Source organism: Melitaea cinxia, chromosome 14, assembly GCF_905220565.1.
Source record: "Melitaea cinxia chromosome 14, ilMelCinx1.1, whole genome shotgun sequence".
NCBI classification, from domain to species: Eukaryota; Metazoa; Arthropoda; class Insecta; order Lepidoptera; family Nymphalidae; genus Melitaea; species Melitaea cinxia.
In genome coordinates, this window is record NC_059407.1 from 3,735,472 (window position 1) to 3,807,560 (window position 72,089).

Sequence of the window (72,089 nt, forward strand, 5' to 3'; positions counted from 1 at the left end):
GAAGTAATACATAACTGTAGTGGAAACTAAATTACATTTTACATTTATTTACATGTTGCTTTGTATTTTAGAATCAACTTTCGTCAATAAAACTACACAATTAAAAAAACCTTTTTAAAGCATGTAAATTTACATGTACGTAAAAATAAAATAAAGCGTTTCAAAGGTAAATATTTGTCAAATAGAAATCCTATAAAATAACACTGGTTATAAAGTACATTATAGAAACTAGATGCCGCGGGCAACCACTCGATAGAGCATCGAACGCACTCTAACCTATAAAATTTTGATGGCGCTGTAAAAACATAAGTGCATATTCGTATGTGATATGTATACGAGCTTGCATTCACTCTTCTACCTACATTAGCGCTGTCACTTAGTTGATTAAATATCGTAATTTATATTCTGTACTTCGACATTTCGACAATGTATTGTCAGTGTTTCATTTTTAAATATTCGAACATAATTTTTTTTTTTATTTCTCGAAATAATGTGTTAAAAGCTTGAGCTTCACTTCCAACTTCTTATTTTACTTTCGACAATTCTATGTTGCAAAGAAAAGGAGTCTTCTCTTTAACTCTACGATACGATGATTCCACCTGTAACGTCCCAATGCTGGGCATAGGCCTTGTTCTCCATGTAGGAAAAAGATCAGAGCTTAATCTACCACGCTGATCGACTGCGTGTTGGCGGATATATTCCCTATTATGAGTAACGATCGTTATCAGTTGTCTTTTTGATAGCATCCGGGGCCGACTGCTTAACGTGCTCTTCTAGGCACTATGGGGAGACCCACAACGACCATATTTGTACAAATACAAGTAAAACAAATCACAACATTACAAAGTAAAATTTAATAAACTAGATTCAGATGATGAAATAAAAAGTTCATCTACGAGTATATCTTGATTATGGAATCGTTAATATTTTTTTCGTTCATTTTTAATTACAATTTAAACATTGACTTTAGACAGGGCGAAATGGACAGTGCCTGCAGTGTTAATTCATGACAAATATTTGTGTAGGCCATACGGATGTTTGTCGTGGTCAAGGTGTTTGTCTTGTGTTTCCGGTCCCGACACAGTGTGTCCTAGGAGCTGTTGAATATTAGGCGTTTATTAATGATCAGAGCGTTTGGATTCTAGGTAAAATACGTGTGTTTGTACAGACGGGGTAAATCCATTAGGTCCTTCTTTGTTAACCCGGCGTGAATGAACCTATTTTCAATCAAATCTTATTTTCAATCTTATCTTTTTCCTACATGGAGAACAAGGCCTATGCCCAGCATTGGGACGTTACAGGTGGAATCATCGTATCGTAGAGTTAAAGAGAAGACTCCTTTTCTTTGCAACATAGAATTGTCGAAAGTAAAATAAGAAGTTGGAAGTGAAGCTCAAGCTTTTAACACATTATTTCGAGAAATAAAAAAAAAAATTATGTTCGAATATTTAAAAATGAAACACTGACAATACATTGTCGAAATGTCGAAGTACAGAATATAAATTACGATATTTAATCAACTAAGTGACAGCGCTAATGTAGGTAGAAGAGTGAATGCAAGCTCGTATACATATCACATACGAATATGCACTTATGTTTTTACAGCGCCATCAAAATTTTATAGGTTAGAGTGCGTTCGATGCTCTATCGAGTGGTTGCCCGCGGCATCTAGTTTCTATAATGTACTTTATAACCAGTGTTATTTTATAGGATTTCTATTTGACAAATATTTACCTTTGAAACGCTTTATTTTATTTTTACGTACATGTAAATTTACATGCTTTAAAAAGGTTTTTTTAATTGTGTAGTTTTATTGACGAAAGTTGATTCTAAAATACAAAGCAACATGTAAATAAATGTAAAATGTAATTTAGTTTCCACTACAGTTATGTATTACTTCTGAATTACTTTACGGAAAATGTGTATTCAATTAAACACATTAATTTGAAATAATTATTTATTATCTTGCGTTCTATAATTCTACGCGGTGTTTTGTATTTGTGCAACTGCGCACATTTTTTTTATTTTTTTTTATTTTTTAATTTAACAGGTTTACCTACAGCTATTTACATTAATATAACTTAAAATTAATTACAAATATTACAAAATTAAATGCAATAACTAATTAAAGGTAAACACCACATGCATAACAATAAAGACATTACACAAAAATTACACAAAAAATTACAATCAGCAAACATGCTCTTTCACGCTTGATAACGGTTTATTGGGATAATTTTTATAAGTAAACTTGTAAAAATCTAATATATAAAATTCTCGTGCCACAGTTTTCGTTGCCATACTCCTCTGAAACGGCTTGACCGATTTTGATGAAATTTTTTGTGCTTATCCGGTATCTATGAGAATCGGCCAACATCTATTTTTCATCCCCCTAAGTTATAACGTGGGGGGGGGCTTAAGTTGGTTAATAAAATATGAAATTTTGGGTGCATATCGGGTAGGTCTGAGAATCGATCAACATCTATTTTCATTCCCCTAAGTTATAAGAGGGGGGGGGGATTGAGAAGGTTTATAAAATATATGGCAAAACAACGTTTGCGGGGTCAGCTAGTTTTAGATAATTATCAAGTTTAATTTACGTTTTTTGTTTAAATAATTGATTTAGGCTCAAACGCTTCTAAAAATGTAATGTTTAAGGATTTTAACCGATTATTAGACTAGATAGTCTTCCTCGCACATGTAAATGATGTGAAAGTTCTTAAGACTTATTTAAAAGACATCGAACTTTCTAGACGATTGGCTTCTTTGTCCCCTCGAATGCTTAATAAACAACAAACGCTTAGTTGCTTCAGTTAATCCATTTACTAGTATTCATCCAGAACAAGTCGAGACATCAAATATTCATGTGTGTGATCCAGTTATATTGCAGCAATTGGCTGATATGTCGCTTTGACACGATTATGACGATATTAAGTCAAACCTAATACAGCTGAGTGCCCAATTAAAGTAAATTAGGTAGAATATTACAATAATTACAACAAAGAACTAGGTATTAAAGACTTAGAGAATATTATATAAATATGTGAATAACCTTGGAATCGACACATGCACACAAAACATAAACACTCATTATAATTGAAGGGGAATGTACCAGGAACATAATGCCAACGTACACACACAGTTACAAGTTTTTCAAGAATTATATTATCACGTGTACACAAAAAGAATCTTTCAAATTATAAACCTCCGAAATAAGCGCGTTTAAACACACAAATTCTTCATCATTATGATATAAATAGACACCCGTTTTAATAAATCTTCTCATTAATTTTCAGAAATACCCTCTAAATTCTAAAAACCTAAGTTACCAGTTTTACCTTTTAAGTCTTTCATAAAATATTTGTCAACTCTCAAAGGGCAGACGACAGTTTTAACTCAAATATAATTAAGAATGACATCATTTTAAATAAAGGGTATAAATTATACTCAGTCAATAAAAAGGTTAAAATTTTACTAGCCGTTTTGAAGAGTTTTGCTGGCTTAGAAGAAGACCGTGTACAACTTTTTAACGACCTAAGCTAATAACGAATGATACTTCAGTTTTAGCTAGAGTACTTATTTGATTACATATATTAAACACAACAATTTTAGGAGGATGAAAGTTTTATCAGACAGTGACAGTCGGTAACTTTTTAACATTTACTTCAAATAAAGAAAGAATATTTTAATTCGATTATATATTTTTTTATTTTATGTGTGTTACCTTATAACTTTTTATTGAGTGGCCCAATTTCGATGATTCTTTATTTTAATCGAAAGGTGGTACTTTTAATGTGGTCCCATTTATATTTGATTGTGATCTGACGAGTTCTTTTTGTGTTATCTCTAATGCGTATTACTGGTCTATATAATTGAAGTCGGGGTTTTTTTCGTATGCATGCAAACAATTATTTTACACTATATTCAAATTAAAAACTTAAAACCTATAAACGATTTAATGAACTATTAAAGCATCCTTAAATTTTGGATTTTTTATCATCTCTGACATAACATTTAATGTAACGGGCAGAATTTCAAATTGGCAAACTAGATATTTTATTTCTTAAGTGCGTTCAACATTTAAAACTTGAACGCGAAGTCAAACATGAATGGTCCAAATTAGTTCCTTAATTTTATTTACACTCTTGAAAATTTGTTCAAAATCGTTATAAAAGTTGCTATAAATATATGTAAATACCAGATTGTAAAAATTATATTCAAAGAATTACGTAATGCTTATTAATCCCTATGTGGACATCTCTTTGGTTGAGAATTAATTTATTATATTATTTTGCTCTATTACTTGTATGACATGGTTTGGTTATCTTTTATTCCTGAATCATTTAATTAAATTAATGATACACGTACATTTTAACTAGTAAAAAGTATATTAAAAGTAAAAAAAATAAAAATTGTTTGTTGATAATAAAAATGAAAAGGTTTAAAGTAAATATGAAAGTGTATTGTGTGTAAAAATGACGCGATACTAAAAATCGTTTGATGGATTATTCAATACCATAAAAAAAAAAAAAACATTATAAAAATCGAAGGTAATTTCACCAGCTCCCAAGTATACGAGTATAATTAAACTGCCAAAACGCGCCTCACAAATCACACATGGCAAGTGTCAAAATAATCCCACATCGTATGTGGGAAGTGTTATTTACCTTCATATTTATGTCACCGGGTCGCAGGGTCCCCGGCGAGTTCCATACATTCTCGAGACTTGTACCAACAAATACAAATTGTATCATACCCAACTAAAGTCAAACATAGTTAGAGTTTAGAGTCAATAAACTTAATAATTATATCAAAATAAATTATGTAAAAGTTTTTTATAGTATCCGAGTAAAAATGTAATGACTAATTTTGTACCACAACAGCAAAGAATACTTGCTCAAACAGAATACGTAATACAGGTACGTCAAAGCATCGTATTAGGTATGTTCTGTTGTAACGTACAACTGTTAAAGAGAACATATGCTCTGGAAGAGCGTAGTGTTTTGACGTTCTAGCGCCATACTATAAGTACGTATGTAATTTGGTTGAAGCATTACGAGATAACGCATACATTCAATGGATAATCATGATTCAAAACAGGTATAACACAAATAAATTACATTTTAATACAATTTGAAATTCAATACACGACCGTTACGGCCAATTTATTTTTACAATACATCATAAATTGGTGTATTGTATATATATTATTTCAAAATACAAGTATTTTAAATGTCAATTAAATTAAATACCTATTAAAATACTTTTAGTGGCGGTTTCAAATCAAATCAAAATAACTTTATTCAAATAGACTTCAAAAGCACTTTCGAATCGTCTTTTACAAATTAAAATTCTAAAGTGATTAATTGTTTTTAAAAGTGAAACCACCACCGATTCGGAATTCAGATTCTGCATAGAACTACTCTTTTCTCGACGACGCGTTGGCGCAGCCGGCAGCGGTCACAGCACTGGCTGTTGCGCTGGCGGTTACGGGTTCGATCCCCGCTCACAACAGATATTTGTATTGGTCATATAGATGTTTGTCGTTATCTGAGCGTTTGTGCTCGTGTACTGTGTGTGTTTTCGGACCCCCGACACAGGAGAAAATCCTAAGCGGGGCCGTTGAGTTTGAAGCATTTATTTTATTTATTTACGTTCAAACATAATATATAATAACTTTGTTTTAGTACAAAATTACTAATATCTTGCATAAAATTGCATGAATATTTATTATAAATGACCCAACCACACCACGATACATATTTACAGGAACGATGGTGCATAAGTAAATATTAACTAAAGTGATAGCTATCGAAATTAAACAAAGGTAAAACTATGTGGAATACATAACTATGTATAACTCTACACCTACAACTGACTCAAATAAAATTACTAACAAATCCCAAGTCTACTTCTGAAATAAAATGTACTATAAAAATATTTTAACATTTCTTTAGCGTAAAAGGATTATCTTTTTTTTTACTGATATAAAAATTGCAATTTAAAGATTGCTTCGAAAATGTTTACACAGCATCTCCGGTAAGAGCTACCGCAGGTTCGCCTAAATTTTTAACGGAGCCCATCAAACGGAGTGCAATTTATGGAATAACTTGCATACAAAGTGCAGGAATACTAGTTTTAAAATAAAACAGATACATTTAGATATATTATCTGTATATTATTTAACTTATCTTGTGTGTTATGTAACATGGTTGTAAAATATTAATGTTACATAACAAACGATAGCAAAAGTAAATAAATTTTATTCGAGTGTTTTTTGTAGTTAATACTGATAAGAATATCGTTCAAAACTATTGTACGAACTTTTTTATGTTCTCACAAACGACACTTATTAAACATTTAAAATTAAAAATCAAAAGAAACATTTTGCTAAGTTAATTTTCGCAAAGTCAAGATATATCAAAGATATTTGTTATAACATTTTTTTTTAAATTGCAAAAACTTATATATAATCCATTTATTTTATCAAATGTTAATCGTAATAGTAATGCCCTTATAAAAATATTAAATACAGCTTTTAATTTTTTTTTTATTATCTTAAAATAATTCTTATCCAAAAGTTAGCACATTTTTACACAATACGTTGATTAAGACTGAGTTTTCGTGATTCAAGGTCCGAAAAAATCTATCTCATTTTACGCGAAGCGATAACATTGAGAAATATAATTTGAGCTCTATTGATAGTTGAGACAAACTTTTATACCCACGAATAAAGTTTTTTATTCGATTAAATGAAAATATTATATAAGATATTTATTCTACTTCATTTTATTTTGGGCATATGATTTTTTATCCCAATCCATTGAATTTTCAAAGTATAATCAGACTGAAATCACCAAATCTTAAAGGGCATTATTCAAGGAGTAAAATATTTGAAACAACTTTTGTAATATTCATTTAAATTATTTATTTAATCAAGTTTAGAAAATTATCAAAAAAAACCACATAAAAAAAACATGTTCTTTATTTAACGCAAAAAAAAAATGAAAAAACTTTATTTCTGAAATGACATGACTCGTATGTTAAAAATGAGGATATTTATAAACAAAAAAAGAAAAATCACGGTAGGCTTCCTAGTAAAAAAAATTAGTTTGTGTCTTGTCATACAAATGAACTTATTGCACTTGCAGCAAGTATGTTTGGTCTTCCTATCTTTTTCATAGGCACAATCTTGACATCTTCGAGCAATACCTGCTATTTTAGGTGGCGGAGCAGGGGATGGTTCACCCAAAGAATCATTTATTCGCTTACGTAGACTTGTATGCAGACCAATGATTTTCGACCAATTTCAAGCCCAAAACCCGAAGAAATTCTCGTCGTTTTAGATTCGGTAGTGAGCAATTTTCTTTTCTTATTATGTAACTATTTATACCTGCCATATTCAGTAAAGAATAGAAAAAGGTGAGAGGCCAGCGTTTGCTGTTTCGCGATACATCGTAGTTGGCACATAACTCATCAACGACGTTAACCCCTCCCTTGGTCCTGTTATAAAAAGTGATCATCTCAGGCTTTCTCTTACCGCCTGTCATAACGTCAATGCTATTATCATGGTGCATAGTTGAAATGACCAACACAACCTTATTCTTCTTGGGCACGTAAGAGACTAATGTAGTATCTTTTTGAAAAATAAATTCTGAACTATGTATGTCACGACCTCTCGCGTTTGATATCGAGGCGGGAATCTCTCTTTTGTTTTTTCTAATAGTACCCACAGACGTTAGTTTATAGTGGCTCAATAAATGCTGGGTTAGAGGGTAACTGGTAAACCAGTTGTCGAAAGTAATATTGCGGCTTGACTGCGATATTGGTTGTACTAATTTATCCACAACGTCTAACGGCTTATTACTTTTATTATATGGTCCTGGGGGTTGAGTGCCAGCGTAAAGCTCCAAATTCACTATATGAAAGCTTTTTGCATCTACTAACAGGTAACTTTTGAGGCCATATTTTGCCGGTTTATTAGGCATATATTGCACAAAAACGCATCTGCCTCTGAAAGAGTCTAATTTTTCATCGATTGTGAGATATTCAGACGGATCATAGTTTTCTTGACAGTGTAGTACAAATTTATCATGCAAACTTCGAATAGGGGCTAATCTATCAGTTTGCTTTCTTTCTAGTCTAGTACTGCTGTCATCAAATCGAATGCAATTCATAATGAAATAAAATCTTTGTAAAGACATAGTATTCCGGAAAATATCTATACCTGTGCCATCAGTACGCCATAAGTCATTAAGGTTTTGTCTGTTCGCTTTATTCAGTCCGGCTAGATATAAAAGCCCAATGAAAGCCAACAACTCATCTTTACATAATTCTTTCATATATAGTTGGAGCTGGTTTTTGTTTGTTTCGTATGTGACAATTAGTGTTGACAAGTATTTCTTTGATAATTTCATCACAAACAAATAATTTCCAGCAGTCATATTTAAAACGAATATTACGAGCTGGGCCTTTGACACCAGGAATGACAGAAATAATATTTTCGGATCGAGTTCTCACGTTAGTTCGATAACAATCTTTATTCCATTTGGTATGATCTTTGCCATAAACATACCTTGCATAAGGTCGATCGATCGAGCTATTGTTGTCTTCCTCAGGACACGTAACTGTTGCTGGACTAGATGTGGTCTCTGGCTCTAATAGGTTACTGAATTCCTCTTCTGTGTCGCTTTCGTCACTACGCTGGCTGATCAACTCCTCTTCGTCAATGTCCAACCCTGATGGACAGCTTTCATCCGAAGAATATTCCTCCAAAAGCTCCCTAATCCGTTCGTCATCCATAATGTATAGAATAAAAATACCAGAAGCTTGTAATATATCTAAAATCTGAAAAAAAATAGGGTAAACCGTAAGGACACCGATCAAAAATATTGAAACGCGAACTATGAACCCGGGTATAAAACGCCCGCGTGCACTTTAAACTCACCTGTCACCGACAACGTCGCACGCGGCACTGATTCGCATAAACGAATCGACGCACGAATTCCTATAATCCAGCTACAGAGGCGGAGGGGGCGGGGTAGTGCGAACTAAGACTTTTACGCATAATTTTACACACTAGAGGGTCTCAAAAACCCTGGTTCATTTACGCCGGGTTAATTTTGATGGAGGATGTTGCGTATTGCGTAATTGTTAAAGGGTAATAATGAAAAGGGTTAGTTATTTTTGTATTATAATAATGTTGTTGTAGCTGTGTACTTTGTTCAGTTAAGTTACGTTAAGTTTTTAATAATTGGGTGAGATTTTAATGATTAATTTGTTGTTACTATAATGTAATAATAGTAAATAAATTGTCTTGTTTGGTTTTAACAAGTCTAAAGCGCTATTAAAGAGCTGAATTCCTTAATACGTTTTCCAATGTAGGTAATAAAATTTATTGATTACGTATATAATATGCAGTTTGGTAAATATTAGTTATTAATATTCTATTAAGTATACGTACAGATGCAGTATGCCGATTCAAATACATTATTTTAATGTATCTGATGCCGTCACTGAAGAATCAAAGATTTTATATTTATTACTAGGTTTCCGTAACGATTAAAGTTAATCATTATTTCGTAACATTTCTTTACATACATAATTATAGTAGGTTATTTTCTTTCTAGTACTCCGTTTTGCGATTTATTTTATCGATTTAATATTTCGGTATTTACATAAAATATGAAACTTAATTTCAGAACTTGATACTTACGAGCATTACAGTACATTATTTATATATATATATATATATATATATATATATATATATATATATATATATATATATATATATATATATATATATATTATGCTTCTTTTCCCATTAATCTCGTACAATGCCTGTTTAAGATCATTTTATAAAGCTAATTTTGTATAATTTTTTTCTATTCACCAAAAGAGGGCGTTACTTGTGAAGTAAATTGAGTTATAAGTTTGATATATTATTAATTTAGATAATTTTATTATTTACTACAAGATGGCGTTAGTAGTAGAATAAATCGCGCTATCATTTGTTTTATATTATACCATATGAAGAAACGAAAAATTGTTTTGGAAGAGACCAGGCCAAGCGAGAGGTCAAGGGTGACTAGTAGGCCTTAACCGTTAGTTTAAATTAGTGCAATAAATCTCGTCCGAACCACAGTTCAAACCCGGTAGTTTTATTTTATAAGTGAATTCAGTGCAACGCTACCGGGCCCCTTAATCATTGGTCCATCGAGATCGGATAATATCGGGATTTTTGAGTTCAACGGTTCGGCCGTTACATGTACCTGCAGTGGATCGCTGCAATAAAGGGTACATGCCAGTCACCTAAGAAGCGGTGACAAAGCAGAAGCAGAAGCATCAGCAAAGTAGCCCAGCATTGGTGGGCGGACGCAGCAACCCAACGGCGGACTCGTGCAACTGGCCACCAGAGGGCGCCACAAGCAGATCATCATATTGAGTTAGTGTGAAGTGCAATTTTGTGAGTACATTATTTTGAATTATTTAACTATTGTTTGGAAGTTAATTTGTCAAGCTAAATTGAACTTAATTTATATGAAGATTCCAACTTTAAAAAATTCGAAGAAATTTGGACTTATATATTTGTGATCATTCTTAGACTTAGAAAATTATTGTTTTAATTTAAAATTAACTTAGTAACTGTGCATGTTAATTAAGGACTTAGAATATTTTATGAAAAACGGGGGAACGAGAAGTCTATGTCCGATTTCCGTCAAACTTTAATGTGTCTAAAACACTTGTAAAATTTTAAACATTTTTTGAGACTTAGAAAATTTTATGATATTTCATTTCATTTAACTTGTAATATTTATACTAACTGCAATCGGATCTTGCTTTATAAATTGTTTAATAACTTAGTGTTTTTCTTTTTATATCAATATTTACTTTGAGATATTAGTTTTTTTTTTGTAATATTAATTGAAATAAAAATATATTATAAGTCATTATAAAAATGGACGGATTGCTTAATGTTTTAAAGGATTTACAAAATGTTATAACTAGAGGATTGACTAACTTTAAAAAATGTAATAAAGACAAATTAACGGTCGAATATATAGAAGCAAGACAAGAATTACTAGAGAAAGATTGGTCTTTATTTAAAGATACTAATACTAAAATATATGAAAAGTTTAAAATAGAGGATATAGGTCAAAAAGTTGTTGATATTTATGATGGGGTGGAGGACACTTATATAATGTATAAAAGCCTTATGAAAACAACACTTAACAAAATTCGTGTGAGCAAGTGTTCTGTACAAGATGATAGTAATTCTAGTTCAACTAAGTCACCTAATTCTTTTGTTAAGTTGCCAAAAATCGCTATACCAATATTTTCTGGCAAATATGGTGAATGGACTACGTTTCATGATCTTTTCATATCATTAGTTCACAAAAATGAGTCTCTTGATAATGTACAAAAGCTCCACTATCTAAAAAGTCACCTGTCTGGTGAAGCTGAACAGCTTATTCGCCACACTCCAATAACTGATGCTAATTACAGTGAGTGTTGGGCACTGTTAGAAAAACGTTATAATAATAAAAAATATTTAAGTAATTGTATTTTAAAAAGATTGTTTGGTCAAAAACGCATACATACGGAATCAGCAATGTCGTTGAAAGAATTGCTCGACACCACATGTGATTGTTTAAATGCACTTAAAAATCTAAATATAAATGTGAGTACATGGGATGTTATTATCATACATATTGTTTCATTTAAATTAGATAACGAGACGCGTAAACAGTGGGAGTTATATATATCTAATAGCGATTCCAACAACGATCTGCCAACCTTTGACCAATTTAAAGTTTTTATTGAAAAACGTTTTAGAGCTTTAGAGTGTATGGAGCCAAAAAATGTCACTGTTCATCGGGCCAATAAGAGTGCTGATGGTTCTCATAGTTCAAAGTCAATGTTAGCCACGAGTTCACCTATGCGCTGTGAGTACTGTTCAGAGTTCCACAAGCTTTGCTTTTGTAAAAGGTTCGCTAAAGAGCCAATTGAAACAAGACGTAATTTTGTTAAGAACAATAGTATTTGTTTTAACTGTTTGGGTAGTAATCATAGCGTGTATAATTGTAAAAGGGACGCGACTTGCAGAGTTTGTAAGAAGCGTCACCATTCTCTGCTTCATATAGATCATGAGGCAAACCAATCCAGTTCGGCACAACAATCTAGCCCTTCAACTAATTCACCACCAATAGTTTCTTGCTTGTCTACGGGAGAGGTGACTCGTCCCAGTCAGGTTTTATTAGCCACTGCATTAGTAAAGATCGAGTCTTGGACTGGTGAGTATTATTCCGCACGTGCCTTGCTTGATCAGGGTTCGCAGGCTTGCTTTGTAACAGAGGCCACTGTACAGTGTCTGAGACTGGAAAAGATTCCTATACAAGGTCTTATTTCGGGTCTTGGAAAGGATGAGTCAACCGTGGTAAAGCATATGGTGTATTTGACTATACAGTCCCGAATAGACCCCGAGTTTGTAATTAAAGTAAAGGCGTATGTATTAAAGAAAATAACATCTTACTTACCTGAGCGCAGCATCGAAACCACACTGAATTGGTTAGATACAACGAAATTATTTCTTGCAGATCCTGGGTTTAAGAACTCTAATAAAATCGATATATTGTTGGGGGCAGACGCCTATAGTTACATCATAAAAAATGGCATTATTAAAAATCCTTATGGTAATTTGATTGCACAGAATACAACTTTAGGGTGGGTTTTATCAGGAACAATTACTACAGGAAATATGGAAAGGTCACAAAAAATAAATGTAATGCATGTACAAGTAAATGAAGATGATATCCTCAAGAAATTTTGGGAAATAGAAGAGCAAAGTGGTCAAAAGAAAATACTCACACCTGAAGAGAAAAAATGTGAAGAATTTTACAGTTCTACAACAAGAAGAGATGAAAGCGGAAGATACATTGTTCGGTTACCTTTTAAAGAAGTAGATCTATCTTGCAAATCTGGAAATTCACGTGCTATAGCTGAAAAAAGATTAATCTCATTAGAAAGAAAATTAAGAAATGATAAGGATTTAAAGGAAAAGTACCGTGAAGTAATACATGAATATCTAGAATTAGGACATATGAGGCTTGTTGATACGAAAGATTTGAATAAAGAAGCAGCTGTCTACTTACCTCACCATGCAGTGGTAAGGGACGATAAATCTACCACAAAGGTTCGGGTTGTGTTTAATGCTTCACAAAAGAACAGCAACGGAATCTCACTGAATGACACTCTTATGGTTGGACCGACACTTCAAGCAGACTTAAGACACACTGTATTAAGATGGAGGGTGTATTCCATAGCTCTAGTTGCAGATATTATCAAAATGTATCGTCAAATCAAGGTAGCAGAAACTGATGTCATGTTTCAACGTGTACTTTGGCGTGACGACCCTGAAAAGGAAATAAGAGACTATGAATTGACAACGGTCACCTTTGGAACAGCTTCTGCGCCTTACCAAGCAGTTCGAACACTTCACCAGGTGGCTTTGGATGAAGGTGAAAATTACCCACTTGCAAAGGACAAAGTTCTCAGCTGTTTTTATATGGATGATTTAATGACAGGATGTTACACCGTAGACACGGCAATAGAAATATATAAACAAGTGACAGGATTATTAGGAAAAGGTGGATTCGAATTGCAGAAATGGAATAGTAACAATCAAGAAATAATAGACAAAATAAAATTAATGGAATGCAGTGAAGGACAAATAAATAAATATAGAACAAATATAGATATTCATAAGGACATAGATATAAAAGAACACTCAAAAATACATAAAATAGACAGTGAAGAAAAAGGAGTAGAAATAAAAATGGATAATATAATGAAAATCTTAGGACTTACCTGGAATCGCAAGGATGACACTTTTCAGTACACCGTGAATCTTCCTCCAACGACGACTGCACCTGTAACCAAAAGATCTATAATTTCAAACATAGCTCGATTGTTCGATCCTTTAGGCTGGTTAGCTCCCAGTGTGATACTAGCAAAGGTGTTCATCCAGAAATTGTGGCTTGCAGGTGTGGATTGGGATGAAAAACTGTCAACAGAATTGGTTGAAGAATGGAATATATATCGTAAGGAGCTATCACTACTTACTTGTATAAGGATACCTCGTTGGCTTGGTACTAAATTGAATGATGAGTTGGAGCTTCATGGGTTTAGTGATGCATCTAAAACAGCTTATTCAGCGGTAATTTATTTGAGGATCATGGATCACAGAGGCGAAGTACATGTATCACTACTAGTTGCAAAAACCAGAGTAGCACCTGTAAAACAAGTGAGTATTCCTCGCTTGGAGTTGTGTGGCGCAGTTCTATTGGCACAACTGTTAAATGAAACAGCTGAAGTCCTGAAAATACCTAAAGACAACATCAGAGCATGGACAGATTCTACAGTCGTACTAGCCTGGATAAATAGCCACCCAAGTAGATGGAAGACTTTTGTGGCCAATCGAACATCTGAAATTTTAAATAATATAAAAGCATCTCAATGGTTTCACGTTTCCACCAAGAATAACCCAGCGGACATTGCATCAAGGGGAATACTACCAAGTTCATTACTTACCTGTGATTTATGGTTTCGTGGACCGGCATTCTTAAAAGCGACTAAATTAGACTACAGTAGACCAACTTATAAGACTGAAGTTAATGTAGATATGGAGGAGTCAGTGAAGACTCATGTAGCCTTAGTTCCTGAAAGCGGATTATTTGAACGATTTTCAACGTTAACGAAATTACTCAGAACAATCGCGTACTGTCGAAGATTTCTAAAACAGAACAAAATATATCACGGACTATATTTGCAAAAGGTAGAGTTAGACGGTGCGTTAGAATGCTGTATAAGACAAACACAAAAGGAAATATATACAAAAGAATATACACAATTAAAGGATAAAGGATATTTACAATTAAAATCAAGTTCATTAAAATCATTATGTCCATATCTTGATGCTAAGGGCATTATCAGAGTTGCAGGTAGACTAGAGAAATCACAGTTGAGTGACCAAATGAAACATCCAATACTTTTGCCGCACTCTAGTCATTTAACTCGTCTTATCATTGATGATGCTCATAAGAAAACATTGCACGGAGGTCTGCAATTAATGATAAATCATTTGAGAACAGCTTACTGGATTAGAGGGGTCAGGAATCTAGTTAAATTTCAAGTTCATAAGTGTGTTAAGTGTGCTAGGCAGAGAGCTAAAATCCAAAAGCAATTTATGGGATCATTACCATCTGTTCGATGCACTCCAGCACGACCGTTTTTACACAGTGGAGTGGATTATGCGGGACCCATAAATATTAGGACAACGAAAGGTCGTGGTCACCGGTCTTATAAGGGGTACATTTGCCTGTTTGTATGCATGGTCACTCGTGCCCTGCATTTAGAAGCAGTGAGTGATATGAGTACGCAGTCATTTTTGGCTGCATTTAGAAGATTCGTGTCTAGGCGAGGCCACTGTGCCAAGCTATGGAGTGACAATAGTACAACGTTTGTGGGTGCCTCTAGGGAATTACAGGACTTAGTTTCGATTCAACCATCAATAGCAGAACACTTGGAAGCTAACGGAACTGAGTGGCACTTTATTCCTCCTCATAGTCCTAATTTTGGTGGTCTTTGGGAAGCAGGAGTAAAGTCTACGAAATTTCATGTAAAACGGGTGATTGGTGATGCTACTCTCACGTTTGAAGAGATCACCACACTTCTTAGTCAAGTAGAAGCTTGCTTGAACTCGCGACCCATAAGCATTATTCATGTGGATGAGCCCGGTGAACCGTTACCTTTAACACCTGGACATTTTCTAATAGGGGAACCCTTAGTTAGCGTACCAGATAATCAACATGAAAGTCCAAATTTAAGTTTATTATCGCGTTGGCAATTTGTTCAGGGGATGGTACAGTCGTTTTGGAAGCGTTGGTATAATGAATACCTCTCAAATTTAATGAATCGGTATAAATGGTCTTATATTGTTCCTGAACCTAAAATTGGAGACATTGTCTTGATAAAAGAAGATGATTTGCCACCTAGTCGTTGGTTGTTGGGTCGCATCTTGGAAAAACATCCAGGTGATGATGGCATAACTCGTGTAGTCACATTGCGCACAAAATCATCTACTATTAAAAGACCAACATCAAAAATTTGTATTTTACCTGTAGCAGAATAGCATAGTTTTATCAATTGTTTATAATTACATCTTATTGTGTTATTTTAAGTTAAGTAAACCATTGTCATAGTAGTTATACCTAGTTTATTAAGCATAAATTTAAGGTTTAATTCATCTTTATATTGTAATAACAATGTGATATTGTTATTATTAATAACTCTAATTATTGTATGCTATATTTAAATCCAAATCTTACATTTAAAGGATTTGATAGATTTTTAGTTTTATATAAGTTCTGAATTATTTTAAATTTTGTTATACTAGTAACAGTTGATGCAGTTCAAGTTCAAATATTTTCATTTATTTAAATTTCGTTTCTTTGATTTATTATTGTATAAGGATTGTATTTTTTTTTCAAGATCAAACTTAAAGTAAGATCAAATAAGTTCTATATGTAGTGTAAGTCTTTTGTAACGTAGTACAACTTTTATCAAAATTTTGAAGGACGTCCCCTCAGTAACGTCCTTGGTGGGCGGTATGTTTAAGATCATTTTATAAAGCTAATTTTGTATAATTTTTTTCTATTCACCAAAAGAGGGCGTTACTTGTGAAGTAAATTGAGTTATAAGTTTGATATATTATTAATTTAGATAATTTTATTATTTACTACAAGATGGCGTTAGTAGTAGAATAAATCGCGCTATCATTTGTTTTATATTATACCATATGAAGAAACGAAAAATTGTTTTGGAAGAGACCAGGCCAAGCGAGAGGTCAAGGGTGACTAGTAGGCCTTAACCGTTAGTTTAAATTAGTGCAATAAATCTCGTCCGAACCACAGTTCAAACCCGGTAGTTTTATTTTATAAGTGAATTCAGTGCAACGCTACCGGGCCCCTTAATCAATGCCTTTATAATGAAGAGATCTTCGAGAATGTTGTAAAATTTAACGCTTCATTAAGTCGGGAGTGGTTTGATGAAAGTCGCATTAAAAGTTAAATGAACTAAGCCTCGGGCAAGCAACTTTTGTATATGATTGGATTAGAAGCTTAAACCGGCTACTCGTAATAAGCGACTTGTTATTGGAATTAGCTTATATTTTATGCTATAGTAGCCGTTTTGATTTATATGTGTTTATATTAAATATACCTAATTAAATATGGTTCTTTTTACGATGTGAAATAATTATATCTTGATTAGATAAAATCATATCATAATTGGTCGGGGAAAAGTCTTTTCATACTTTCTATTTAAAAGTAGTAACAAAATTCTTTTGGGTTTTATTGTTTGTTACTAACTGGTTTCGTTACCACGAAAAAGTGACATTTTAAAAATAAAATTAAAAACTATAAAAGCGCCACTTATCGTTTGTTTTTCTGTTCGCCAAAATAGGTAAATCCAACGAAGAAATTCAGTATATAGATTTACTTATAAAAAATGAAAATTTGCGACTCATGCCGCGAAATCATTTGTGACGTTTATGGGACCTAATGTAGTGTTAGTAAAAGGCTTACAAAATTGGTTTAAGCATTTTCAGTCAGGAAATTTTGAAATTTTGTCAAAGATGCATTTCGCTTTGGTCGCCAATTTACGGATAAACGGTAGGACACTTTTGAAAAAGTGGAGCTAGATCGACATTTGAGTAAATACGATGTAGCTGAAGATCTAAGAATTGATCATAAAACAGATTGACCTATTTGAAAAAGCTGGCTATACAAAAAAGCTCGATATATGGTTACATGAACTCACTGAAAGAAACCTTATGAACCGTGTACTCATTTGCGATTCTCATTTAAGACGTAATGATATCGAACCATTTTTTAAGAGATTGTTCACTGGTGACAAAAAGTGAATCAACTATGATAAGAGTGTACGAAAGGAATCGTGCTCAAAGTTCGGTCAAGCTGCACAGACTATCGCGAAACCCGGGTTGACACGCAATAAAGTAATGTTGAATGTATGGTGGAATTGGAAAGGCATGATTCAATATGAGTTTTTACCGCCAGGCAAAAACATTGATTTGGATTTCTACTGTCAACAGCCGATGAGACTTAAGCAATAAATCAATAGAAAAGGTGTTGTCTTTCACCACGAAAACGGCCGACCAATTACGTCTTTAGCCACTGAAAGAAAATTGAGAGAGTTTGACTGGAAAGTCTTAATGCATCCAACATATAGCCACGATCTTACACCCTCAGATTCAAATCAGTTTCGGTATTATCAGAGTTCTTTAGATCATTGTAAAGCTAACATCAAGAGAGGACTGTTAAAATTACTCATGGCGGTTTTTTAATGACGGAATCCTATCTATCTATGAGACTATCTATGAGATGGCGGCAAGCTATCGAACAAAATGGTACATATATTTATGAATAATGTAAATAAATAGTGTAAAGTCTTACCACGAATTTCTATATAAAAGACGAAGAAACTTTATCCCCCATCTAATATTAATTAAACCGAGAATGAAGTTCATTTATATAATTAATTAGATGTATTGTTTCTTGTGTAAATGCAATGAAATACGGATATGACTGCGAAAAAACTCATTGTTATTCATTTGACTTGTGCTATATGCCCTGAAACAATCACCATCCTTGAAACTGAAATACATATATTTTATAAATGTATTAAGTAAGATTTTTTGTTAAATACTCTAAACTAAGGTGTTATCAAAATTTGCATGTTATATAATACAATGAGAGAAATGTAGACATCGTTTATTCTTTGATCCGTACTATAAAACCTCCTTCGAGATCTTCCTTCCTATTATGATGGTAACCTTGTCATCATAATATTCGCAAAGTAGTTTCCCATTCTTTTCGAGTTATAGGTTACAACTATTCTTGAAAGTTTTGTATGAATTGGTTGTATAAATTCGAGCATCACTTGAAAAAGTTAGTCAGCTCTAATAGCGATGTCTGGAAGTTTCTACGTCGGATATCACTGTGGTTGCGTAGAAGACAAGCAGAAACATAAATTGCCGTATCCAGACCGCATGCTTCTCTTAATTTCACAATCTCAAGCCTTCAACGGAGCTAATGTAGCTATTTTAATGCTACCGTAACACGTTTTAAGACTGGTTTTAATACATTTTGTAATATAGTAAGTTTAAACGAATTGTGTCCTTCAATACGGCATACACAACATGAAATAGCTTTTTATTATGTAACTGGTATAGTTTAAGTATTGTATGTGTTGTTTAAACTTTAAACCCGTGTTTTTTAATATTAAAAATACATCAGCCTTTCGCAGTTCACTACTGGACATAGGCCTCCACAAGTTCACGCCAAAAATGGCGTGAACTCATGTGTTTTGCCCATAGTCACCACGCTCGGCAGGCGGGTGATGACCGCAGGGCTGGCTTTGTCGCACCGAAGACGCTGCTGCCCATCTTCAGCCTGTGTATTTCAAAGCCAGCAGTTGGATGGTTACCCCGCCATCTGAACTGTGTTATCCCTTAGTCGCCTCTTATGAAACCCACGGAATGAGAGGGTGTGGCTATATTCTTTAATAAAGTAAACAACCAGGATGTAATATTAAAGCAATTAGTTAAAAAGACTTTTTTTTGTAGTTTAGAGATAGTTAATAACTAAAAAAAAACATTACTATTGCCTTTTTATCCTCTAAACAGTTTCCAATTATTTACCATAAAAGGAAATTGATCTTTTTTTATAATTTTAGGAATTCACGTTACTAACAAATGATTGTTTTCGTGTAATTTATTTTTTAAATATCGTAAAAAGAAAGAACTTTGTAAGCCATTTATTTTTTTGTACGACATCGTACTTTTGACAGAGTATTCCAATTTTAATATTTTCTATAATTGGGTAATTTGTATCAATATATTGAGGAACTAGCTGTACCCGCGACTTCGCCTGCGTGGAATTTAACAAAACAGTTATTGTACAGTTCGCAAAGTTATAAAATAAATATATTTCTAAAATAAAAGTAGCCTTAGTTACTCCTTATTACACCAGCTATCTGCCAGTGAAAATCCCATCAAAATCGGTCCAGCCGTTTTAGTGCTTACCCGGAACAAACAGACAGACAAAAATTGTAAAAAATGTTATTTTGGTATATGTACCGTGTGCTTATGCTTTAAAAGCTGTTATGTTAATATTTCAAACAGATACTCCAATTGTATTTATTTGTATAGAAGATCATTGATTGCAAACTGCTTAATTATACCTACTATAACAATAAATAATAATAGTAAAGTAGAGAAGTAAAGAAGAAATTTTTTTTTTATAAATTGGAGTTGACGCTTTTGTTGTTAGACAAAAAATGTGACATTATTTTAAAACAGAAGCTGTCAATTACGTAAAGTCCTTTTTTGTTGAAATAACTTACATTTGCTATACATTACACAATAATATCGTATTTATAATTAAGTTCGTAAATTTAATGCATTAAATTTTGAATGTAATTGAATGATTGAATTAAAAAATCTGAATATAATTGCCATAACGTGATAACCCCGTGTCATTAATAAAGCAATTAATTTATTTATGACAATTTAAGTGGGTCGTTTCGGAGCCTGTGAATAATAGATTTGATTTGTTAACAACATATTATTATAGTTGACATTTATTACGGTTATCGCTATGAAGATAATAATTAATACCAAAGTATTTCAGATGTACCGTTTTGCATTCCTAATATTGAGGTCACATAATTTAAACTATCTACGGCTAAGTTAGGAATAGTTAGGATATAAAGTATATCTTTTTATGCGTATAATATTGTCATTTCGAGTCTATTTATTTCTTTTGATATATTTTGACGTTTATAAAATAAAAATCTTAAGTATTAGAATGTATGCGCCATTCAAATAGTGTTCGACATCATCATGTCTGAATCTTACGTGTTTTTTGGAATGTCTTAAACAATTTATATTTCAAATGAAATATAAAAGTATTTCTGATATATAATGAAAAAACTTATGTGGTGTCATGGGACACCAGGTAGGAACGAAGTTCCGACGGATAGTATAGAAGCAACACAATTTGAAGAAAAAAAATGTTGAATTTTATATATATTTTCTAATTCTTGACTAGTTCTTGTTTTTTTTTTATTTTGTTGATTGGTTTTTAATTAAGTACCTAAAAGTATTTAGGAAATTTAGTATTTTAGAAAATAACAAATACCGTAAAATAAAATAAATCAAAAAAAAAAATAATAATAATAATTCAAATTATTAAGTGAAATAAAAAAAAACACATGTCTTTATTTATTTTTGTCGACAGTATAAAATTACATAAATAATTTAAAAAAAAGTTTACTAGTAATATTTTAGTTTTAGGTACAAACGGTCGTGTGACTGATATTACGTCACTTCCGTTATATATTTTTCTTATAGTTTTAGTATCACATTTTTTTCAGTTCGCTCGCCCAGCCAAATGTCAAGCCTGCCGTAAGGAACTTCGTTCCAAAATGTATATTAAATATCTCACACTGAAGTATCTCGCAATTTGCGCAGCGTTCGTTACTCAGATGCGTTTCGTATCTCAAATAAAGTAAGCTCGTAACGGGAGTTTAAAAAGTCCTTACAACGTAAATCTTCATGCTTCATTAAAAAGCGTAATGAGTTTGACGTCATCTTTGTCTCCTATTCAAAGATTACTCGAAAAAGGGGTTGTTACCTGTTATTTTTCTTAACGACTACATCGAATCCATCTTTCCCAGCCTTAGCACTGACAATGGGTATAAAGGCTTATCTCCGAGGGACAAATAGCCCGTGGCGATGAGATGAAAGGGTCCCTAACAAGGATGTGTGAATTTGGCCTTGTCTGCATTTATATCATGTTCAAATGTTATTGTACCTTGTCGTCGTAGATTGAATATTATACCCCTCTTTGTGATATGCGAAGTGTCGTAAATGTATTGCTTCGTCTTCAATTTGAAATATTGGTATAGTTTAATGTTCTGCTTCGATGTGATTATATCATATATAGATTGTATATTAGTAAAGACGTACGGTGTAAAAAAGGTGTAGTCTTCTTTCATTTGGATAGTATTTTTTGAATTAGGTACCTAAGAAGATTATTATCGTTTATTTATAACTGTAGCTATAAATTCACCTTGCTAATTTCTACATATAATGTTACATTGCTTTAAACGCTCGTAGTTTTTTTTTTAAATATATTTAAATAGATCTGAAATAACCGCCTAATGGATCATTAAAAATAAATATAAATAATAAATTTAAACAGCGGTTGAGGTTGAAAATCACCGCCATATAAATCCAGTCGGGGGCAGGTAAACAGAATTATGGTCGTGGGGTTCAATAAAAACTCGTATCTGATTTATTGTGAGTATTACTTACGGGGTGCGGGCGTGAGATACAGCTACTAAATGTTGGTTTTTGCGTTAAATTGATAACGCACGATCTTTACCGGTCGTGGGGACGCGAGTGCGGGCTTTATGGATATTTTTAATGTGAAACGGAAAATAAATTATGTCTAATATTTGCATAATCAGAAGATCAACATTAATTATTATTTATAGCAAAGTGTGCAGAATGCATCATCAATGTCAGATAATCAAGATAACTGATTTAATGCTTTGGTTTGTACAACATAGATATTTCTGTGTGCCACTTTTTCTGCTCATTTTTGTAGTGTCTCTCTAAGAGTAATATAAATATTTATTAATAATTTTAAACATGGTTAAATATCACAATGATAAAAATATATGTAACCTGCAACTGATGTGTAAGAAACGCTACGTTTTTTAATATAATTCAACGATTATTTGTAAACGTTCGAATCCAGATCCCCCGAGTCATTTCGCTCAAATGTGCTTTGCCACAACATCAAAAAACTTTGTTAATTTAACTTAGTCGAAACAGTTTCTAATTTTAGTATTATGAAGGAATTCCAACCCTAGTTAGGCGTGCAACTAGAATTAAAATAGTAATTGCAAAGCGCAGGTGTAAACTAGCGATGTTGAGCGACAACATTATGATGTTTAAGTTTGTACGTGTGTTTTGTGTATGTTAACGAGGCTTGCCCGTTTATTTGACTGATATGATATTAATATGTGGATGCAGCATTTTGTTAACGTAATAAATTATAAATACCTTTATTTTTAAATTTATTGCATAATAGTGATTACGCAAGGCTTTCGTTCATCATAATTACTGCTAGTACTAATTGTCATTCCATTGTTATTTTGTTAAATATTTCAAAAGAGAAAAAATTATTATAGTATCAGAGATAGGAATAGGTCGATTAATTTGTAACTTTTTTTATTATTATTAAAATTTATAATATAAATGTAACTCTTACTTCTGAACAAAAGAGAATTTTTGTCTAAATGTTATTACAATGTGTTTTGTATGAATTGAAAAAGAATAAGTTTAAACAAATATTCTGTAATCATAAATAGCTTAGTTCATCATCCCGTTTCTATTGTATTGCACCGATGTGGCGTTCGTTCTACGATTTGGTATTTAGTTAGTTCTTAATTAGAGCGTTAGTACTCCCGTTGGATATAATTGGAGTTTTAGTGAATTACAATTGTAGTTCTTTGGTGATTGTTGTATTAAATTGTATGTTAGTTTTGCCTGCTACTTTACTGATTTTTTTTTTGCACATGATTTATCCTTTGTAATATCTTATACGTTTCAATATGTATTTAATGTGACCTGTAATAAATACTTAGATTATATATGTATCTAAGCATTAATATAACTTCCCCAAAGTCCAATATCCTCCGAAAAGGTATTAAAATATAACCAAGGTACGGTAACTCTAAGTAAATAAGTGCTTAGATTAATATAACGAACGCCAGGGGATGTCTGGGACTTTAAACGTGCGGGAATCCATGGGCAAATGAGCGAACTATCGGGATTTATTGCAATTTCTCCGGTTAAGTGACGCCACACATTATAATTAATTAGACATATTTTTAATTAGACGGCCGACTGAGGTGCGTCTAAATGTGACTGCTAAAATAATTGTCAACGACGATTCGATAAGCATTTAGGCATCTAGAAAGCATTAAATACCGTGATATATATTTTCTCGACCCAAATGTCCATGCATTAAGAGAATGGTCTCTTTCTCTAGAGAAATCTTCTGTTTGTGTTAGAATTTTCTAATAGAAAACATTTAAAATGTGCGGCGAGGTTTACTTGTACCGTTCAGAACGTAACGTTACTGCTTGCTTTTAATTTACGAAACGAAGTTTGCGGAGTGAAATTTGTACCACGTTCGTAAATTAATTTTTTTTCTTGCGAATTTTAAAACGTTAAACGGTCTTTTATAAAATTTATGACCGCATTTCGTGATTTTTACGAGCATGGTTTAACGGTCGGCGAAGTGATATTATGAAATATTACCGATCAATTGTGAGTTAATCAAGTCGATATTTTTTCTACCGGTGTACAGAAAGTAAGCAGTACCATGTTGTGTGGTGTCTAAGGAGGCATGTAAAGTCGTAAGTAGTTGTCAATCAATTTAATTTAGTGCTTAGTTGCTTTTGAACATTATGTATCACTCTTAAGATATTATTATAAACTTAATGAGATTTATCATTTTATCCAATATCTTGAGAAATTTTGGTTTCATGTTAACTTATTGTTACGTTATTATTTATGTCAATGGGTCAGGGCATCTGTGGCAGCGCTTATTACTTTATTAGATGTCGCGTGTTCGATACCCGCTAATGAGAAATATTAATTGAAATGCATTCTGACCGTTTTTGTGTTGGAGCTCAGATGCGTGATTTTCGTCTTTTTGGTGACCATTGAGTGTGAAGCTTGTACGTAATTATTTGTTTTTATTTACTTGCATATGATTGTTGAACAAAATTAATTGTAATGCAACATTCCTGCTCAAAACATGGAGCGGCCCGACTGGGGTAGTACCTCGACCTTACAGAAGACCACAGCTAAATAATACCGTTTTCGGGTTGTGTTGCTGTTGGTGAGTAAGGTGACCAGAGCTCCTGGGGGAATTGGGAATAGGGTCGGCAATGCGCTTAAGATGCTTCTGGTATTGTAGACGTCTATAAGCTACGGTAATCGGTTACCATTAGGTGAACCGTACGCCTGTTTGCCATCCTATTTAATATAAATATAACATACACACAGCTGTTTGTTCCCATATTAAGCAACTTAATGCTTGTGTTATAGGTAACAACCGACTGTTATAGCAAAATATTTTTTTGATAAATATACATAGAAATAATACATATATAAATACACAAATACACATTATTACACCCAGACTCAGGCAGGAATCGAACCTGCAACCCGCGGATCAGAAAGCAGGGCCACTACAAACTGCGCCAACGGAATAGTCAATTTATATAATATTATATAATAATAATATATATATATTAAAACAATATTTATAAACGATGCAACAATTAATTTCAAGTTATTTATCCTTAACAGATATTTTTATAATGAATACTTTAAATGGTATTTGAGAATAATTACAACGATGTGAATTTTGGCTAATATACAGTATTCATATTTATACATAATGGAATATTCGATAGATATGATTTTAATTTGTACTAGATATTGAATTCGAAATTATGTTATGTATATTTGAAATAAGTTTAGTGAAATTGTATTATCACGTCTGTTAGGTATTTTACGTTTGTATTTACTTAAAGTATGCGTTTTTTTGAATATCATATCAAAAATTGACCGCTCCAGCGGGATTCGAACCCGCGTCTCCGACTGACCGTGTCGGCGCTCTAGCCAATTAAGCTATGGAACGATGTACCCGCTAGAGCGAAATTTTTGATATGATGATTTTTATTTTCGGTTTAAGCGAACCGTGGCGCCGTCTATAGTGAGTTCTTTACAGAGACCCGTAACTATTCAAAGTTTCATATTACAATGAAAATCTTTGACAGGACACGACACCATGCTATATTTAATATGTACGATTTTATTTTTGTGTACCCACACATTAGGAATTCTAAACATTTTTTGAATATCATATCAAAAATTGACCGCTCCAGCGGGATTCGAACCCGCGTCTCCGACTGACCGTGTCGGCGCTCTAGCCAATTAAGCTATGGAACGATGTACCCGCTAGAGCGAAATTTTTGATATGATGATTTTTATTTTCGGTTTAAGCGAACCGTGGCGCCGTCTATAGTGAGTTCTTTACAGAGACCCGTAACTATTCAAAGTTTCATATTACAATGAAAATCTTTGACAGGACACGACACCATGCTATTTTTAATATGTACGATTTTATTTTTGTGTACCCACACATTAGGAATTCTAAACATTTTTTGAATATCATATCAAAAATTGACCGCTCCAGCTTCGCTTAAACCGAAAATAAAAATCATCATATCAAAAATTTCGCTCTAGCGGGTACATCGTTCCATAGCTTAATTGGCTAGAGCGCCGACACGTTCAGTCAGAGACGCGGGTTCGAATCCCGCTGGAGCGGTCAATTTTTGATATGATATTCAAAAAATGTTTAGAATTCCTAATGTGTGGGTACACAAAAATAAAATCGTACATATTAAAAATAGCATGGTGTCGTGTCCTGTCAAAGATTTTCATTGTAATATGAAACTTTGAATAGTTACGGGTCTCTGTAAAGAACTCACTATAGACGGCGCCACGGTTCGCTTAAACCGAAAATAAAAATCATCATATCAAAAATTTCGCTCTAGCGGGTACATCGTTCCATAGCTTAATTGGCTAGAGCGCCGACACGGTCAGTCGGAGACGCGGGTTCGAATCCCGCTGGAGCGGTCAATTTTTGATATGATATTCAAAAAATGTTTAGAATTCCTAATGTGTGGGTACACAAAAATAAAATCGTACATATTAAATATAGCATGGTGTCGTGTCCTGTCAAAGATTTTCATTGTAATATGAAACTTTGAATAGTTACGGGTCTCTGTAAAGAACTCACTATAGACGGCGCCACGGTTCGCTTAAACCGAAAATAAAAATCATCATATCAAAAATTTCGCTCTAGCGGGTACATCGTTCCATAGCTTAATTGGCTAGAGCGCCGACACGGTCAGTCGGAGACGCGGGTTCGAATCCCGCTGGAGCGGTCAATTTTTGATATGATATTCAAAAAATGTTTAGAATTCCTAATGTGTGGGTACACAAAAATAAAATCGTACATATTAAAGTATGCGTTTCTTGTTATGTTACTTGTTTCAAAGTATAGTCTGCTCAAGTGTGCTGCTATAAGTTACAGCTAAATAATATAAATCTGTTAACATTAACCTTTAGTTAAGAGGTTTCCAACATGAAGATTTTCTTACTTAGATTGGTAAATATTTAGGCAAGGAAATAATAATACGAGTTTAGTACAATTTCATAATTTCTTTTTATTTAAGAATTAAAGTACTATTCTAAATGCAATAGTTTAGTACCCTGATGGATGGATGCTTGTTACTTGATTCAACTTATTCCAAAAGTAGTCATCTTGTTAGTTAGTCCATCTAGAGGTTATTTGACAGTCTTTTTAGTCCTGAAAAATTTGGATTCCTATGAGATGGATTTGTACACATACAAAGCCACGGGCACAAGCTATTTACATTACAATATTAACAAATTGGTAATGTACATGTAGCAAATGTATAATATCAATTGGAATTGTTTTGTGTCTGAAGAATGGAAAGTTTTACTGAGGATAGAATGCAATTACATGAACGGAATTTTGGTAGACATAAAGGTTTAGATACAAAATCAAGAATTTATTAGTGTTCAACAATAAACCCAAAATACCCAATCTCGACATGACTCGTCTACAGAATATTGAATATTTATTAACTTTATTGGTATTCTAGTAACAGTATAACGAGTTTATTAAAATTAGTACATTTTCGGTATGAATTTGTCGAAAAAAATATTTTACTTTTAATTTTTTATTTTTATTTATAAAAGAACAGCAGAGAACAGCTTTGAAAAATTATTGAATCTTTTAACTGGTTCTGGAGAATATTGTTTTTTTTTTTTTTAAATTTGTATTTTAAATGTAAGTTCTGTTTTTTTTTTAAGTTCTAAAGTTAGTGTTATTTTGCATTAACTGATGTATATATTTATGTGTGTATAATTAGTTCTACGTTATCGTTTTGATTGATTATATTATAACAGACATAATGTCGTACAAAGGGTTCGCAGTAAATTATCAGGAACGTAGCATACGTATTACGTTCCATTCATAATTTATACGCAAACTCATCGTGGCAACTTGTACAATGGCCTCGAAATTAACATTTATATCCGAGCTGAGAGCACAAAGCGCGATCGTCGAAACCATTGAACAAGTTCCCTGTCTTGCTTAAATTATAATGTACGGAGTCCTGGGACTCGGGAGTAGGTAATACGGATTTGTTCCGGCCGCTGGACAGACGCTCGTGTAGACTCGGACTGTTTTGGAAACTTTTTCGGACTATCGCCCGAGATTGTCTTTACTTTGTTACTTTTTTAAAGTTAATAATATAAGTCTTTGTTAAGTAAACTGTTGGATGTTGTCTTTTGTTTTGGAAGCAAAGGTTTTAAAGCAGCAGATGGATCTTTTAATTTTGTTGGCTTCAATTTCGGTAAAAGCTCCGAAGTTCTACGATCAGTATATATTATTTCAAAATCGTTACTGGTAGAAGTTAAAAATATAATTAATCGATCAAGTATCATAAGGATAAAAATTGTGATGTACATTGAACTACATAAATTCGAAATATTCGTGTGTTTGTGTAGGTTTGAGTATACTTTATCTCAATAAACAGGTTTTCTAATTTCAAAAATCTACCGGTCGGTTAATATTAACCTTTTTAAACTACAAACAGCAGAATCCATCAGATGTCTGAAGACGCTCAACATTATAATTTTTTATAAAATCTTGTCCTTAGCATTGTACCCAACTGCTATCTTCTAATATAGGTCAAGTAATAAAGCGGGTGCAACCCCTTATGATCTCTTGTGCTTACGATAGTTTTCTTTGAAGCGTCAAAGTTGAATACGACAGTCGGTCGGTTAGTTGTACAGAAGATTATATATTTTCCTTTGTAAGATATTTATAAAAATGTAATAATATCCGTTGCAGAACTACCGTCAGTTTGCAAAGAGATTCACAATAAAAAGCGTATTTCTTTCCTGTTTGAGGCGAAGCTTTAATCGTTTCGCTGACTAGATTTTATTGATAATTTTTTTTTTAATAGTTTAAAATACGATATTTTGCATATATTTTTGTATGAGATTTTGTGAATGACTTCATATTTTGCTTTTTAAATTGGGCAAACGGGTTGGTTGACGCGGCTGGCCTTGCCGCACCGAAGAAGCCGCTGCCCATCTTCGACCTGTGTACGTCGTAGTCTGTCCAGCGTGATGACTATGGGCAAAACACATGAGCTCACGCCATTTTTAGCGCGAACTTGGGGAGGCCTATGTCCAGCAGTGGACGGCGATAGGCTGAAGTAATTTTCAAATTGATGATAAAAATTATTTTGTATCTTAACTTAAGTTTTACCTAATTACTCGTTGGAAGACGGGAACAGTAACGAAATGTAATATAAGAAAAGTAGTAGTTTTACATATTTTTTAACCGACTTCCAAAAAAGGAGGAGGTTCTCAATTCGACTGTATTTTTTTTTTTAATGTATGTTACATCAGTACTTTTGACCAGGTAGACCGATTTCGACAAATTTTGTTTTAATCGAAAGGTGGTGTGTGTCAATTGGTCCCATTTAAATTTATTTGAGATCTAACAACTACTTTTCGAGTTATATCTAATAATGCGTTTTTACTTGACGCTTTTTTCGTCGACCTATGTTGTATTATACCGCATAACTTTCTACTGGATGTACCGATTTTTATAAATTTTTTTTTGTTGGAAAGGAGATATTCCAAGTTTAGTACCATGATAAGGAAACCAGGATCTGATGATGGAATCCCAGAGAAATCGAGGAAAATTCTTGAAAATCCGCAATAACTTTTTACTGGGTGTACCGATTTTGATAATTCTTTTTTTGTTGGAAAGAAGATATCCCTAGTTTAGTACCATGATAAGGAAACCAGGATCTGATGATGGCATCCCAGAGAAATCGAGAGAACTTCTTGAAAATCCGCAATAACTTTTTACTGAGTGTACCGATTTTAATAATTTTTAATTTAATCGAAAGCTGATGTTTGTCATGTGGTCACGTATAAATTTTATTGAGATCCGATAACTACTTCTTGAGTAATCTTTGATAACGCGTGGTTACTTGACTATTTTTTCGTCGATCTACGTGGTATTACTCGTCGATGTAATTGAAGTCGGTTTTTTTTTCGTTTGCGAGCAAACACAATTATTTATTTGTACACTTTTTCTTTTAATTCATTTTTAATTTTATTATGTTTGCTTATTATTATTATATATGAAGAACTCGACACGAAAAAAAAACATTTATTTTCACCGGACAGTTCATAATTAACGTTGCAAATATACACTATTTCACAATTTACCCGTGCAAATGTAAAGGGTTTCGCAAAAAATATATACGGGATAATCATGATGCACGACATCTGCCCGCCATCGATCATTCCTTGCAATTTTCCAGAACCGTCCCAAATCTCGCCCTTGTCGGATTGCTCTGACGTATTAATGCGTCACTTCTACGCTTTTTATGTTCTATACCTATAATATATCACGCATATTTTGTAACGTTCGACTAGTTTTATTTACTTTATTTTAATTTCATTCATGCAAATTTTAAAATTCGAATTTTTAATCCTGTGATCATTTCATTAGAACCTGTAATTTTCCGTTGGATATTCGAATTTCGAATATGATCGTTCTTGACAATTTTAAATCGATTCTTCAATTTTGAAAGGTTCTTTCCGTTATGCAAATTAATAGTTTATACGACGCTATACTAAAAATTTGACGTAAATTTATTTTGTTATTTTAAAATAGCTGTAATATATTTGTTTTTATGGTGAATAGCGGTTGCGATAGAATGTTCTAAAGGTTTTTCGTAACGGTCTAATTTCCACGCTCTTTGCAAACAAAGGCGTTGAAAAAAATGATTTAGTTGCATTTTACGCCCGTTCAGGGAACCATGCGAGAAATTATATTAAAACTAAGGTGTTTAGGGAGTCGTATTTAAAAAGTAAGTAGTTTTATAAAACAATTGCAAATATGGTAGAACAATTTTAATATTGTCTAGCTTTTGATATGCTCATGATAATGCTCAACAACAATTACTTTTTGAATGTTAAAATTTCTATATTTTTTTAAATTGTAATATCTCCCCTTTTTTTCTAAGTATATTTTCATGATTTATCAGTTTTTTGGCATGCACATACACTATGTATTATGACCGTTTGTAAATACTCACAATTGGGCAAAAACCTCTTTCCCTGGAATATGTAATTGTTTGTTTGACTACTCCACAGCGCGTTGGCATTTGGACGGTCATGTCTTATCAAAAATCAACGGTTTCAAACGACGTTTCCTTAACCCCCTGAACAAAAGATTGTTTTAGAAGAGCTCTTAATGTATATCACATATTCTACATCTTGTTATGATTATATCTGTCCGTTTACTACAATAATATATACGCCGCGCATTAATCGATAGGAACGCTTAGGATATTAGCATAATGTGTCGTGGACCATTGGCCGATTTGTATCAGAATTGAACATTTCTATGTAAATACTAATCGTGATTGTTGCTTGCGTACGATAGTGGAATTGACTATCAGTACTATTAATTACGGTGATTGAATATGTTCAGGTTAAGTTATTGCGGTGTTTGGACAACATTGTTGCATGTTTGATCAACAATTTGAGTTGTTATTGCATGTTGTTTAAATTTTCATTGTTGCCGTGGTACTTATATTTTCTTCAAGAATTTTGATGTGAGGTTTTTATCTTAATCAGGTTCTGGTTAGGTTATCTTATTATCGTGACGATCTTTTCTAGATGTATTGGGTATCATAATATTTAGTATTGTTTTTAAGAAGATGTGAGATTTTCAACAAAAATATATAAGAGTTAAAACTAAATTTCCTGTATTCGGTAAACAATGTAAAAAGTAAACGGAAACCATTCGAAAGACGGGATAGTTGATGACAAAAATTAAATGGTACTTGTGAGGGTCACAAGGACCCTAATAACTTGAGTTGACGGCTATCTCGCCGAGTTGACGTTTAAACTTTACTCGTAGATATTTACAGGCTCCCAGTGGGTGTCACTTACGGGACAACACATAAAACTGTCGACCTAAAGACGCTGGACGAGCTACGTGTTTCTAGGAACTTTAATACTTATTAAGTTATGTTATCCTGGTATGTGCTTTGAACTGTCCTTGGAAATGATTAATAATTTCACTCATGCATACAGTTCTGTGATGTTATTTAATTAAAATTGACTAGGTAGAGTCAAAGCACTCCTATAACGTTAATAATATACTTGTGTTTAAAAATATTTATCGCTTCCTAACCTACATATAGGTACTTGTAAAGGCTGTAACTTGAAAGAACAAAGATTTATTTTTATATATGATCTATATACTATTCATAAAATAACCATTAAAATGTGTTATTCTATGTTTTTATGATTCATTTAATTTAGTAGTAACTTAAAGCTTAACGCTACTGGATTAGATGGATGGATCTTTAGTATCTTTAGTGATATGCTTAAATGAAACTTTAAAGTAAATGATCAAATAAATCCGAACATTTACCAGCAATTTTCAATTATATCCGAATTATTACGTATTCTCGTATCCCTAAGGTATCGACCATCTCAATTCTAAGCCAGCGTCATTCATTCAAAGTACCCATTAAAAGTTTTTTTTTTGTAAACTTTATCACTGTATATAAACTTTACTCATCCAAAGTGGGGGTATTAAATCTTTTTAAGCTTTATAAAAAATTGTAAGCTCGGTTACTTCCAGGTAACTACATCTTTGTGTAAGCTTTAAGCAGATAATTCCGGGTAGTTGCGTCTGAGTCGTCACCTGGGACTCCTAATTGCCTCTTCACATTTCCCAAATGCTACGCAGTGTTTTACTCCTTGTCGAAATATATATGAGTGATACACGTGTGTCTAGATTTTATGTATTTTCCCTCTAAAATATATTATCTGTGACGGTAAAATGTCGCATTATGTTTTTTTTATACATTAACACGGATATCGTTATGATATAAGAATTGTTCTCTGTAAGTTTTATGTCACATTCACAGGCAAACGAAAGAAAAAACCGACTTCAATTATATTGACAAGTAGGTAGACGAAAAAGTAGTAAAGTAAATGCGCATTATCAAAGATTACTCCAAAAGTTGTAATCAGATCTCGATGAAATTTAAATGTGACCACATAATAAACATCGGCTTTCGATTAAATTAAAAATCGTCCAAATCGGTACACCCAGTAAAAAGTTTTGCGGATTTCAAGGGTTTCACTCGATTTCTCTGGGATCCCATCATCAGATCCTGGTTTCCTTATCATGGTACCACACCAAGGATATCTCCTCTCCAACAAAAAAAGAATTATCAAAATCGGTTGATAAACGACGAAGTTATCCCCGTAAAAAAATCTACAGTCGAATTGAGTAACCTCCTCCTTTTTTAAGTCGGTTAAAAACAGAGTTTAATATCAGTCCGACTAATGTTGAAAGTATATTAATGTTTTCGTTATTTTTATTTAATATAAATAAAATTTAAACAAAAATGAAATTAAAAATATTTGTTCGTGAAAATCGAATACCACTTTAACTTCAATTATAAATGTGTAGCAACCTCTAAGCCGATGACTATTCTTATTCAAATGTGCTTATTCCTATATTCAAACTCCCAAACTTTGTATAAGTAACTTTGGAAGAAAGTCGCTAATAACACGTTGTCACACTTGTCTTTTCTCATCGTTTAAACCGCGTTTAGTCTATAATTGTACACATAACAAATAGTTAATTCTTTTAAGGTATACTAAGGAACAGTAAGCCTGATTATAGAAACGCAATAATCTTAGCAATTACTAGTTTGATGGGAATCGAGAACGAAAAAATATTTTGCTTGTAAAGAACCCGATTTATAATGGATGACTACAGGCTATAAAACGTCAATCGCTCATGGTTGTCGAAGAACATACGAAAATGTCTACTTATCTGAGTCTTCTATTTGTCTAGTGTAGAAATGATTATCTAAACATGTTATAAGAAAAATTATCTTGTTCTTCTTTGCTAAAATATGAAAGTAAATAGTGATGTTTCTAGAAAGTAATTATGATATTGGTTGGTAAATAATTATGTATGATAATAATGTCATGATGTATAGTAATTATTTATTTACTTTAAGGCTTCTCTCTAAGGACAGGATGCTCATTAGTTAGTGTTAGTAGTTGTCGAGATGAAGATGATTAAATTTCGTAAACTAATTATTTTATATACTTATTTGCGTTGTTGATTTTTTCCTACTCTGCGATCGTTATAAGAATTAATATAAAAGAAAAATAAATACTCCGACATTTGTACGAATGAAAATCTTTAATGAGTTCATAAATATTTATAAAACCCACTCTTAATAAACTCTTGATATCTTAATGATGTTTAGAACGTCTTATTAAAATGTTTATAGGGTTCTACTTAAATAATTGTTATATCAATGCGGATCGCTGTAATTCAAAACTACTTCTCTTCCGTTCATGCAAAATATACTCAGAGGTAAAACCTAGATAGAGCCATAATATGCTACTATGCTTTGATACGTAATTTTTTTCAGTTCACGATTAATTATAGTCACAATAGTAATAAATGACGAGAATATGGTGGGTTTTTATATCAATAATTATATCATTTAATATACATACATATTTAATGAACATTCCACTGTTGGGCATAGACCTCTTTCTCCGTGTAGGATAAGGATTGGAGCTTAATATATATATATATATATATATATATATATATATATATATATCCTATTTACAATAAGCTCTAGATGTTCCTTTATAATGGGAAGCATAAATCTTAGAGACAATTTAGGGTCGAGACAGCTGAAGCGACCGCAAGCTAAAGACGTGGCTGTGTCCAGTTTTCATGCTTCTTGACGCCTGACTTCATTTACACAAACGTGAAATACATCTCCACTATTCCTATTTAAATAACAATAAACTTCCTTTTTGAATGCTCAAATAACGCAAAACAAAGCAGTTTAACTAGAGAAGTGGATAAAGCGTAATGTTGGAAAGCTTAAGTCGATTTTCGTCTGTGCTAGAAGCAAATTAACGGTAGCTTATTAGAACCATGTAATCCAAAATAATACCGTTCTGGTCACGTCTCTTTACCACTCGGAATGGTCAGGCAGTGTGACGTGCATGCGTTCTTGATGGTTTTAGATTTCATTGTCCTCGAAAAGCTTAAGATTTCGCTTTGTAATTTTTTTTATTACTGTTTGTGCATTTTAGCCGCACTTAATGTGCTCTGTGCCCCAAAAGTCTAGTAGAGATCGCTCTTTTTTTCGAGAAGGGCGCATTTGTACGTATTTCTTTACAAATAAAAATTCGTACTTGAATTTTTTTTATAGAATATAATATAAAGTAACCACGGAATGTAACATTTAAATTACACAAATTCGATATCGATGCTTTGGACGAATTGCATTTTTTTTCCCCAAATAAATGTGAAATCTGTAACGAAGTTTTATACCAGTGGGAATGGGTCTGTCGGAAATAAAAAGATAGAGAAATGCGGCAGTCCTTCGCTTTCATATGCTCCACGTTTGCCGCAATACCGCTGATTACGGTGTATGTAAGTCTAACAGCAATCCAGTAATCAAACGGTTACAGTCTGGACCGTATTTATTCATTGTTTATTTCTAAAACTGTTTATACCTGTTATGGAGTATATTGACTAACAGTATATTTAAATAATGTAACATATCCCTTTTTTGGTAATCATAGCAATTTATATTAGTGTATGGCTGATCAGTTTTAGTTTTTAGAAAATTCCAAATCAATCAATCAATTTACACTTTTGAATTGTCATTTTAAAAATTAATATTGTATATGTCGGCACCTGTAATGTCGTATGCAATTAGCATGAGATTTATAAACAACAGATGCACCGATCACGCCACCTAGCACATCGTTCGATAGTCATCTACCCTCACTCATTCTATTACTCGAGTCATTCTGACGTATATAAAACGATCGGTTCAACCGCGGCTAAGGCCGTTTTGGCTCTGGCTTGACACGGTGTACTTGTTGTATCCTGCTAGTAGCTTAACCTAGATTCTTTCAATAATTAATTTGTGCAAACGAATTAATTGTTACATATTATATTGCGATTTATAATGATGATGTTCTTTTCAACATCGAAATAGTTGATTATACTTACAATTGATTAATTATTACGGCAGGCTTGACGTTTGGCTGGGCGAGCGAACTGAAAAAAATGTGATTAGCATCACCGTAAGAAAAATATAACGGAAGTAACGTAATATCAGTCACACGACTGTATAATATTGACGTTTGTAAAACTAAAATATTACTAGTAAACTTTTTTTAAATTATTTATGTAATTTTATACTGTCGACAAAAATAAATAAAGCCATGTTTTTTTATTTCACTTAATAGTTTGAATTATTATTATTATTATTTTATTTGATTCATTTTATTTTACGGTATTTGTTATTTTCTAAAAAACAAAATTTCCTAACTACTTTTATGTACTTAATTAAAAATCAAGAACTAGAAAATATATATAAAATTCAACATATACAATATATATTTTAATTGTGTTGCTTTTATACTATCCGAAGGAACTTCGTTCCAACCTGGTGTCCCATGACACCACATAATTTTTTTATATAATGTCAGCTCGTTTTCTACATATATAACACATATTAATATATGAAATATTTAATCAAAAGATTTTTAAATTGATAAGTGACTGCAAAACTTTAGGAAAAAAATATAAATACTTTTTTTCTTCAACAGTGTTTATTGAGTACAAAGATTATAAAAACGTAGTTCTAATTTGAAAACGTAAGTCAGTGTATTACGTAATGCTGATCATGATCTGAAGACGTTAAATTTTGCCAAATTACAGTTTGTCGTAACTGCTAGCGTATCTGCCTTCAAAGATTTCCGAACTGCGGATGCGACTGTAATTCACTATTAAACGTTGTCATTGTTCTTGCCACACTTTGACGCGATTCAGCAGGTTTAGCAGTGGAATCTTCACTTCGATAATAGCTTCTGAACTTGTGTCATTAAGTTTTCTCTTTTTTTACTCAATAGTTTTTAAGTTTTCAAATCGACATCCTTTATTTTTTTAAGAAAATACTATTTGTTTTTACCTAATATGTGTAAATATATATTAAAAAGACTATCAAAGCAAAGTAAAAAATGTTCGAACGGGACCTAAAACCTTTTAAGGTTAGCAAAACAATAAATTTAGTTTTGATGTCTACGACACGAATAAACAACAACACGCAGAACATTGCGAATATCGTATAGAAGTGCTTAAGGAACTATAAGTGTACTTTATGTTTCAGTTTACGAGCTGCATTATTCAACTATCCTGCCGTCGGTGATGTAACCGAAACTTGATGTTATTGTCCTCGAAGTTTTCTACTTCATGAGTCGGAATGCGTTCCTTAATAGTGTGTCTCAAACGTGCTTCACTGGTATTTGTTAATTTCGCGGCGTGTTTACTTTGCACGTTTCTCTGTATTAGATTAAGCGAATTTATCCCGTTTCATATAGCCATATGGCGCTAATTTCCTTTTTGCTGGATAATTTTTGGGAGTACGTGTTAATATTATTTTAGGTTAACAAATGTATATAAACATTACGAAAACATGATCGCCTACGGCAGAAAGTATTAAATGATGACGTTGAAATAGAACAACATGCAACGTTGCAATAACTTTTTTATAAAACAGAACGTTAGTGCAGAATTACAATAAAAATGATGAGAGTAAGTGATTCAGTGCCACCAATCAAATCTTTAATAATGGGCTGAATTGTTGCGCGCTGCACTCTTTCCAACTATGCAACTAATAACCGAGCGCTATTTATGACTGCCTCGCCGCAGTAATTGCAACTTATAATGATTTGTGGTCGCCCCTGTCTTAAAGTTTCTCCATAAGCTTACGTTCCCATTTAAACTGATGAGTTTATTCCGTTAGTTCATGAACTATTCGTATTAGCGAGACTACTTGTGTCACTTATCGAAGCGCTTCAAGCATTATCGAGATTAATTTGGGATGGTAGATGGGAATCGAATGTCGATTAATGTCTAGTATTTACTATTCTATTTGGCGATGAAACTAAAACGTACAGAATTTAAAATTTCTTGCACAATTTATTAATATAACTTTTCTTTATATAAAATTATTCGAGAATGAATTAATATATAAAATTAGTCGAGAATGAAAAAAAATAAGAGTGTAAAATATAGCGATGGTAATTGAAAGAAAAGAAAAACGTTCTCCCTCTCTAATTTGTTGGTTATTCTTTAAAAATTGTTCGTGGACTTTATTATGTTATCTTTCCCCACCCATTTGCTACCCATGTAGAGCCGATTGGCCTCCCCATAAAACACCTCGTTCTATGGAGATCCTACCTGATAAGATCTCTGATGCTCCATTTCGGTTTATTGACTAAATAATACCGCTTTGTCCCCTTATAATTGTTTCCCTTTCTGTCCTTTATTTGCGTGACTGCGGGATTATTGGATGGTAGACGAAAATTATTATTAGATCGAATTGTTATTAATAAAAATATATTGGAATGGTGGTAAAATTTTGATACAATTTTTGCAATGAAAAAGATTTATTTTGTTCAATCAAGATATTACTTCCTCCGTAAAATATTTCTATTTATTAAAAATTTGTAAGTCGTTTTAGATATTTTAATTTGTCCTGTTGACTGTATTTTGTACTTTGTTGTAAATTTCCGCATGTTCTCAACTGGTGTAAAACGGGTCAGGTTAAATGCAGCAGCTATCGAACACCTGTGCTTCGATCTATAGCGGAGACATGACTGTAATGTATTGGTTGGACCACGCTTAGAACGGGTATTTTAGGATAATGGCTTAATTTAGATAATGTTTTGGACATCATTTTGTCTTTAAAGCCAAAAAATGCTAAGTTTTTTTGAACTATTTTTTACACTTTCATTATTATTATTATTCTTTCACTTGCTATTATTAGAAGCTGAGCTATTATCAGAATCTGATTCGAGGAAAGTAGAAAATTCTGAGGTATTGAAAATAATAGTTTTAATACTTCTAAAACTAATTGAAAAGCAAATTAACTCTTTAGATAAGTAGTTTTGTTTTTCTTTTGAATCATAAAATTCATCTGTCGTTATATTGGTGTTATTTGAAATGAATTATCGATTTCGAAGCTTCGGCATTTATATATTAACAAGCCTCTTCAAACGTCGCTTGAGATTACAAGACTTCTTTTCCCTGTTATTCCGTTGTACTCGAAAGTCTGAGAGTCATACGATCCACTTCGTTATTTGAAAATCTTATTTACTTAAATTAAAGAAAAATAAACAACAATACGAAGAGTACATCACGATTTGATTTTCACTCCTGTATTGTTACATATCGATTCAGAAATAATCACACTTAGATGCAAGTCAAACTTTCCCTTTGCCAATATTTTAAATTGATATTATAGGTACATAGTATCCTCCTCTGGGTCAATTCGCGACATTTACGGCTCTGAATTCGTATAGTCTTTATCTGACTTTATTCTCTCACATTGTTCAGGTATATTTTGACTTTAAGGCTTGTTTCAATAAGTTATCAATTTTTTGCCTGCAGAATGATGGCTATTTATAATAAAGTTGATTGCTTGGTTATCGTACTGTACGTTATTCGGTATAGGATTACATAGTTGATAAAGATGTTTGGGTTTAGTGACGTTATATTTCAAGCATGATATTACTAATTTTGTACTAAAACACAGTTTATATATTATTTTCAAAAGAGTAACTGCGGAGTTTATTGCCGTTTTTCTCTTTCTTCTCTGTAGAATTTACATTTCGAATAGGTGGTAGCTTCAATTTTTAAAAATAATAATAATTTTAAAATTTTAATTTGTAAAATGAAAGATGAGAGAGAGAGAGAGAAATGATTCGAAAGTCCTTTGAAGCCTATTTGAATAAAGTTGTTTTTAATTTTGCACAATAGCAGTCAGATTTTGTGAGAAAAGTGTCAAAGACATTTTATAAAAGTTGTTTCCAGAATTGCATTACGACAGTGAAAGAACATTTCGATTCCAAACGTAAGATGTTCATAAACATCGCACACGATAACTCTAAAGTTAGCCAATGTCGCGTGGGGCTCGTTATTTGCTTTCTACGTTGCAAGCGCTTGCAGCTTGTGTCACATCGTGCGACCTCTTCCTTCCTTCTCTTTGCTGTGTAGAGCTCTGAGGTAGTTATTCGCACAGTTAATTTTTACTCAATTGTCGGCTGCACACATAACGTTAATTCGTCCCAGGTCGTGCACTCAACACTCGGTTAGGGCGGACGTAAGATTTTTTTTTGTATTCGATTTACTTTCTTCTTCTATTTGTAATTTAATTATTTATTTCACAGAGCTATTTTCCTTATATATTTCGTATTAGAAAATTTCTTTCGACCATTACCATTTTTTAAAATTATAACTAAAGAATAATAAAACGGTTTAATGGTCGACATTGCTGTATTAGTGTACAAAATGAGCGCCATTTAGAGGCGTTCGCTGCACAGTATATTGCAGCGGTCGATAAAAGTACCATGCGCCGAATCTTAGAAATCTAAATTGTTACGGATAAGGTAGATATTGTTAATCCCGTTTCAGCATAAATTATGTAATTTTATATCACCACATCATAAAATACTGTGCTAGTTCTCTAATTGCTAAACTTAATTTATACAATGGTGCAATATTATAGTTATTTTAAATCATCTGAAAACATAGTTACCATGTCTTTAATATGGTTCTTATTTGCAGCTAAAAGGCTTGCACAGTAAACCTGGTAATCTACTTCGTCCATATCTTGTCTAATGTTTTCCACCTCCGAGCCTGCTTATTAGTACCGGCTTCCGCTTACTCATAAACGGTGTTCGCCATTTTCTTTCTTACTGCAACCCGCAAAAATAGGTTTAACGTGCGTTCAACCCGGCTTACAGGGTGTTAAGTTTAAATGAGAATCACTTTTTAATGCGCTTCGTTTTACCATCTGTGTATAAAGCGCCAACTTTATGAAGGATATAAATTATAAAACGTGCGTTGCATTAATTATCTTAAAACTGTCAACATCCGTGATAGTGGTGACCGCTTACCCTTGAGTGTCTATCCGTCTTTTTTATATCCGGTTCTCACGACACTGAAGTCTGTTTGCGCAATTTAATTGAAAAACGATGATTGCATAATCAAATGGAAGTAATACTTTCTTCTCTAAGTATACAAATATGGCAATGAAACAAAATGTATAAAAGTTTTTGTAAATCATAATGTATACTACTCCACTCACTACCCGGTCAGTCTTAAAATGCTTGCGAGAATGAAAATAAACCGATACTTTTGATGACTAAAACAGGCTATTAACATTTTTAAGTCTGTACTAATTAACTAAAAAGTTGGTTCTAAGGTTAATTACGTAAAGAAAAATAGCCACCATCTTTATTCAATACTTGTAAAATCATTTTTCACATACACTTGTAAAATTATATTTTGTTTTACACAAAAATTTCATTGAAATGCGTTTTATTTTAAATGTTTTTTATTAAAGTAGTTTATTTTCGGATAAGTTAAATAATTGTGGTATTTTGAATACGTTCCAATAGGTTCTGCCAAATACTACTGTTATAATCGTTAAATTTTATTGCTTTTAAATTTTTATATCGATTCTGATTGTTGTTCATTTATTTTATCAATTCTTAAAGTTATTATAGTGTATACAATGTTTATACAACAAATGTGTATACAACAATTTTTTTTAAAAGTGTATTTTTTTTCTAAACCTTTTTTGATAGACTATAAATAAATCGACATTGAACTCATAATGACCTTGGTCACTGTTTCGTCCTATGAGATAATAAAAAACATAGTGGATGCTATTTCAAAGGAAGATTTATAGATCTATCTATACTTACGTATCTCAGGATTTTCAATAGAAAAGCTCAGACGGCAAATGTGCGGTTTTGAATACACAAATGAAATTCCTTTGTTTGCTTGAGTATTACAATGGGTATTATATGTTTTCTAGGCGTTGTTTCACGTTGATATTATATTTTTTTATTTGACGCTTACTTTAACTGCTCTTCCTGCGTCAGCCTGTAATATCCCACTACTGGACATAGGCCTCTTTCCCCATGTAGGAGAAGGATCAGAGCTTAATCCACCATGCTGCTCCAATGCGGGTTGGCGGATATATTCCGTACTATGAGTAACGATCGCTATCAGGTGTACGTGATAACAACTGGGACCGACAGCTTAACGTGCTCTCCGAGGCACGGTGGGGAGACCCACAAAGACTGCACAAACACCCAGACCACGGCTAACACCTGTATGGCCAATAAAAATATTTGTCATGTGCGGGGATCGAACCCGCAACCGCCAGCGCAACAGGTACAATCCATGGCTGTAACCGTTGCGCCAACGCGGCGTCTGCTCTTCGCTTGAGATAAATTTTATTGTGCATTAACTGAAGACTAGACGTTTCGGTTTTTGTTTATTTTTTTGTTTATGTGTTAATACGAGTACTATAGAATAATTCAGCTTGTGAGTTTGTTCGTGTGACCTCTAATATATATGTATTAACCTAGCCAATAATAATTTCAGTTATATCTTCTACATAGTCCATGTGAACTATGTACTTTATAGTAGGTATACTAGCTGTACCCTGCGCGCGTTGCTACGCTTTTTTTGTTAATTTTTTTTTGGTTGTACCAACTCGGAAACATGCACAATATTTTGCTGAAGATCATGACATGATCAGATGCATAGCTTACGATTCTATAAAGGACATACAGACAAACATTCATTTTTGAACAACATACTAAAAAATGAGTTTGCCACTGGAACTCATTTTTTTTAAAGAATGAAAAAGGTGACAATTTAATGTAGTTATTAAAAAAATATTATATTTATTGTATACAAAGGTAACGAAAGCAAGCTAAAAACGGCGCTATAATGTTGAAACTCTGAGTAAAAATATCTTTGAAAGTGGTTTAGGATTTAAACACTTTATTTTTAATTAAAACTTGGCATTACTTATACGCGAATCATATTTATTGCGTACTGCGTGCAGCGTGACGTATTTTTTTTAGAGTTTGGACTCAGGAGAAATGGTTTTGATATTTAAAAATGAGCGCTTTTTTTTTTACTTTTTCTTTTTTCGAAACGTTATCTTCTAAATAAAAACATTGTCTGTATTGTTTTAGTAATAAACATTTGCGTTTAGACGATTAATTGATGACAAATAATCGAAATAAAACGCTATCTGTTTTCTTTAGTTAGTGAGTGTATTGTATTTTGTGTTTTCTGTAGTATTGTTCCTTTAGTATGAAATTGGGATGTTCAAATCACTATGATTAGAAGGAAATTCTAAAGTTGCGGTGAAGTACCGATGCATGTTAAAAAAAAATAATAATAATATATGGAATAACAAAAGCACGGGCATAATAAGCCTGTGGATATATCACATAATAAAAATAAAAAAAATCACTATGATTCGTTAAAAAAATATTTTTGAATAATATTTAAATATCCATATATTGTAAAAAAATAATAAAAAACAATGTTGATACAAAAAAAAAATAATAAAACTTTTATAGCGTACACATACACTTGACATTTATACCACTGTGGTCTAATATAATGTATAATCTGTAATTTATTAGCAACTTATAATAATAATAATTAGATAAATTACATTAAACTAAAAAACCTTAAGTATATATATATACACATAATATAATAACTAAAAAATATTATTAAAAGGAGTCCCTTTAAGCAAGGTTCCGAAGATATTGGATATCACAGATACAAGATACCACACACAATATATCCATATTGTGTGTGGCTGACTATGTTCTGTACAAATGTTTTTGACTTCGTTATGGCTCATAGTAATAAAAAAAAAATATAAAGTAATAAATTTATAAAGTAGGTATAAAAATTCCATTAAAATAATCAATTTTTATTGGCGATAAAAATACATTTCGACCACTATATTTATCAATAATTACCACACAGTAGTGGTTTTAGAGCACTAAAAAATAAAATAACTTCGAATAAAGCTTGATTACTGAAAATGGACGCTGTAACTGTTCTTGTGACTTGTTCCGTCACGTTTATAATTTTTTCATTGAACAGAGAAATGTGTTGTTATGTAGGTATATAATAAAACTAATAGATACAACTTCGTAAATTGAACATATGTGATTATTATTTTTTTATGACGGCAATCGATATTGAAAACAACATAAAAAAAATTTACTACGTAATCATCTCATTTTGTGTGAAAATAAGCATCTTTTGAGTAGAACTCTGACTCTGAAAAAAATCAGCACCAATCTCATCGGGAGAATGGATGAAAGTCAAACCAAGTGTGAGTTTCAGATATACCTAATGTTTTAATATGTTTGCATGTATCCCATATGTATTATATATACAGGCATTTAATATACAGTTTCATAATAGAAAAAACTTTGCTAAAACTTTTTGACCGAGTGACTAAGAAATGCAATATTTAAGTTTAAATGCTTTCATTACCAATGAATTCAACTAAACATCAAAGAGGTTTCTAACAGCCTTTGTTATTACTTCTATGGGAGTTTACATTTTCAATAAAAAAATAATACCATTGTTATGTCTATTGTTAGGTAAAATTGTATTCTGAAAAGAATATGCGATAAAATTTGAGCTTTGTGTTGAGGCTTTATATAAATATAGTTTGTTATGTATATTTGTAGATCAACATTGCGTAAAAATGCTTTGTTTTAACTTTGTATTATTATATTTACGATGTTAGGAGTACATGTTTCTTACATATGTAAAAAAAATACACCATAAATCTCGTTTGCTAGTAAATTCTAGATTTTTCTTGTACATCCCAAGATTTGGCAGCTCTAGTTAATAAGTCTAATGACGGTGAGCATGGATGCCTGCGTTTTTAACCGACTTCCAAAAAGGAGGAGGTTCTCAATTCGACTGTATTTTTTTTTAATGTATGTTACATCAGAACTTTTGACCAGGTAGCCCGATTTCGACAAAATTTTTTTTAATCGAAAGGTGGTGTGTGTCAATTCAGGTGGTGTGTGTCAGTCTCATTTAAATTTATTTGAGATCTAACAACTACTTTTCGAGTTATATCTAATAATGCGTTTTTACTTGACGCTTTTTTCGTCGACCAACGTTGTATTATACCGCATAACTTTCTACTGGATGTACCGATTTTGATAATTCTTTTTTTGTTGGAAAGGAGATATCCCAACTTTAGTAACATGATAAGGAAACCAGGATCTGATGATGGAATCCCAGAGAAATCGAGGGAAATACTTGAAAATCCGCAATAACTTTTTACTGGGTGTACCGATTTTGATAATTCTTTTTTTGTTGGAAAGAAGATATCCCTAGTTTAGTACCATGATAAGGAAACCAGGATCTGATGATGGCATCCCAGAGAAATCGAGGGAACTTCTTGAAAATCCGCAATAACTTTTTACTGGGTGTACCGATTTTAATAATTTTTAATTTAATCGAAAGCTGATGTTTATCATGTGGTCACATATAAATTTTATCGAGATCTGATAACTACTTCTTGAGTAATCTTTGATAACGCGTAGTTACTTGACTATTTTTTCGTCGATCTACGTTGTATTACTCGTCGATGTAATTGAAGTCGGTTTTTTTTTTCGTTTGCGAGCAAACACAATTATGTTACTTTATGACTCCTTTGTGTCACACACCTGAAATGTCCAATAATTATAAAATTACAAACACATTACTAAAATACTTGTGTAATGGCCAAATAGTCTAGATCTAGTGGCCAACAATGTTAGTGAATTCTCATGTTCATAATCTAACAAACTGTACTTCCCACCTTTAAAATCTGCGTACGTTTTATTTTCTATAAAAATATTGAAATAGGAGTGAAAAGTGACGGAACGTGCGAACTATCTCACTGTTCTCTCGTACTTTATCGCTTTGAATTCCATTTTAACACGCGACAGTTGACAATAGATAAAGGTACAGTGTAAAACCAAAGATACAATAAAATAAACTAAAACTTTACCATTTATATTATCTTCTCAAGTAACAAATGCTCCATCATACGTATCAATCCACTAACAAATATTCTGAACCGTTAAATCCTTTAGATGTACGGTAACATCGAACTGTATGCTTAACCTGAATTCATTGGAGGCAATATCCACTATATCAAAATGTCACGCACGTCCCGAAGTTAGGTTGCCTTTATTCATCAGGCACCGAGTTCACACCGATGCTGTATAATGAAACAAATTCCAACTCGGAATACCTCTCTAGGTTATCCTCACAAAGGACTGCCCAATTGTTGTCAAATGAAGACTCGATTGGGTCATAATAAATTAGTTCCTACCGTCGCGTCCCTTCGTTTACAGCGGCAGCAAAAGCCGTGCCTGATTGTCATTGTCTTAGTGGAATGTTCCAGAATAATTATTATTTATCGATTAGGCTCGTTTGTTTATTGATATTTAATTGTCGATTTTAAAAGTATAAATAATGCTCTTTAACTTCAACCTAATTTAGATTTTGGTTCTTTATTTAAATAGTACTCTGATTTCACATTCTGAACAGCTGATTTCAATAAACTACGCCTCTAATTTTGTTTACTAACGATAAAAGTTTGCGCAAACTTCGTAGTAATTACATCAAAGATTGCTTGTAAGTAAAATCAAAAATGGATGATCGTTAGAGGATAAGGTAACAAACCAAAAAAAAAAAAACACGAATCCTCTTTTTGTATCGCGTAAATAAAATAATAAGAGAAAAACATGAATATTTGTTAGTGGGCGTCACGAAAATATTTTTTCGTGACAATTACTCGTGGCCTAATTCGTCATAATAACAGCGTATACCTTGTTAATGGCGTAATAATAACTAGTTGAATCATTATACTCCGTGTATTATGTATATGTGGAGGCGAAGGGATTTCAAAAATATTTCATTTAACGAGATTTTGAGTCAAATCATCCTTTTATTTTATTTATAAATTACCTGATCGCTTCGCGGCATTAAAATCTGTTACTTGCTTGATTATTATTAAACATGCATTATAAGGGATAATTCAATAATAACTCTTCAATCTCTTTCAAATTAAAATGGGACTGAATGACAAGCACTCCTTGTGGGTCCCCTCACTGTGCCTCGGAGAGCACGTTGTGCCGTCGATCCTGGTTGTTATCATGTACACCTGATAGCGATCGTTACTCATAGTAGGGAATATATCGGCCAACCCGCGTTGGTGCAGCGTGGTGGATTAAGTACTGATCCTCATCCTATATGGGGAAAGCGGCCTATGCCCAGCTGTGGGACATTACAGGCTGAAGTGTAAATGATAAACATCAGTTTTCGAATGTAAAAAGAATAATTAAAATCGACACAACCCAAAAAACGTTACAATTTAACAAAAACATAAATAAAAAAATTACAGTCGAATTGAGTACCACCATCTTTTATAAAAAGTCGGTTAGAAAGGTTATTGCTTGAGATTATCAATGTAACATAAAAAAAAAAATAAACTCCAATAAGTTGTGGACGTAATGGTTCGGCTAATAAGATTCAGATTCTCATACGGCTCTTTACCTAGTCAAATGGAGGCAAGACCGTCTATTATTGCCTTCAGAACAAACATTAGTGGCTTACTTCGCTAAGAGTCGTCTCTTTTGTCCTGGTGCTGGGAACAATTGCCTTTTCTATATCCTTTCTACTTTCCTCTGAAAATGTAAGTAACGACCTTTTAGCGGCGTAGGTATAGATAGCCCTTAGTCACTGTCACAAAGAAAGCATAGATTCGGTATAGTTTCTTTGATTTCTGCGTATTATTTCTTATTACGATAACATGTATGTTTGGAAATTGGTAGTGTAGTTGGTAGCTCTTTATTGTCAATATATATATATATATATATATATATATAACAAGAGTAAATATAAATTTTACCCAAATATATACTGGTGGTTCATTAATAAGATTTATTATAAAGGAAGTTACTTAAAAGTTAAATAAATAAATTTCTAAAATGTAAAGATATTAATCTACATATGCGATGTATAAATATCGTCAGTTGAAATGTGCTTTTATAACCCTAATTGAATAAATCAACTCTCCATGTGACCGTCCTTGTAGTTTCCTACGTAACTACCACAAAATTAACTCGTAAGTATCCGTAGGTACGAGACGCATTGAAAGTATTTACACATTTAATAAAATAAGAATCTATACTAACACATTAGTAACAGAACAAATGTAAAAAGGGCGAGTACGATTAATTGATATAAAGGGATTGATAAAAAAGGGATGTAAAATTTTGTCTATGTACATCGAACTTTTCACATTCTTTTCACAGATAAAATTAAATCAAATCGATAATTCCGTTATTCAAGTAATCTTCAAAAGCACATTTGAATCATCAGTAGTCATTAAAAAATCACAATTATATCATAATTTAATAAAATTATTGTTAACTATGTAATATATTGATAACTGGTTAAAATAGTTAAAATATATATTTTATTTCTTAAAATGAAATGTTATACTATACTAACCGTAGCCCCTAGTTTTGATGGTAAGACTGAGTCCCGGTGTCCTCCAGGACTACTATCAAAGTCGAAAACCGGGAAATAAACTCTTCAGATTTAAATTAGCATCGTCTTCATTTCTGACTATGATTAAAATAGGGACTAGTTAAACTAATCATTCCACGAACACAATACACTTATTTATTCTGATATGTATTAGGTTATTTTGTATGTTATTTTTGTAACTGTTGACATAAATGCCTTCGAATTCCAAAAACAATTTAAACTATCATTAGAGAATTATAACTTACATAAGCTTCATATAGTGGTTTTCTCAAATGACTTAAAATTAGTTTAGAACCAATTTTGTAATTCACCTAATAATATACTAAACACATACATCATGTGAATTCAAATTTTAGAGTTCTTTTAATAACATCTAAATATTTAACAAAATTAGTAACAATCTTTCATTCGTGTGTAAAATCAGCCCCGTATGTCTGTTTGAGCGAGGTGGTAATATTTATAGCTCATAAAGCACGCTGCAGCAGAAATAATGCCCTATGCCGGGTTATAAATGCTATGTCGCTGGTAGCAGCGGCTTGGGATACACAATACAATGTATAGAAATTGCCCCTGTACCTTTTTTTATATACTACGAGTAATGTTATAAAGAAATAGGCGTGTTTTGTTTTTTTTTTGTTTGAAATGGATATAATCAAAAAGGACTGGACCGATTTTAAAAACTCTCACAGCAGTGCTACGTTGTTAACGATTAACATAGGCTATATGTTAAGAAAACTGAACAGTAAAAATCGTGTAGTTGACACGGACGAGCTTACGAGCGGAGCGGAGCTTAGTTTTTAATGTTGAATATTTTGAAGTACTGTGACTGGAAATTAGTTACATGAGTACTATTGTGATGTGTATTCATAATTCGTGAATACTGAGGTCTAAAATGTGTGATTTTATTGCAGACAAGAATAAACATTGTTATGGTCTATACATACATATATTTTTCTCGTGTGGAGATCGAACCTACAACAGACGGTTACTGTGACCACTGTTCCTGAAACATATTCAAAATTAAATAACGAGATATATTTTTTTTTCAAAGAAGACATGTGAAAGGAAAAAAAAATATTCGATCAACAAAAATAGATCAAAAGATCTCGACTTCGACTAACGAGGTTGTGTAGACTGTTGGTAGTCTGCACTGAATTGCTTATAAGTGACACATACAGTTGTATAGGACCTTATATCACATTGCCATATAAGGTTTCTGTGTCAATAGCACATTAATACGGCTAAGTTTGGCCCGATTTTTTTTATTGATACTATGATGATAAAATGCACATTTGATTCAGGAAATATACATCAAGTATCAGTCTTATACGAACTAAAGAAATAATAAAACGTAAGTCTAGCAACCAACACTATATTCTAATAATCACTGCCTCGTACCTAACGTGCATTTATAAACAGTATTTATACTCCCGCTCACAATGGGTAGGTGAGTAACAAATAACGTGTTTAAATAGTTTAATTACTTCTCATATAATTTAATATGTTCTCCATTAATATTATTATCATACGTGTATTATAAATCAATACGTGAAGCAAAAACTTTGTACCCCTTTTTAGGAAAATCACGCGGACGGAGGAGTTTGAAATTTCACACATTTATATAGAGCAGTGCAGAATGCTAACATTTTTATTAAAGTATGCATAAATAATACATTAAATCAATAAAAAAAAAAATTATAGACACTACTATGTATTTGACATACATACACATATATACTCTTTTGTTTTAAGTTCAAACTTATAATTTAAAATAATTATGGTCGGATTCCGACCACTGGGCGACCACTAGTAATTATAAATTAATATAAATGATTTATGTGGTACTATTTTCAGAGAAACTCTAAATAGCTGTTAAAACAGAATAGTTAACTTCGTTTGTTTGTTTGTTGTTGTTGTCGGCCCGGCTTAGATTAGTGCTTTATATAGGTTCGACTTTTAGTACAGGTACTTTTTAGATAAAGTCTTGTTTAATAAAGGTTGTGTGTGAATTAGTGCCAGGTTTGGGATAAAATCAAACGGATCAGTCAACATTAGTTCCTAAATAATATTACTAGAGGGCGCTGTTAAGTAAAAGCTGCAAACATAATTTTAAAGGAGTGCTTACACTTTTGGATTTTCCATTATTTTTTTTCAAATTAACGTTACCACTGCTTACGAAATAGATTTGAATATTTATTTTAGATTTACTTAATATTTTATTCTAGTTTAACATTTCATTTGTACTCGTATTTAATCACATAAAATTTATCGTCCATTGAAACCGTCAAACGTCTAGACTGAAACACGTTATTTTGTAAAAAGAAATAAGTTAAAGAATTCACTTAAAGTAATAATTTTTATAGCTGGGTGACTGGATTGAGTTTTGAAGAAATATTGTAATATTTTTTTTTTATCACTTTGTGACAAAAGTATACTAGAATTTTTTTCTTTACAATTCACCTTTCTTACGAAACAATTGGTTTACAGATTTTATAACTCCACTTTTAGGCGGTTTGTCACAAAACTTTACAATATATTTTCAGTTAGATTTCCAAGATTGGTCTTCGAAAATTGTGTCCAAATTGGTACAGCAAATATCACGCATTGTCCAAACTAACATCCAGACGGATATACGAAGATTCTAGAAATTGCTTAGTAAGTAATGGCTCTACTATTCTTAAAATACACCCGTAATTTGTTCTTATTTAAATGTCTCATGTACAGCTAGAAAATGCCGGAATATAAGTTTATTAATATGTATGAATATACAGATAAGCTGATATATAATGGTATTAATGATATAGGTACTTTTTTCAGCAAAAAATCTTTATAATTTTTACTTAAAAACAACATGTCTTTTAAAGAAATGGTTAGTTAGTTAGTTTATGTGTATAAACACATTTTAGCCTGCTGGTATGATATTTTTAAAAAATATAACTTTGCGTTTATTTAATATGCCTATATAAAAAAGTTGATCATAAAAATGTCACACGATTACATAGCTGTAAGCGTGTGACATTTAAAAAAATAGACGATAAAAATTTATTTAGCTTATCATGTTTAAAATCTGACATTTTTGAAATAATAAAGTCAAATATTAATTTAAAAGTTGTGTAAAAATTAATACGTTTTTAAAAACGCAGTGAACATAATAATAATTTTTTAAACATATAATTTCAAACTTTATTTATTTATAATAATGCCCCAACAAGGTAGACACTAACAAATTCACAATAATCAACAGCAAAGGACACAAAAAAATCGAATGTTATCTCAATTATAGACACATACAGCTTACTTGAGAATATTTCATTACAAAAACAGGTATCTATGCACATAGATTTAAATCAATGAAAATAAAATTTAAATTAATTAACAAAATTAAAAATGATACGATAAAGTTAAAACTGATCTACAAAATGAAAATTAATACGAATGAAAAATAAATATAGGGTAAAACCATATGCCTGTGATTAATTAATTGAGCCATCTGCACTTTCGGGTATTCTTCCTCATAATGAAATTACAGTGAGATTGACGTCAGGGAGTATTATTATTTTTTGTTCTTGAAGATTTCTGCACCTATTCTTTTTCTATATACTTATAATTTGTAATGATTTTATTTCACCTTTATGTTGAACTAGTTGACACGGCGAACTTCGTACTGGTATATGTTTTTTCGTAAACACGTCGAGTTTGTTGTCCCTTGTCTTGACAAAAACGAATGCAACAAAAAATTATTATCCAATTTGTTGCAGTTGGTTGAAAGCTGTCCTCGTTCATACATTTGGTTATTTCTTTTTTATTTATGTATTTTAGTTATGTGTTAATAATTATTAGTTTTCATATTTGTATCATTTCATATTCCTAGGTAAATTAGTAATAATAATGAGATAATAGAAAATAATATGCTCAAGAGAATATTATGAAATTGTTTTCACTGAAAAAAAAAATTAATATTAACGAACCATTTTTCTTTTGAAAAGAAGTTTCTTCTCAGTTCATGAATAATAAATGAAGCTATCGTATAAATTACAAATATAGTTATTATTAATATATTTTATAAGTTTTTGGTATCGATGAAAAATATATACTAAACAGTTATGAATATAAATTAAGTTGCTCAGTATTATTACACATTTTTGAAATATTTCTCAAACCACGCCTTGCAACGAAATATAAATGAGTAACTACTCATTATTGTTATTGTCACTCTGTTAGTTCTGTTTGATTTTGGAAAGACAAAAATGCATACTTATAATTTTTCTATGAATGTAAGTAAGTAAATAATTTAAGAGAGGATATTAAAATTAAGAGACTTTATAAATGTCGACAATAATAATTGATAACATATCCTTATTAATTTAATATTATAAATGTGAATGTAAGTTTGTTTGTTTCGCTTACACGCTAAAACTAATTTACCGTTCATAATGAAACTTTTTACACATATTCTTGGAGGTATTAGAACTAACACAGGGTACTTTTTATTAAAAAAAATTCAATACGAGCGAAGCTGCGGGTAAAAGCTAATATGTATATATAGAGTATACGTTACATATTGACTGCCATAATATTACAAAGTAGCGTTAAAATCGACCTACACCACATATTTTGACTAGTATAATAATATTTATAATAATTAAATATATCATCTCATTCCTAATATAAATCTAAAATGTAACAAAACATTACTATGACAATAACTCGAACTAATCATGCCATTGAGATAATATCAGAATTATGCGTGCCAGTGCCGCCATGCCTCACTCGGTATCGGTTAGGAAGTTTGCCAGTTTCTTTGGTGGTCGTATGTCGTATGGTAATTTTACCTTCCTTCCATGTGGCCGAGAACATAAATAATGTGCCAGCAACCGGCTTCGTTGAAAAATTACCAACTTGTGCGGAAACAACGGCTTAGTCTATCTCGATGTGGTCGTCTTATTCACTACTTGCGATATATTGTTATGTTAATGATATCGTAAATTGTAAAGGGAATTTCATTTGTATATGTTTTATAATAGCGTATGGAATACGGACTTTACTGTACTGGTGGAGGTTGAGAAATAGAATGTAAATATATGAGATTGTTGCAAGCTTTAAAATTATTCAATTCATTTGCGGATGTATATATTTACCAAAGAAATTGTAAAAATCTACACCCAAAAAAGCTTTCAGTAAGCAACTTCGCTCCAGTGATGATCGATATGAGAACAATTTGGTAGTGATGTATTTAAAGTCACCTTGTTACCAAAATTTTACACACTATACTGGTACATATATTGACGAAGGCCACTACTTGTCCATTATTTGGCAACGAAGATACGCAGTAATACTAGTCAGTTTTATAAATTTAGTTTTAATACAGGTAAATGTGATCGTAAAATTAATTACTAATTTTAAAATCATATGCAAAATTAATGATAATATAATTGGATAATAGTCATGGTGTATTACTTTCGGTTACAAATACAACATGTACTTTAGCACAATTGAACTCTGTTTTATTCATACAAATCCCAAGCAACACTCGTTCTAACAATATCATTACCCGTATAAAATATCACATTTTGTACAATATGACAACTTTCTGATTGTTCAAAGTTCGTTGCTAATAAAGCAACTTTGGTAAGACTTCAATTCTGCCCTTTGTCGAAACAGTTAACCAATTTCTCGACTTCAAAATCAAAAATTATATACTTCATATGATGTATTGCCTTTCTTTAACTTAATATATTTTCTCATTTTGCTGTTGTAATATAAATTACAAACTTAATTTTAAAATGTTCGAACTTAAAAGTTATGTTCAGATGTACGATGTTTCGTGAACTAGGTTTTATATGTAAACGTACGTTTATTGTTACTTGTCAGAGTAATGTCTTTTTAAAAATAATATTAGAGTTGTCACTTGATGTCACTAGCTGCGATAATATCGTCCATATGTAATAAATAATAAAACAAACATTATAGTAATTAAAGCCCGCGGTTTTACTTACGCTCTAACAAGTTAGTACTTCGGACGTCTGTAATTGCTTACAGGCCTTTTTTAATTTATTTTTGAAATTTTTAACACTATTACGTAACCATAATTTTGCGTCGTGTTTCAGAACGAATTGTAGATTAGTCATAATAGAAATGTAGTTTAAAATAGTATGACTATCATTAGGCAAATGTAACGTTTGTTTAACTTGTGATTGTAGTGTCCAGCAGTGGACTGCGATAGGCTGAAGTTATTCTTAATATTATGCTTTGTAATGGAATAATTCCAAAACTACAGGATCGGTTTTTTTTTCAAAAATTTTCACCGTTAGATTATTATCACTGAGTGAGATAGGCTATATTTTATCGGTATACAATGGAACAGCTAAAATCATACATCAACGCGAAGAAGCGAACAGCTAGCTATTTCGTCTAAAATAACTTAGTTTCGAATCAATTTTGTCTTTATTTTAATTAAATAATTCTAAAGCTGTCACGGTTCGAACGATTTATGTTTTAAAGTAAAGACACGATTCCGGAAAATGCAGTTGTGTATTTACTTTGTAAGATTTTCATAGAAATTTACGCTATGTACGAACAGCGACATTCCTGTTGTTATTAAACGCCTTAAGAATGTTCTAAGGAATAAAATGTATAATAGTCGTATTGTGTGTGCGTGGAAAAATTAATACAATTCAAAAAATCGTGTTCTATAAAAGATATTGAAATATCTTTGAGAGGGCTATTTATTGTTTCTGTTCATTTGTGACATGCAACACGCTACTATTGTACCACTATTTCCTGTTATTATAGGTTATGTAAACATCACACGAAGCACTGGCTCTGATCCAAGCTTTCTCTCAATGTATGACATGAAGAAAAAAAATCTCCAATACATGTGTTACCGTTGAGAACGTCCCACTAGTCTCCGATATGCAAATCTTTATTAGCCTTCAGAGATGCTTCGAGCTCGTTGCTTTTTAAAGCTCCAACTGTTAAGGTTAACTGCACTTCTTTTCCCGCTTAAGCAAACTAAGGGGGCCTTAGCACGAGTAGTCCTTTCGGAGATATTCTCATTGGCATTACTTTCATTCTTTTCTATTTATCTAATATACGCCGCTAGTACTTTAAAAGTATTTACATTGTAATGTTATGGAGAGAATAAAGCAATGCATTATGATAAAAAATCTTGTTAACTGAAACAGTTACATGCAAAATGATATTTTTTTTAATACACCAGTTAGTAATGTATACTAATAAAAATTAAATCAGAACACTTTTCATGTTTGACTCGTCACATCGCACATTTTTAATCACATTCATAATTTTTGACATACTGAAAACAAGGAATATACAATTAATAACATTATAATGAAATAATGTTCCTTTGAATAATATTTTAGCTACTTTCATGTTTACCGTCATCCAGTTGATTGAAAAGTTTAAAGTCCTATATTTAGAGAATATTTCTTAAAAGTTGCATAACATTTTTCACGCATGATTTATGACGCGAAGTATTATTTATTGTTGTGTCTGATATGATAATGGACTATTTTAATTCCGTCTGACAGTTTTATTTTAAAATTGCAAGTAGGCACAAGTCCTGATAAATGTTGAGTTATCTACTTTATAATGTCTATACAAATACTTTCCATGAGCGGGGATCGAAACAGCGAACGCCAGTGCAACACCCACTGCTGTAGCAGTTTCGTCATATTGTAAAACTATACTCTAAAATAGATTTTCATATTATTTTGCAATAAATAAAAATAAATATCCATATCAAAGCGTTTGTAAATATCGCTGTTGCTTTGTTGACCTTCTCCCCTACCAAAAGCCGTTATAATTAATTTAAAACTAAATAAACCAAACAATTTCAGTTAGCGCGTTCGCAGTTGAAATTCCGAATATAGTTTGGTATCGATCTGAAACAAAAATGTCTCCGTCGTGTATCCCAATTAGAGCTGACATTGATTCCGTCTGCAGGCTCCGGATGGCTGGACCGAAATAAACGCCGGATCGATACAACCCGCTACCGGATGTAAACTTTATGACTTAGAAAATTCTAGCCGCGAGCCTGGTGTTCGGTTTGAACAACAGAAATAAAGAGGCACTTGGTGCACACTTTTTACTCGGTTATGAGCAAACGATATCGCCTCCTACAAACGGATTGGCAACGTTTTAACATCGTTTAGTTGCGAAAATGTTTTCGTTTCTAGTTTCAGTTTAATTTTCCGTCGGAATCGTAGAAATTATTAATTTAACATGAAAGCTTTTTAGCTCCTTACCGTCAAATGATCTGTAGCATTGTTCACGTCGGGTGTAATGCTCAAAGTTGTTCCGTCTACTTATAGTTTACATTTAAATGGCCATGCTCTGTAAAAGTTTTAAGCGGTTTATTATTTGTTAATTTGCTCCAGTTGATGTTTTGTGATATTAGTGAATAAAGTGTTCTGAGTGTTGAATATTATTCAATAAAGTATACTATTTATTTAAGTTAGAATATGTTTCACTATTGCAAAAATAAGCAGATTCAAAACTTTTTTCAAGTTAATTTCTTTACCGTTATTATTTAAGGTCAAAAAAATAATATCTACAGAGTTAAAAAAAGCAAAACAATGACAGATAACCCTTACAGAGTATTAAATATAGCAATCGTTTCGTCGAAAACGTTCTTCTGTCTTATAAAGGCACCGTATCTGTCAGTGTTGGAAATTAATAATTGGCTTACGATGACCCCGAGGAGATTTAGCGAATCTATTGCAGGAACACAATGTATGCGTTCAACATTTCAAAGCAATAGATGCATATTGAAGCTGAGTTTCTATTGGAGCCATACTGCGGTATATCTGGCTCACCTATTTGAACAATACCTTTAAAATACAAAGCGACTGCAAGTAACGTTCGCGGGCTACATCCAATATGACTCTTACGTAAAATGAAATTTCATGTTAGTAAAGAAAAAAAATTGGTCTTTATGAGGACAATTACAACACTCTTAACGAATTCTGAGGAATTTCAAGGAAGATTTCATTTGAGGAATTTCAAGGAGACATTGCTTTTGATCACTCGGTCATTTGAAATGTTGTTGTTTATCTTTTTAAGTTACAAATTGTTTTAATTTAACGCAATTTTGAATTATTTTTGTATTTTGTATGAATTATCTTATACATGTGAACTATTTGAAAGACCATTATTATCCTTCCTTACTTTTTTCTAAGAATCTCTTTCTCCAGTAAAATCACGGATAAAGTATATTTTAACAACTTGTTTCATTCACTTCACGTATAATATATATTTATTTTTCATTAAAAAAAAAAAAAAAACAAAATTTTATATGAAGTTGATTGTTGCCCTATTTCTTTTTATAATCTCAGTAGTTTCCTAATCAGTTTCAGCTTTAAACAACGGCATGAAGTTTTGTAAACGACATACTTTATATTTTATCTGCATGCAGAGTACATTATCCCGGATAATGAAAGTGTACCCTAAGGATAATCAAGAAACTGTACCGTCACAACGTCCAACGAAGTACATTATTAATATACGTTTTTAACCCACTTCTCCAAAAAAGGGTGTTATAAGTTTGATGCCATTGTCTGCTTGTGTCTCTGGCTTAGTAGCTCTCGAACGGATTAAATTGTTACGACTTTTTTAAATAAAAGCTAGTTTCCTTGCTATGGTTCTTATCTGTATTTGTTGGAGGTCAATTTCTTTATTTTCGAAATAAAATGAAATTATTACATAGGATTTTTTAAATTGTTAATTTAGTAGTCATGCATTACTTACGTTACCATTTAAACATTTGACTTTATAAAATTGAATATTTCAGTCGCGTTGACACTGATGCAATTGTGACCACGAAACCGCTTCGTTGTCAGCAAATTAACGTTCAATGTAACCACCTAGTTATATTGTTATTTCGTTTTAAAGTAATGATATTTTAACGTGAATACGCTACGTTTTACGGGATGAATTTTTATGTGTAGTCTGCACTTTGTTTTGTTTTTAGGACTACCAGTTTAAAAATTAGTATTTATGAATACAAGTATGTTTGAAAATATACAAACCGTCGTATGTTCCAAAGGTAGTTAAGTTAATGTCTGTGTTTTCGGTGATAGTCGACTAATATATATATATATATATATATATATATATATATACGAACAAATACATATAGAAATATAAACTCTGGAACACAAAGCAGTGTCACTGACAACTACGCCAACGGCTACGGCTACGGGGTGATTTACGTTTTTTGTAATATTATTTTTGTAGTAGGTATATTTTACGGAAAAAATAATATTTTATGTTTTCTTTGATCTCTGGCCAGCAGTATATTTGTATATTGTTGTTAGATTCCTCACATTATTCTTGAAAGTTAGACCTAAGTCAAGGACCTAGATGTGTTGTTTATATTTATATTTTCATATTAAATTACGTACAGCTATGTAAAGTTAGCCGTAATATATATATATAATAATCCGACATCAACAAAGTTGCCGTCGCAAACACAATCTAATATTTTAATAATAATAAGCATACAATTTTCGTTATTGACAATAACGTAGCGCTAAATCATTCAACCATATTTGAAGTTTCATAATGAATGAGTTTCGTTAACGAATTTCAGCAAATACTGCAGGCCAATGATCGTCTATTTATCTAGTCGAAATAACATCCATAGTTTGTTATGTACAGATTATTTCAATTTAATTTATATTATAATACCTGATTCGATATTTTATTCTGATTAAAGAAAAACAAGTTTATATCATTTCGTATCTTTTAATTTTTTATTTTTTTGTTATGACCTATATTAATAATAATAATAATAATAATAATAAACATTTATTCATACTCACACACATACATCGATATACAGTAAAGACAAAAAAAAAATATATATATATAGAAATCACAACATGACAATTCTATTACAATATAACTAACTATATAGATATTATGACAAATAGCTAAATAGGAAACAATGAACACAATATACAACCGAAATAAAAGACAATGAAATTAAAAACAATAATAATAGGTAACTACCCACATAAAATCAACAATAATAATTAAAAAAATACCAAAAAAAAATGAAAAATAAGCAAAATATAAAAAAAAGAAAGAAAGCGGCAACCTGTATAGCGATGTACTGATGGGAGCACTGAAACGGATGACGCTCGGCATTTGTTGGAGAATCAAGACTCCAACGCCGATTTTCAGCGTCACCCTTAAAGAGATAGGCGGAAAGCAGTTCTTATATAAAATATATTAATAAACTATAATAAAAATAAATTTTGAATATTGGTACACATATAATAAGATACTAAAATTATATACATATGATAAAGCAAAACAATTAATACGTCTTCACTTTAATGAATGAAAAAAAAAGGATGAATAAATATAGAGAAATGGATTGGTGTATTAATTTTGTTATATAATAACACATAAAGTAACTCCTTTAACAATGACAATTCCAGTTGCGCATATTTCTGTTAACTTATGTATATATATTTTAATACTACCTTACATATTGTCAATTTCTTGTCTCCACTATGAATTGCTTATATATTGTATTGCGATGTACCCTACCCATTCATTTTTGTTTAATTTAGTTCTTGTAATTTCTCATGTAAGTGTTTTTGTGAGAAATAAGTGATCTTTAACCTTATATAGAAAAAAAAACATAAGATTTAATATGAATATTTGTACATATTATAAGACTCGAAACACAAAATTGATTTCAATTCAATTAAAATCAATTGATTTGTAGTGAGCCCTTGCTCGTTGCTCATACACACACACACACACACACACATAAGTATATAAATATATGCACAAATACACACATACACATACACACATACACATACACATACATACACATATACATACACATACATATACATACATATACATGCATATATATACATACACATAGATACATTCATATACATACACATACACATACACATACATACACACATACATACACATATACATACATACACATATACATACACACACATACACACACATGCATACATTCATACATACACACCTATCTTTACACCATAATCAATAATTAATAATTATGGTGTAAAAAACGTATGGCATGTAAATACTTTTTAAATTAGTTAGTATTCCTGTAACCAATATTTTAAAGCCAATAAAAATTAGCAATGTATTTGCATATCCAACAAGTGTTTTTTAAATTTAATTTTGAAATTGTTAACCGTTTCAAGAGATCGTAATGGCGGAGGTAAATTATTCCAGCACTTTGTTGCCATGTACCTGAAACTACCTCGAAATGCTGCTGTTCTGTGTGCGCATGTGATGAGCATGAACGCCGATCCTCTAGTGTTATGAGTATGCCTATCACTCGCCGATTGCAATTTATCATAAAGGTAAGGAGGCGTTCTGTAACGAATTATGCCAAATAATAGAGTAGCAAAGTGTAGTTCCATTCTTTTGTCCATACGAAGGATCTTAGCCTCGTTGAGGAAGGGCGACACATGCGCACGGAAAGGTACATCAAAACAAAATCGGGCACATGCGTTCTGTACTTTTTGTATTATTTTTTTTGATCGAGAGAGTAGACACGACCCTATCGCGGCATCAGCGTAGTTAAACTTCGACAAGACCAATGACTCACATAGCTTTACACGTAGGTCAACAGATAATGAATTTCTTATTTTATATAAAACTTTCAGTCGGTAGTAACAATTGCTTGCGGTTCGTATGACGTGTTTCTCAAATTTTAAACCTTCATCCATCAAGATACCCAAATTGCGCGCCTCAGCAACTCGTTCAATATGCTCGTTCAATATTTGGATGACGGGAGGTGAGGTCGCCATTCTTTGTACTTGAGATCGGGTGCCTAATAAAATATATTTGGTTTTATTTGGATTCAACGTCAGTGCATTAGCTTGAGACCACTTAGCAATACGGGCAAGATCTTCATTTAATTTTTCGACAGCTGTGCGTATATCAGCAGGCTTACAAGATATATAGAGCTGTATATCGTCTGCATAAATGTGGTACTTACAGTGTTCAATGTTTTTGATAATATCAGCACAATACAGTGCAAATATTAAAGGACCAATATTGGAACCCTGCGGGACACCTCTATATGTAGGGCTGGGGTCAGAGCATACTGTAGTACCATCATGATTTTTTACCTCAACCACCTGAGCACGTTCACTGAGGTAACTGTCGAACCAGGATATCGTGTCAGGACAAAAGCCATAAAACCCGAGCTTTGACAGTAAGAGTGTTCTGTTGATCGTATCAAACGCACGTGAGTAATCCAAGAGAACGAGAATAGTACCCTGACCTTCATCCTGAGCAGACAGCACATTGTCAAACACATCCGCAAGCGCCGTTGTAGTACTGTGCCGCCTACGGAAGCCGGACTGAGTAATGGGCAATATCTTATTTGTATCAAGATATTCAGTCATCTGATCGCATACTACTTTTTCCAATATTTTTGAAAGACACGGCAGTACACTAATCGGGCGTAGATCCCTAATGTCAGTGACGTTGTCCTTCTTAGGCACAGGCTTTACAATAGCCGTTTTCCACATTTTAGGAAACGTATACGTAGTTAAAGACCTGTTTACTATTCCCGTCACGACATCAAGACTGTTAGGCAGGGTTGACAACAACATATCAAGCGAGATACCGTCCACCCCTATGGCATTCGATTTTAGGGATTTTAAAAGTCTCAAGACTGTACGTTCGTCTGTTGGTTTAAGTGAGAAATTAGATGTGCAATACTTATTATTTTCGTAGAAGTGAAGGGTTCCCGCCGAGACATAATCACTGCCAGGAATATCTAGAAAACATTTATTAATTTTCATTGGATCTTTAAGGTGTTCAGGCAATTGGTATTCCTTATTTTTCGTGATTGTAATATTTTGTTTTAAATGTTTCCAAAGAATGCGTGGATTATTTGTATTAGAATTAATATAATTATTAAAATAAGCATTTTTTTCACGGGCAATTGCACGCGCTACCTGACGCTTTATATCCTTGTAATATTCGACCGAGGAACTTGTTTTAATACTACGTGCTCTTTTACCCGCTTCATCCCGCGCCCGCATCATGAGTTTGACATTATACGTTATCCATGGATATTGGTGACTCTTAACTGGTATTATTTTAATAGGAGCAAAAACATTAAATAGCCATAGCACACTCTCAGTGAATTCCATTACCATATTGTTAACATTTTCGATTTGAGCCATTCTACCCCAATCAATACTATCGAGTGCCTCCCTTAGTGCTGTTTGATCAATGTTCTTAATTCCTCTGTACATAATTTTTTTATGAGGTATTTTGACTATTGGGACATTGAGGTCAAAGTGAATAAATGAATGGTTACTCAGATCCGGAATAAAGTCAACCCAAACCCGGTCCAGCCGGCCTAGCATGCATACAACGAGATATCTCTTGACGAGAGAGAGAGATAATGTCTACATCGAGTATTTTCTCGATTACCCTAACATGCGCACTACGAAATTCTCTTCCGAAGACTTCGCCTTGTCGAGTAGAGAAACATTATCAACCATAATCACAACTGAATATCATTCTTATTTCTTATGTGGTAAAGTTGAATTTACAAGGTTATTGACCAATCGTGCCAAACCGGGATGAGCCAACGTTTGTATAATTTCAAACGAGTGACACATGTTTTATTTAACAATGTTCTCGGCCTTTTGGCTAAGATAAAAAGTGTATATCTAATTTAAAAAATCTAATATGGAAAATAAAACGGCGTAAGTAAATGAATTTAATTATATATGCAAAACAATATGCTCGTGTTGTGCTTTATATCTTGTCGCACATTAGATAATTGTAATTCTATCACACAGTTTTTTTTTTTTTTTTTAATTTTTAAAATTTTTTGAATTTTTGAATTTTTTTTTTTTTGATTATTGATTTTACTTTTATTCTATTTAATTTTATTTTTACTTATTGATTTTTTTAATATAATTTTGTTTTGTTTTTTATTCTGAATGTTGTCTTGTCTTGTTGTACTAACCCAATATGGACTTATACTTTGGTCTGAAATAAAGTATTATTATTATTATTATTTAGAATAAGAAGCAACAGGGCGCAAATACGTTTTTTGTGTCATTATATGGCACACTTCACTCGACTTTTAGCATTTTCCGCTCTTCGTATACCGAAATTATATAATTATAATAGGGAAACGCCATGGTATACAAAAAATAGGCACCCGGTTTTATTTATTTTTTATTTATCGTCTTTCTCGTCGATAATATTGAAAACGAGAAGTTTCTCTTCCTAAAACGACAAAATTCGACAAAATTACGATGTCATGTTAGCTTCCGTAGAGATAAATATCACAGATCACTAAAATTTAATGATTATCTCTTCTATTGACGTAACGAGAAGAGTATCGCGTGCACGCATGTTAGCTACTGTAGACATAGAGAGATAATACGAGAAAAGGGGTAGACAAAATTTTGTCGTGGCGCGCATGCTAGGCCTGCAGGCGTGCAGTTGAGCAAACAAGATCGATCAAGGTTTCGCTATCGTTAGTGAAGTGTGTCGGTTCTGTTGTAAATTGCGTAAGCCGGTGTAAGCTAAGAAATTCCTGTAGCATCTTATAGTGATGATGATTAGTATTTAAGTAATTAATGTTAAAGTCACCCAGCAACAGTATGTGATCAAAACCCGGCAGTACGCTGATTGTGCTTGACAAACCATCCAAAAACACTCCGACCGACAACCACGGCGGCCGATAAGCTGTACCAATAAACCACAATTTCGCACCAATATTAAGTGTTAACCACATCTGTTCGACCATTGGAGTAATTGGGTGGGTATATGTGCGCACGGATAGTCCGTTACGTATGTAAAAGCCAACTCCCCCGCCGCGCGCCCGCACGGCGCTCGAGCGCGGTATGTGACGCAACCGGTAGCCGGGTACACGCGGCGCACGGCCGTCTTCACCGTCTCTTAGCCAGGTCTCATTCAATGCTAGAATGTCAATATTGTGCTTATCAATGGCGACCAATAACTCGTCATGCCTAGTTCCTAGAGAGCCGGGGTTTAGGAAGCTAATTTTAAGTTTTTGATGTCTAGGCATCGTCACTATAGATTAAATCATCTAGACCCAATCTGAGCACAGTATTACAGATGCTAGAGAGTATCTTCACCATTATCATTAATAGTGAGGCAATTGGGTGTTCCCGATTAAAAACTTTAACCACGCGACTACGGCACAACAGATAAATTAATGGACAGTAACATAGAATGTCAATAATACGGTAAATAATTAAGCAATCCTGTGTAAAACACTGTGGTAGTATTAATATAGGCATTTTAATAAAATAAACGTCATATAAGATAAACAAGATAACAGAACATATATTATAATAGTTATAAATACAATAATAATAATATAAATGGTAATCTAATAAATCGTAACAAGTATATGCTCCATCACTTTCGCTCAATGTTTTTGGCTCCCCCCATACCTCAGTACACAAATGCCGCGGTATTGACCAACCAATCACAATCATTATAACAAAGTAAACAACACATAAAAACATATTTTTAATAACAAGCACTTTTAAAATATACTTTACTAAGTTACATCTGTATTTAAAGTATAGTATAAAGAACAGTATTGTAAGGCAGTAAAGAACATGTTTAATAAGTATAATATTTATATGCAAACGGGGCTTCCACCAAAAATTCGATTTATGTCGGCATCGGTGCGAATACGATTGACACTGCTTCCCGAGTCCTGCCGCGCATAGATACGTCCGCCACGAGTCCATACATAACGCCAATTGCGTCGACGTCCCTCTTCACGAGTTTTGTAAAAGAGTAGCCGGTTGGTACGTGTGAGATACTCATTAATGAATATACGTCGTGCATCCCCGTCTAATATACCAGAGGTATCAGCACCACGGCGCGTCCGAGCGGCGCGGAGCATGTCGTCGCGCAAGGATCTCCGCGCCAGCCGCACTCTGATTAGCCGCGGCCGTTGCTGGTCCTCGCCCTTCGCTTCCGAGCGCCGGGGACCCCTACGTTCAGCACTCACAATGTCACTAACACCGATGTCGATTCCCATTTTTTTGGCGACTAGCGATGTTAAGTGAACGGGATTCTCTCCTATCTTCTCTGGCAGCCCTGAGATCTCAATGTCGTTTAAAAGGTCATCCTGTTCCCGTTCATTCAATTCCGCCTTTAGTTGTGTTATTGTGTCCATTAGACAAGTTTCACCCGGAGAAGTTTGACGCTGATTCACCAGCTGTTCAACAGCCGACATTCTTTCCTCTACGGCTTCAACTCGTTTGTTAAACTCTGTCATGCTGGAGCTTAAGTTCGACAACTCTAGTCTAAAGGATGACATTTCTTCGCGCACCGAGGCCATCTCCTTCCGCAGCAACCTGATTTCCTGGGCCAGACTGGTTGTCACACTCTCCTCCACACTCGCATCCTGGAGTACGCCATCCGATACGGTATCAAAGGTATGAGTAGGAGACTTTCTCGATCCTTTATCCTTACACGGTTGGCATCGCCAACTACCAGCTTTGCAGGGATCAAATCCGGTCGCACATGATCTATGCATGACCCCAGTGCATTTCGTACACTTGGCGCCATCAGTACCCGAAACGAATTTGCCACACACACTGCACTTATTTGCCATAATAAGATAATGAGAGTTAAAGAAGTTAGATGGCACTGCTTGAACTATAACGAATTTATTTAATTTCTTTATATTTTAATTAATCAATATATATATATTATCTAGTTATATATGAGTCTTTGTTTCATTACTTTACTAAGTTTATCCAGCAAATATTAGTTTATAACACTTATTTAAGCTTACTTGCACCGTTGTACGATGTTTTCAATAGCGGGTATATTTCACTACGAACGTAAAAACAGCTGATTTTTAGATAACGGAATATCACCTATTATCACATTTATTTTACTATTTAAGTTCAGTTTTTAAGTCAACTTATGTGTACACTTCACTATACGATGAATAAGTGCTATTTAATGTTTTACTTTCGTGTTTAACTATTTTTAATTGAATAAAATACTCTGACACTATAAAATTTGAACTGCTTCCGCCGGCGGGTGGGGAGGGTTCATATTGGCACAACGGTCACAGCCATGGATTGTACCTGTTGCGCTGGCGGTTGTGGGTTAGATCCGCGCACATAACAAACATTTGTATTGGCCATACAGGTGTTTGCCGTGGTCTGGGTGCTTGTGCAGTCCTTGTGGGTCTCCCCACCGTGCCTCGGAGAGCACGTTAAGCCGTCGGTCCCGGTTGTTATCATAAATACCTGATAGCGATTGTTACTCATAGTAGGGATCATATCCGCCATTAAGCTCAAATCCCTTTCCTACAAGAAGAAAGAGGCGTATGCTCAACAGCGAGATGTGACACGCTGAATGCAGGCCCGTATAAAAATATTTCCTTAAAAACTTTTAGTACACGTATATTCATTTTTCTTTCTTTTCAATTTCATACAATTATTCCGTAAATTACTGTATTTATTTTAAAGTCTTAAAAAGTCCGTACGATTTTTATTTACAAGCTATTATCTATTATATTATATACAAGCTATAATTATACGTTAGTTCAATTCTATTTTAATTATTATTTTGCTTCATCAATCAGGAAAAAAAAACCGTAACTGTTTACACATTCACCATTTACAGTAGATACGTTGTAAACTGAATTTTTTATAAAAAATATAGTTGAAATTTATACTCACTTGATCCTTTTATGTTTCTACTATGTTTAGTGTAACTACTAAGAAACACGCGTTATGTAAATAGTGTTTGCATATTGTGTATTTCATAGTGTTAGAACTGAAATGCTCTTTAGGATATAAAATTACACGTGATCGAATTTCTTTACTGATGTAGAGAGATTAGGCACTTAGAAGAATAAGATTTTGTATATAATACCCATTCATCGTATGTAAAAGGTTGAAAAGTGAGGTTTTCGTCCGAACAGATAGAATTATATATATAGTCTTTTAATACATATTTTTCTGAATATTTTGCAACTTTCGTAGAAAAAGGATCGGAGCTTAATTCTTCGCTGCTCCACTGCTGGTTGGCGAATATATTACCAACTACGAGTAACGATCGCTACTGTGTATTTATGACAACAACTGGGACCGATAGCTTAACGTGCTCTCTAAGGCACGGTGTGGGGACCCAAAAGGACAGACAAAAGGATTAAACCTGAGCGGGAGTCGAACCCGAAAACCGTTGGTGCTTATCACAGCAATGAGACCTTTTACCGCGAATTAGTACTAGTACTTCTAGTGATAGTTGAACTAACCTTTTTTAATTACCGATTCATTGATGGAATTTTTATCCTCTATTAAAATATTTACATTATTTGAAAATACTTAATTGAAACACTCAATAACTAGAAATTTGAAGTTGGATAAATTAAAACAAATATTTATTGCTATTTTTTTAAATATATTTAATTATATTGTTTATTTATATTTTAAGGTAAAGTTTCGCGTCACAAACTTTTAACTCCATTTTCTTAAACAAAATTACAAATATCTTTTATTTATTCTTAAGAAGATCTTTGGTCCTATCAAACGAGAGGATGGAAGTTGGAGAGTCCGAAAGAACGCCGAATTAGAAAAACTTATGGCCGAGCCAAATATACTTGGGAGAAATTAAAGCACAACGCCTCCGTTGGCTTGGTCATGTAGAACGAATGGGTGAGGAACGAGGACTGAGGAAGGTTTACTTGGGCCGACCATCGGGCCGGCGCCCGGATGGACGACCTACGTATCGCTGGCGCGATAAAGTTGAAGTGGAGCTGTGCGCGTTACAAGCCAATAATAATTGGCAAGAGACCGCTCAGGACCGGGCAAGATGGAGAGTTCTCGTCTCGGAGGCCAAGATCCACTTTGGGGTTTCAGCGCCAAAGGAGTAGTACTAGTAGTTTAATTACATGGATTTTCGGTTTTTCTATAAAGGTTGTGCCTCTCACCTCGAATGCATAAATGTTACAAAATGGCTTACAGTAGTAACATTCTTAGTAAGTACGTTCACGTAATATCTCTTGATGCTCCATTACATACGTTGATATTTTCTCCTTATGTACAAACAAGGTTAAAGCATCTTTGTTATATATAAGAAAACGTAATTTAATATACATAAATACATAAACGATCCTGATGGAATGTCGCGTCTAATATTTCTTACTACGACATGTGAGCGCGTTGTTTACGTGTAATGTGTAATCTCTTGTTTTTTATACAAACAACGAAATGAATATTTTTTTTTGTTTCTTAATTTATTTGTTATTCGTAGAGACGTATTTGTCATTTATCTAAGTATATTTTTCTTGTACATTAGACGTGATGCGTAGTTATCGTCTCAGTTCATTTGTTGTCATAGCGCCTTGCAGATTAATTTTTAGTAATGATTTGGTTATTTTTATCATGCTATTCATCTATACATAGTAAGTAGTTCAAGATAGATAGAAAGTTAGCATGGCAATAAAAGGAACTATTCGGGTACGAAAAGCACTTTTGACCCCTTTAGAAAAGCTTTGCACAAATACCTTATCTTTACACGCAACATTTTATCATTATATAACAATACTAGCTCTATCCGTGCAAATAATTTGCACTAAATAATTATAATTTGTATCACTATACAGAATAACAAAAAAGTATTTCATATTACGTGAGTTGATTTGAAATTGAACAAAAACTTACCGACCGTCAATCATGTTGACGTTGTTTCAATATTAAAGTCATCAGATGGCAGCATTGCTGTATTTTGTCTCAATGTGTATCAAAATATATAATTTTATTAATTAACTAATTTACAAAAACAAAAGCAGTAATGAATTTTTTTGATGTGGACGTCGGTAGAGTAAGCAATTGTCTTTAAAATGATATATAATTTATGAGTAGTAATTGTGAGGTTTATTCTAAAAAAAGGAGGTAAACATCTTAAACTTAGCGTATTAATAATGATGATATCAGGTAGTTTAATACACATACTGGGTCGGCGCGATGTTAATATTTGTAGAGGCATATTCGTCTACGTATATTTAAACAAAAAGACAAAATTGCGTTTTCAATAATTCTAAATTTTACGACACAGGATTTTTATCCTACTGGGTGACATTGAGTATGATGTGTTTATTATTATAATAACGGCAAATATGCGAAATATAAGCGGATCAAAGCTCTATACCAAAATGCATAAAAGTTAAAGTCGCTTTTAATTAATATGAAAAGCTATAAATTAAAATACGTCATGTATAAATTGTAACATAATAACGTTTTATTAAAACCTGTATGAAAACACCGCGCTAAATTCTGAAACGTTAGAATACCAACCTTAATTTAGTGCACGGTGGGTTCCAAAATTGGAAGCTCGCGGCTAATGTCTCTCGCTGAGATTCAGTGAGTGCTGATCTCAGATTTGCTACTGAAAGCAATAATCGTTTAATTTCGTGCAAAGACACATCATTCAGAATAATAATTAATAGTCATTAATTCAAATAAATTGAAATTTTTAAGGTAAATAAGCTAAAAATAATTTGTTTATTGGTTTTCTACAGAATATTTTTTAAGCAAATAATACAACAGGCACATAAATAATACAGATTAAACCTAAAATATTGTTGTTGTTATCATGTACACCTGATAGCGATCGTTACTCATAGTAGGGAATATATCCACCAACCCGCATTGGAGCAGCGTGGTGGATTAAGCTCTAATCCTTTTCCTACATGGGAAAAGAGGCCTATGCCCAGTAGTAGGATATTACAGGCTGAAGCGAAACCTAAAATATATATAATCTCTATACTTCTAAATAATTATTGATTTCATTAGAAGACAACTTTTACTAAATACACAAAAATCACACGTCAATGTTTCATTCAACTTTAATAGTGATATATAGCCCGAAATTTAAAAACCTGTAATCACCTTGATTTGTCCATACAGCGCTATTTTGCCGCACGTGGTTAAATTAGCTAGTTTTACTATCTGGGGACATAAAACTTAGAACCCGAAAGGCTTTGCCAACTGGATCTATCTTACACTGCCTGCCAATATGCTACGAAATGTGGAATTAACGTTGTTGTATCCCTCGTGCACTTCCAGAGCCATTTGCAATCTAATAGTGATTCATTGTGTCGCTAAATTATATTTTAAGTTAAAAAAATTAATTATATAGTGAGAAATAAAATTTCATTAAATAAGTACCTTCGGTTAATTACATTAGAGTTTTCATTATTTTAATAGTAAAATATTTTTTAGCTTTCTAGATTTAAATTTTTATAGCCACGATTACCTTCTGTTACAACTTGTTACTCTTTGTTTTGTACTTAAATATAAACTGAACTAAATTATGTATTGTGAAGTTTATTTCCACAACGTAATGAACAAGCAGCACCTACTGCAAATAGTACATCAGATGATATGTCACATACCGAAGTAGTGTACGCCAATAAATCATGTATTGCTGATACATAAAGAGCCATTATTGCATGTTTGTATTTGCTGTTCAGCTATTCCTAGCAGACTACAGTCCCAAACATAATTGCGTCGTTTGCAGTGCCGGTTTTATTCAGTCCTATCCGGCTCGTACTAGTTTAAACCAGTTCGAACTGGCCCGGAGCGGTACATCGGTGGGTCCGCGCGACTGCCTATCGGATTGACATGTAATTTGTGATCACACAACTTTATTTACATATCCTGTGAAAGTTTTGGCTAGTTGAAGTATTTTTCTACAATGTCCCAAAAGCAATACCTAATATTTATTAGCAATACTTTTATCTTCTAAAGGAGCATCGATGTTTCATAAAGCTTACTCAAATGAAGACTTTTACGATAGCACAATCTGTCTATACTTTACCTATCTTATGTAGATTTTTTTCTCATCTTCTTAAACGAAAGAAGTCTAGAATAGTTCGTAAATTTGGTAAGAAAAACCTTAAAAATAAAGTTTTGAAAGTTTTTTCCTATATTTTATTTAAATTATTTCTATTAAATATAAAACTCTTGAATAGCAACTTAAAAACTGAAAGTTTCTGAATTGTATAGACTTTATTATATTCAAATTTATTTTTTGTTCCCCAAACTTTCCTTAATGTTAACCGTTTGTGATCTTATA

General features: G+C 32.6%; 3 protein-coding genes across 3 annotated transcripts; 1 reads left to right on the plus strand and 2 right to left on the minus strand.

Moving 5' to 3' along the window:
• Window positions 1-7,268: 7,268 nt before the first annotated feature.
• Window positions 7,269-8,802, minus strand: LOC123659844 (piggyBac transposable element-derived protein 4-like). Its single transcript, XM_045595010.1, has 2 exons — window positions 8,576-8,802; window positions 7,269-8,151 (listed from the first exon to the last, which is right to left on the minus strand). The coding sequence occupies exons 1-2, from the start codon at window positions 8,800-8,802 to the stop codon at window positions 7,269-7,271; spliced, it is 1,110 nt and encodes a 369-aa protein (XP_045450966.1).
• Window positions 8,803-10,960: 2,158 nt separating this feature from the next.
• On the plus strand, window positions 10,961-16,192 carry LOC123659845. The gene is made up of 2 exons (XM_045595011.1): window positions 10,961-11,523; window positions 11,839-16,192. Exons 1-2 carry the CDS (start codon window positions 10,961-10,963, stop codon window positions 16,190-16,192), a joined length of 4,917 nt encoding a protein of 1,638 aa, XP_045450967.1.
• A 49,421-nt stretch (window positions 16,193-65,613) lies between these two features.
• Window positions 65,614-66,603, minus strand: LOC123659847. The gene has a single exon (XM_045595013.1). The coding sequence runs from the start codon at window positions 66,601-66,603 to the stop codon at window positions 65,614-65,616; it is 990 nt and encodes a 329-aa protein (XP_045450969.1).
• Window positions 66,604-72,089: the final 5,486 nt, after the last annotated feature.

Coding starts and splice junctions, on each gene's coding strand:
- LOC123659845 (XM_045595011.1), top strand. CDS start 10,961: ATGGACGGATTGCTTAATGTTTTAAAGGATTTACAAAATGTTATAACT. Junction 11,524..11,838: donor TACAGTGAGTGTTGGGCACT/GTTAGAAAAACG, acceptor AAAACGTTTTAG/AGCTTTAGAGTGTATGGAGC.
- LOC123659844 (XM_045595010.1), bottom strand. CDS start 8,802: ATGGATGACGAACGGATTAGGGAGCTTTTGGAGGAATATTCTTCGGAT. Junction 8,152..8,575: donor ATCGATCGACCTTATGCAAG/GTATGTTTATGG, acceptor ATTTGATGACAG/CAGTACTAGACTAGAAAGAA.
- LOC123659847 (XM_045595013.1), bottom strand. CDS start 66,603: ATGGCAAATAAGTGCAGTGTGTGTGGCAAATTCGTTTCGGGTACTGAT.